The sequence below is a fragment of the Ochlerotatus camptorhynchus genome, unplaced genomic scaffold, assembly GCF_037179485.1.
Source record: "Ochlerotatus camptorhynchus isolate MF236.1 unplaced genomic scaffold, CSIRO-AGI_Acam_v1.1 ptg000077l, whole genome shotgun sequence".
Taxonomy (NCBI): Eukaryota; Metazoa; Arthropoda; class Insecta; order Diptera; family Culicidae; genus Ochlerotatus; species Ochlerotatus camptorhynchus.
The window spans coordinates 9,925,827-9,997,915 of record NW_027040567.1 but is presented as its reverse complement, the minus strand read 5'-3'; the positions used below and the strand labels follow the sequence as shown (position 1 = coordinate 9,997,915).

The 72,089-nt window shown below is 40.7% G+C and overlaps 1 protein-coding gene across 1 annotated transcript; it reads right to left on the bottom strand.

Moving 5' to 3' along the window:
* Positions 1-17,720: 17,720 nt before the first annotated feature.
* slif (slimfast) lies at positions 17,721-69,842 on the bottom strand. Its single transcript, XM_065217530.1, has 5 exons — positions 69,578-69,842; positions 27,508-28,003; positions 19,613-19,873; positions 18,789-19,547; positions 17,721-18,723 (listed from the first exon to the last, which is right to left on the bottom strand). The coding sequence occupies exons 2-5, from the start codon at positions 27,878-27,880 to the stop codon at positions 18,230-18,232; spliced, it is 1,887 nt and encodes a 628-aa protein (XP_065073602.1). The 5' UTR covers positions 27,881-28,003; positions 69,578-69,842; the 3' UTR covers positions 17,721-18,229.
* Between the last annotated feature and the right edge of the window lie 2,247 nt (positions 69,843-72,089).

Genomic DNA, 72,089 nt, shown 5'->3' with positions numbered 1-72,089 from the left:
ATCCTTAATTTATCCGTCTTTTATTTATTTATTTATTTATCACCATCTTCGACTGAGTCATACAGTTTGTACTTCTTGTAACTAAATATAAACTATATCTTCAATCCCACTGCTAAACACATTTTTAGACAAGTTAAAATCAAACTCTTCACTTACATCGCTAACATTCACTAACAATGCTCGAAGACACGAGTCGAACGGATTATTTTGGCCGTAGTTTGTCCGTGATATGGAACAGAGTGATGAGTTGCGGAAGCGTCGGGGAGGAACATTCAGTGCAGCCTGCTCGAGAAGTGCAGGACAATTGAAAAAAAAAATTGATGAGGTCAAAGACAAATAAGCGTTGCATATTATATTGACTCGCCTGGCAGCAAGAGGAACAAGTTTAATCAACTGGCATCGGTCGAAATAGGGAGGAAGATTTTCAGGATCGTTCCGAGGAAGTTGCCGGAGAGTACACACCAAATTTTTATCGCTGGAAATCAGCAATTTTTTGCTGAATTTTGCCGACTTGAAATTTCAGTAATCATTACAGCAAAATAAAATTACTGAAATTTTTAGCAAATGTCATTCTGCTTGACAGAGGTTTACTGAATTATCAGCATATTTAATAGATTTGCTGAAAATCCAGCTAATTCAACAACCGCATAATTTGACAGCACTTTGCTGATAGAATTCAGCAATATTTATTTAAAAGCAGCTTTTTAGTTTTAATGATTTATTCAAAACAAAATTAATTTCGGTTTATCATTGAAACATTTTGATTTATTTAAACAAATTCAACTTGATTTCCATACCTAATCATAAATTATTTCAACATTTTGGATGCTGTTGGTGGTGGAAATCGGATGCTTTTTGATGATATGCGGCTTCAGACTACTGAACTTCCGGTAGCTCATCCTGCAACCTTTTTTAGTGCATGTGAAGTGCACAAGCTCCTTATCAAAATGATGTTTATTCTCGTGCACTTTTAGGTGTCGTCGAAGTCCATCAATATAACCCTCAACCAACTGATGGCAGTAGAAACACTTCAAGGTGTCTACCATTGCTCTCGAGGCTGAAGAAAACACAAGATTATATTTAATTATTTTACTTACCAAACAACTCCTCCACATCACAACGGTCAGCTTTCAGATTCAGCAGAGCTGCCTGAACTTCCGGATCCATTACGCACTTAATTTGTTGCAGAATAATTACTGACAAACCACACGCACACTGCACTCAGCGTAGTTAAAAAAAAAAACATTGTCGGCTTTTTTGACGTAGGACTACGTCTTTGATTTCTATATGGGGGTACACTTTGTGAAAACCGAAAATGGAACATGTAACAAATTAAGAAAGGTTTTGAACGTTAATAACTCAGCTGCCCCTGATCCAATTTCAATAATTGTATCACCAATCGATCAGAAATATGGCTACGCATCGCAAAAATGCTTCCGAATGTTGATTTTCAACAAGAAACTATTGAAAAACTGGTAAATGTCCAGCATTGTCCAAAAGCGTCGAATTAACTAACAAATCCACCAATTACTTACATGCATATGCTGCTTCCCCAGTACAGTCGTCAGAGAGTAGTAAGTAGACGAAACAAGTCGAAGTGGAGGATGGAATTGCGTAATATTTTGCACACTCATCGCTATACTCAGAACCACACGCTCCCAACGACCACACCACTGTGTGGTGGTGTTCGGTCGTCGAAATTAGTAGCAGCAGTAGCAGAAGTAGCAGTGCTCTCGGCGTGTGGCGTTGAAAATTGTTCTCCAGTAACAACGAAAGGCTGCCTGCAAGCAGCGAGCTTCTGCAGGCTATGCGCTCACATAAGCAACCATCAAAGGAGGAAGAAAAGCACCGCTATGCTATGGATCGGAATCAGTAGCTCTTCGTGAGTCGCTGCGGGTCGGTCATTGATGCAATGCGTGTCACCCTCGCTCCAAACGACATACAGCTCGACAGCCTCATCCGTGTTGAACACCCAGCTCAGAATTACTCAACCATCACTACAAAACGGTCCTTTTCAGGGCCACCAAAAATTTGTTAAAGAGTATTATTTGGACATTGGTCAAGGTCATCAGTTCCCACAAGCAGCTAGCTATCAAGGCTCAACCTGTCTATAGAAGGTGTGGAATTGTAGACCTGAATATATTGGTGCAATTAGTTTTTCCTCGGCTTTCATTTCGCACGATTCGTTTCTTTCGTTTATTCAATCACCCTTGTAGTGACGTCAAAAAGATTGTTTCAATCGGCGCTTACATATGAAATTAAATGTGCATTATAGAATTTTTTGTATGTTACCAAAATTTGTGAATGGTTTGCCACTAAATGTTGAGATAATTTATTGATTATTGAATTATCACACTGTATACCATGAAACAGCAGCCTGTTTGTGAAAACTTGCCTGTTTTCAAGTAAGGAGTTATCATAAAAAAACAAATCGCCAGCTGGTATTTCCCGGCGACTTTACAAATAAATGAAATCAAACAAAATCATCATGCAGAACTAGCTAGGATTTGTTTTACTTCATATTTCACAAAATTGCTTTCGAGTGTTAAAACATCGTCTCCCGCAAAGTTTACATTTTTCCCTCTATCAACACATACATCAGGGCTAGATAGATCTCCACAGGATCTAAGAATCCACGCAATTTCAAAAAACCAAAATGCACAGCATTACGAAAAGAGGTCAGATTTCGACCAATAGCAGATAGATTTTAATTCTAAACAATCCAAACGATTGGAAATGTATCTACCAATCTGCTAAAATGAACACTTAGTTAATTTTCAATAGGTCACTATTGAAAAATACCAAATGTCCAACTGTTGCAATGGTGATCAAAATTATCACCGAATATCTGAAAACAGCGCATTCCCTAACACAGACTTAAAAATCGAATTCGATGCGGTCTCACTGAACGTCTCACACACTGCAGCAGCAGCAGCAGCAGGAGTGCTTTCAACAACAACAACAACAACGAAAGGCTGCCTGCAAGCAGCGAGCTGCATAGCTCATATGAGCAACCATAGAGAAGGAGGAAGAACCCAAGCTAGGGAAGTCCCACCGCTAGGCTAGGATCGAAATCAGTAGCTCGTCGTGCTCAGCTCAGCATTACTCAACCATCACTACAAAATGGTCATTTTCAGGACCACCATAAATTTGTTAAGTGTATTATTTGGACATTTGTCAAGGTCATCAGTTCCCGCAAGCAGCTAGCTATCAAGGCTCAACCTGGTCTCTATAGAAGGTGTGGAATTGTAGGCCCGAATGTATTGGTGAGATTAATCATCGTTCGACCATTTTCCAGAACATGCTGGTAGGAAATGTTATAGAATTTGAGAGAAGTGGGAATAATTCGCTTTGGCTCAGTCCCCAGAAAGCCAATAAAATCTAATTTGTGAGAAAATTAGCTCTCGAATTCCCTTCTTTTAAACATATTCTGCACAAACGATACTTTCCGCCCCGCCCCATTCATATAATTCAGAAGGAAATCCTGTGAGGGGTTAATTGAATACTCTTAATACCAAAATGCACAAAACTTAAAAATTCATAAATAACGAAAAAATTCAAAATACACCTTTTAAAGTCGGGTAGATGAATCGAAAATACTCAAGTTGACAGTCCCTTGGATTCTCTTCATCAACTTTCTCTTTGAAATAAATACTACAAATTTGATACGCTTACAAATAAAAAAACGAAAGAGTTAAGATAATTGATGATTGATCAATTAAAAGAACTAAATGTTCACATTTGTTCCGTCCACTAGCGGTCCTACGTCAAGCTTCCGTTCGTGCCCCTAGGCACAGACCCTTCTACTTTTTTTACTTATTTTGACAGAGTGAAAACGAGACTATGAAATATGCTGAATTTTCAGCAATCTTGTCAAGTGCTGGTTTTCAGTTAAAACGAACCAAATTGCTGATATTCAGTAAAACCGTAGATTGCTGATTGCTTTTCAGTAAACCATTTTGCTGAAATCTTTGATCAATTTTTGGTGTGTAGCGTTACCATATGAGCATGAGCATGAGCATGGGCATGATTGACCGCCCACGGTTGCTACTCTGTTATTGCCAGATCAGCTTTAATTACACAGAGAACCAATGGACGATGCTTGGAACTATTTAGCAATCATCCTCAATGTGTAAAAACTGGTGATCTCAAATTAGGCAATACCAGCGCCAGCCGCGCCTGAACGCAGGTCAAGAAAAGAATGGGTAGGAATGTGTTGACGTAACACTCGCTTTGATGGAAGCCGAGAAATCCTCTGCACTTCTACGAGGAGTCACTGGGATGTTGGGTAAGAGGGTAGGGTTTGCAGCAAGGTTCGTTTTGGTAAACGATAAACTAAATTGATGTTTGAACGATAGGGAGGGGTTACTGTATAAATAAATAAAAAGGAATGATCCAAGCCAAATAAACAAGTGGAGCTGCACCAACAGCAACCGGCCAAATTCATATTATATTATAATAAAATAAAAGGTAAATAACAATGATAAGCTATTCGATACACCTTCTGGTCCTTCAGGATCTGCAGGACAACTATTTTCTAGAAATGAAAATTATAGTTATAATGATATAATGAGATTTTAAATATGTGTCGATTTCAGTTAACCTCAATACATTCAACTGATTTCAACTTCTGATATTTTATTGGAATTGAAACAAACACTTTATTATGCACCATGTAATTTCTTAACGCAATATGGAATGCTTTTAAAAATATTGGTAAAGTTTCATAAAGCATCAATAGTCAGAAAAATCGAGGTTATTTGGACAGTTAACAGTTTTAATGAAAATGTAATAATGCATACCAATGTCTTTTTGTATTTTCCTGAACGAAGGCTGAAAATAGTGAATCATTATAATATTAATCTAAAAATGTCGAAGAGCTGAAAATAAGCTTAAAGATTTAAATCAATGAGTCCAGCCTAAACGGAGGGCTCGCGAACACAATAAGCTTCCTCATCACTCATATTCAGATTTTGATTATATAAGTATTTACAAATATACAAATAAATATATCAATAAGTAATATAAATTTCTATCCTGGAAAGGAAAAATAAAATGGTTAATTGCACTGTCCTATAAACGTTAAACATACATTAGAGAAAATCAAATGATGTTACGTTGCTTCTTCCAGTTGTGTTTAACCCTGTTATAAATATTTATCATTGAATATATAATAATAATATAATAGGACCTGGGATTTATTCAAACTCAAACTCCACGGTGGTGCTCTGTACACAAGAGTAAGCCTCTACTACTGACAATCTTTCAAACCCGGAGACAAAAAAGCTACGAAAAAGCGCTTATGTCTTCATTAAATTCTACTTTTACGCGACGTTCGTTGTTTCGATTTGGACCTTACGTAAGACAGGAACAGAATCCATTAAACTTTCACATCTTTGAGCTACCGTGCCCCTTGCGTCACTAAGTAAAGTACGACTGACGCGACAATTTTATCAGCGTACAAATATTGCACATCTTTCAAGTCATCTTAGAACGACTGTTTTCTCCTTCATATTTCGTCATCAAAACCACCAAACCCCACAATCAAACACGACCCACCGTGACCACAGTCAGTCTTCAACCACGGCCCTCATGATCTTGTTAAGGATACACCTCCCAAGTAACGTTACAAGTCTAATTAATGGTCTACAGAACCCTCATATAACCAAAATTGTTACTTGGGCTAACAACACATCAAAAGCTTATCGGTCGAGTGCCAAGCTTGCATGTTCGATCGCGACATTTATTTCAAGATGGAAAAAAAATCATAGTGAATTATTCGTAGACACCTAACCGTAAAACCCGAGGAACATTCATCATGCGACCGTGGTCATCACTCTGACAAATGAAACGATGAACGTTGAACGATGAATATACATAAAACTCGACTACTCCCCCGAAGGGACGCATCCGCTCCCGCAAACAATGCATCCCATCCCCAATTCGGCGCAACCAGGGCGGGATGCCCACGCATGCCAACACCACCATTAGATAGGGGAAATTTTCTCCTACCTGATGGCGGCGCCACAATGTGCGGGCGAGCCACCGACCATCAAACGCATCGGATTTATTCAGTACGTTTGAAATTTATGCTCTCGAATTCGAGAGAGGTTCGTCGAAAATACGGAATATAACGCTGAAGACTTAAAAGTTAATTATTAAATTTGTTAATCTGGTTCATTAAATTAATTACCATACAATATAAGGCGAATGAAATTATCATGCCATAAAAATTTAAATTCAAATTATCATTGGCCGTAATACCAACCTTCTCCAATAAAATTGTTTGTTGCTGCTGTCATCACCACTGACGCTGAGTCAAGAAGGAGCCAACGTACGCGGCTTTTGTGTAGGGGATCCTTTTGATGCGATGCTTTCCCCAAAAAGCTATATAAGGATTCCGGGGACATGGTGATGCTCTCTTTTAATAATAGTTCGTCCGGAGGAGTGAAGTTCGCGGCTAGTCATTTTTTACACGTGACTTAGCGTTTCCACGTCAAGTGCTAGTTCAGATCCTTAGGATCGAAATTGTGATCAACTAGCATCACCACACGCTCGCCAAGGGCTAGTTGATCCGTTGAGTGGGATAAAAGTGTGGTGTTAAGTTTCTGTGGTCCACGGTTCAGAAGGTAGAAGAAAAATAAATCGTACTAGTATGACGCGAGTGCACAGACGGTCAGTGTGTGGCAAGTAAAACGCCAGAAAGTGACTTTAGTGAACCGTTGGACCTTTTCTTAAGACCGTCCAAGAACTTTCGTTATAAATCCCACTCGACTAAAGTTAGACACTCGCGGTTAAAGTGTACCACTTCCCGGACAAAGCGAAGTGAAACGCTGGCCTCCGTTACATAAAGGCCACCTGCGGCCGCATCTGGATTCCCGCCGTCGTCTGGGGTCCCTATGCAGCTGCGTACGTTTGTTGGCAGCTCGCCGACGCCGCCATGTGGCCATTCCCGCCATCTCATCAATGTCGATTATCGATTCATCACGGCCGCAACGAGGAGCAAGTGAATGTCCAGAGTGAATTTCACGCATATTTCATCGCATATTAGCTTATTGCGTGCTCTCAACTTAGTGTTCTAGATGCTCTTCCAAAGTTATTAATTGAGAGCTTTCGATGCCTGTACCATTTTTGCATTGGTATAATTGTGTGGCAAGTCCAATCATACTTCTATGCCCAGGGAAGTCGAGAAATTTTCCAACCCGAAAAATTCCTAGACCGGACCAGGAATTGAACCCAGCCACCTCCAGCATGGTCTTGCTTTGTAGCTGCGCCTTTACCGACTGAGCTAAGGGAGGCCTCAATATTTCAATCGCGTTTCTAGTATTATATCTATGAAAGTCACTTCCTCTTTCAATTCGATTACACAAAGATTGAGGCAGCAAACCGTTAACTACTTTGAAAATGAACACCATAGTCAAATATACAATTCAACAACCATTGTAAGGCGTCTAGCATCAAATTTGAGGAAGTGAATCTATAACATCTCAAAATCAAACGCATTATTTTATTCTGCAAGCTCTGTAATCTCGATATTTGTGTTGCATTGGCCAGAAATAAAATGGAAGGGCAAAAGATATTTAATCTCCCGAACGCGATCAATAGTCTCATCATCAATTACAACAGAGACGTTCTCATTTACTCTATTCCACGAAATTACCATGAATTTAGTTTTACTTGTATTCAATTTCAACTGCCTATTCTTCAACCATCTACTTAGAGATTGATATTACTTTGATTTTTGATAATACTAAGAAGTAAAGTATGGTTTTCATTAACAACTATATCCATCTAACAACGTAAAAAATAAATTAAATCATTTTCGAAAAATCCCAATAATAAGTTGTTTGTATATGCGATCGAGTGAAACATGTATTTGCAAGAAATGAACTCAAATTGTTTAAAGGGTGTCCCACATCAAATTGCATCACGGAAAAAAACGCTGTAGAAAATTACCTAGTTGACCGATCCTTTTCAAACCTTCAGACAATATATATTTATTTCATTCAACTTCAATACCATAAACGTACGCTCGCACCTTACGCTTAACTCCACTCATTAGGTTCTGTAAAACATCTGGTTGCAGCTTCTTCTGTACGGAAACCCACTTTTTCTTCATGTCTTCCTCAGATTTGACCTCCTTGGGATGCCTCCGTAGTGCCTGCTTCATAATAGCCCAGTATTTTTCGTTGGGCCTTAGTTCCGGTGCGTGGGGGGGGGGGGGGTCCATGTCCTTGGGTACGAAAGTGACCCCGAACCACTCCAGGACAACATTTGAATAGTGGCACGAAGCTAGATCCAGCCAGAAGATCGAAGGGCCCTCGTGTTGCTTCAACAGAGGAAGCAGACGCTTCTGTAGACACTCACATGAGCAGATCGCTTGCCAAATCATGTATTTCTTGTGCTGGGCGGTGAGGAACAGTAGCCCCGGAAGCTGCCGGAAGTCCGCCTTGAGGTAAGTCTCACCATCCAATATGAGACAATGAGGCTTCGTCAGCATCTGGGTGTACAGTTTCCAGGCCCGTGACTTTCCCACCGTATTTTGCCGTTCGTCACGATTTGGAGCCACTTTGTAAGTATGCAGTCCCTCCCGGTCCTTGGCTTTCTGAACGAAAGACTTGGCCACATCCCTCACCAAAGCATTGGGATTCAGCTTAAACGCTTTCACGACACGCTTGTGATCCTGATCACTAACAGAACATCCATTCGGACTGCATTTCTCCTTTCGTTCGATGCTCAGAGTTTCGTAGTAACGTTTAATCACACGACTCACCGTTGCACAGTGGGCAAAAATTGACAAAACCACGACTAAATTGAATATATCGGCTGCCAAACGGTTTCAGTCAACATGTTATACATATTCTCAAAGGAAAAATTCTGCTGAATAGGTTGGTGGTGGTCTCATTGGCCGGAGACTTTTGCGTACCGTGATAAAGTGCTGGGATCAACCCGAGTTCCTGGTAAAGTAGGAAATGCCACTATCTATCGACATAATTTTACACTTTACTTAAGGTATATTACTGGAAATTGATAGTACTAAGTATGTATGGTGTAAAGACACCATATACGCCCTCAGGAAAACTCTACTGGCCTAAAAGGAGGATCCGGAGCGACAGATAAAGTGGCCACATTATAAAAATTGTCCTAGAACCTTGCGATTTTTACTGTGTTGTTCAGACTCAAGAAATCAAAGCGTATTTAATATGGAAGCTATATTTTGGGGTATAGTGGCCATATTCTGGTTCTCCGGATAATCTGGATTGATCGATGAAGTGGCCACATTATAAAAATTGTCCTAGAACCTTGCGATTTTTTCTATGTTTGTTTTGAATCATGAGATCAAAGTGAATGTTGACTGAAACTGTTTGGCAGCCGAGATATTCAATTTAGTCGCGGTTTTGTCAATTTTTGCCCAGTGTGCGTTGACTGCACGATTTCGAGTTGTTTTCCAATGTCCCGATGAGAGAGTTGAAGATTTTCCAGGTGCTTGCGCAAAATCAATTCGCGCCGTTGCTTTTCGCGTCACGCCATTTTTTCCAACTAGCATTAGCATTAGCATTATTGACCGCCCACGGTTGCTACTCTGTTATTACCAGATCAGCTGCAATTACACAGAGAACCAACAGATGATGTTTGGGACTAACATTCATCCTCAATGTGTAAAAACTGAAGATCTAATATTTAGCAATACCAGCGCCGGCCGTGTCCGAATGCAGGTCCAATAGGGAATGGGAAGGAATGTGTTGACGTGATACTCGCTGTGAAGGAAACCGAGAAATCCTCTGCGCTTCCACGAGAAATCACTGGGATGTTGGATGCGGGAAAAGGTTGGCAGCAGCAGGGATCGTTTTTGGTAAACTAATGCTGATTGTAGTGATTTATAATAGGTACACAAACACAAAAACGCACGCATACACACGCACGCATACACACGCACCCGTGAGTATAAACAGAATATAAAATGATATTTAATTGAACTTTAACTTTATTTTAACTTAACTTTAACATAACTTTAACTTAACTTTAACTTAACTTTAACTTAACTTTAACTTAACTTTAACTTAACTTTAACTTAACTTTAACTTAACTTTAACTTAACTTTAACTTTAACTTAACTTTAACTTAACTTTAACTTAACTTTAACTTAACTTTAACTTAACTTTAACTTAACTTTAACTTAACTTTTACTTAACTTTAACTTAACTTTAACTTAACTTTAACTTAACTTTAACTTAACTTTAACTTAACTTTTACTTAACTTTAACTTAACTTTAACTTAACTTTAACTTAACTTTAACTTAACTTTAACTTAACTTTAACTTAAATTTAACTTAACTTTAACTTAACTTTAACTTAACTTTAACTTAACTTTAACTTAACTTTAACTTAACTTTAACTTAACTTTAACTTAACTTTAACTTAACTTTAACTTAACTTTAACTTAACTTTAACTTAACTTTAGTTAACTTTAACTCAACTTTAACTTAACTTTAACTTAACTTTAACTTAACTTCAACTAAACTTTAACCTAACTTTAACTTAACTTAACTTTAACTTAACTTTAACTTAACTTTAACTTAACTTTAACCTAACTTTAACTTAACTTAACTTTAACTTAACTTTAATTTTTCTTCAACTTTACTTTAACTTTACATTAACTTTACTTTAACTTCTGTAGGCTAGTTCATCTCCTAGCTGAAAATGTGAATATTTATAATATAAATGCAAAATTCAATAATACAAATGAAATATTATAATACAATCCTAGAGGTGTTTCATCATCAAAGAGCTGAAAGCAAACTTAAATAACTAAAATCCATACATCCCGCATGCCACCACCAATTTAGAAGAGTGGTTTAACCTAACATTAGAATTATACATTAAACTGGTGCATCAATAACCGCAACTGAACCTGAAGTATTACATCAAAGATTTGCATACTTCAACAATGTTAAACATATAAATATTTTGTATATAATTTAATAATGTAAAAAATATTATCAATACCGACATCATAAGTAATACAAAACAATATATGAATATAAATATTCCAACTAATATAGATTAAGTTGAAGTATGTAGTAAGAGTCTGGATCCACATTTAGGGCAAGTCATGAATCTAAATCCTGTAATTTGATAATTCAATCGAAATAATCAACAGCATGGAATACGGAATAGACATATGTCATATGATTTAATATTATACAGTAGCATTTAAAATATGACATTGAAAGAAAAATATATAGAGCGCTAGGTACCGAGCACCAACAACAAAAATACATTGGATACGTGTTGCCACAATCTGATCCACACTGCTGAAGCCTGAAATAAAGTTAGTTAGTGAGATAATACGATTATGAGAAATACTTAGCATCATAGCATCAAAACATAAAACTAAAAACAAAGTGACCACCTCGACCATCATGATTGAAAAATATTAATTTAAATTAATTCATGATAAATTTTAACACATTTCAGCTGATCTGGCAACATCTGGAATCGTAAATTTATGCTTGTTCCTCATGGAGCATCTCATTCGTACTCTCCTGCGTTAGTTTACGCTTTTCTGTAGCTTTACACCCAATCCTACATGCAACTAGCCGAGCTATATTTTAACCATTTTCTCCATAATCAACGGAACCACAAAAACTCTCTTATGACTATAAAGTATGCACCCTCGAAGGAAAACGAAACACTCATAAAATGACTAAAATCTCACGCATCCATGAGTAGCTGCTAATACACAAATGAATAAAAGTTATTCATTTATAAGCAAGAGACACTCATAAGAGGCGTAAAAAATAAATAAAATAAAAATACCCAGATTCTAGGGGTATCCCCGTTTCCCCCGAATATGCATACCTCATAGTAAAAACTAAGTACTTTATAGTCATTTTTTGCGTATTTTGCGGATTCCGTGTAGTAGAGTGGTCCCACTACACGCTTTAAACGCTTTAAGGTTCAATCCACTTCTATGCCTCCTAGAAAAATTCAAAAGCAGAACACCCACCCCCCTACCCACCCCCGACGCATCACTTCTGACTGCAAAAAGCTTGCGTCATTCTTTTCCCTTTGCTATTTTACAGAAAATGTCGCAAGCCTCCTGCAGTCCGAAATCATGCGTCGAAAAAAAAAAACCACCGCCGAACTTCTCGAAAATGCACCAAAGTAAATTTAACCTTAACTGCCACATTGCTGAAACTGCATAAGTCGCCTATCTTTCAATAATTCTAGACCAACAACTGAAATAGGCGGAACAACCAAACGTAAGCAATGGCTCCAATCGCAAACCTCTGGAGAATCAAAACACACACACGCAAACCAACAATACCATTGGAAAATTTCTCTATCAGATGGTGGTGCTAGACTGCGTGGATGTGTCTCGACCCTCGAGAACCCACGACTAAATCCACCGCTCACACCTCAATCGTTGGTATAGAATTGATGTTTTCGTCCACCATTGCTTCTAGAGCTAGTTGCGTCTTTCTAAACACCACAAAACCCGTCCGAACGCTCCTCACACGCACACTGCAACACTGCTTAATGGTTTCGCGGGTTTCCCACGCCGTCCATCATCTAACACATCCCCGTCTAGAATATCACATGGTAAGCACCAACACCTGTACCATGTGAAACGGCACCACGAGCGCATGAAGCGAGTTGAGACTGAAATTTTATAAGGCGAATCTAAATAAACGAATGAACATTGATCACTCATCAATATAAGTCCCGCAAAGTTGAACCAAACTACAGGTCATCTCGACAACCTCAACACCCAGAATGAAAGTATAATTCCCATAGAAAACAAAATTTAAATACAAAATAAAAAATTATTAAAAATACAATTATTGCAGTTCCACCGTGCATAATTTCCGAAAATGTATGATTATACTTAGCTTTGTCTGTAAGTGTGTTCTCGCAGCTACATTTTTGTTTCGCCACATACCTCAAGGCGTTGCGTTGACTGAGGTTCTCTTTCACTCCTCGCACCTCTACCTGAACTCTTTCGTTCACCATAGCCATCTCATTCACGACAAGGCATCAATTCGGATGCCATTTTCCATTTCATTTTTTTACACAGCAAACAAGCATACACACACCGCGAACTATAACACTACGGGATTGCTACATAGCACACATACACACTGTAGCACTTCCATTCTTCGTTCGCTTCGAACTTTTTCCAGTATGCGTTAGGTAAAATTTACAAATAAAACACCTCCTGTGAACGATTTTAAACTTTGTGAACCGGACTAGATCAATAAAGCCTTTGTGACCTAGATTTAACTAGAACCACAAGCACTGAAACACCTCAATTCGCTCAAAACAAACGTGAAAATGGGAGCTAAGTCGACGCACGTCCAATCACGACGGATAGTTGATCTGAACTCCCGTCACGCCATTTTTTCCAACTTTCGAAAAACTGACAGCGATAAAAATATAGTGTAAACAATTCACTCTAAATTACTTCTACCCAAATTTTCAAGTGAAAATACCCAATGGTAAATTTTCTACCGCGTTTTTTCCCGTGATGCAATTTGATGTGGGACACCCTTTATTCCAGATAATTCAGATCATATCGATGAACCACAAAGAGCATTTTTATTTTACACTAGCTGAGCGTGTCCGGCCTTGCTTTGGATTTAATATTAGCTTGAGTTTATGCGCCAATTAAAAAAAGCATGCTATATTGTACGTAGCCCTCCTCTCATCTTATCTAAGGCGCTACCCCCTTGACCTTCACATGCCAAATTTGGTTCCATTTGCTTGATTAGTTCTCGAGCTATGCAGAAATTTCTGTTTCATTTGCATGGGAGGCCATGCAAACCGTCATAAGAACCTTTCCCTGCCCCGAAAACCCCTGCATACAAATTTTCACGCCGATCGGTTCAGTAGTTTCCAAATCCATGAGGGTCAGACAGACAGACAGAAATTAATTTATATGGGGGAAATGGATATAATGTCGGCCTAAATGTCCCTAATTGGGGCCCATACATAAATTCAGTAATCGACTAAATTTTCAATAGCGACCAAAATAGCCATTAGTATAGTCCCAATGACGCGTTCATCTAGATAAAATTGATAAATCAAGACCAACAATTGAAATGGCCTTAACTCCATTTTGTAAGCAAACCTCGCGAACCGAAGTCCGCAGAGGCAAACCAACATGATGAACAGGTAGGGGAAATTCTCCTCTACCCAGAGATGCCAGATCTACGGAAATCTCCGTAGATCTACGGATTTTACAATTTTTTGCGGAAATACGGATCCGTAGGCAAAATCTACGGAATTCGGTACAGTTTCTACGGTTTTTTTTCTTCAGCGTACGTTTCCCTTCAGAATCGAATTTTACAATCTGATTCTGAAGGCAAAGATGCATAAAATAAAATACACCTCTACAACTTGTCAACCGTTTTCTTGCTCACTTATCCACTTTTTGAGTAAACAAACGTCAGACTGTGCGTGAAACATGGCGGCCTTCGTATTATATCTTCACTCCGTCGAAAGTTCTCATAATATACCAGCCCAGTGGCAGGCGCGTTATACCGTGACAGCGGGCCCAGAACAGCAAAATAAATGATTTGAGCCCGGGACATGCTGCCTACTGTCAAACGCTGCTGTTGGTATAGGCCTTGTCACTCGCCTGTAATATACAGTCAATCTTAGCATGAAGAGAAAAATTTTCGACGGTGCCGTGTGAAGGCGAATAAAAGTCATGTCGAGACCAGTCTTGTTAGCGGTCACCGTAGTTGACACATTTTCTGTGATAATCGACTGCCTTTGCTACCGACACTTGCAAAACAAGTTTTCAAATTACAGTACCAAACTAAAATGTCATACGACACTATCGCCGACGACCATCACGGATGTAAGTATTTTAGTTTTTCTCATAATAAGAGCTGCTGATGTTTTGCTTGTGCAAGCAACGATGTCATAGTAATAACCTTTTTTGATCAGAAATGGTTTAATTTACACCAAATTGAGGAATTAGAACGAAATCGCATGTGTCATAGAATAGTCATTTGATAATTTTCTTTTTGCTCGAATGTTGTTCTACCGTTTGCGTTATGTAAGAGAGACGACGCTCTCTTCCCCGTCAGCTCGATGATGATCAGGCCTTCAACGTGTTCATCAAAAAGCATGTAGTCCATAAGTCGTCGTACTTGTCCGGCTTTATAAAGGAAACTACGATTAAAGCGTGGCTTTCTTATTAGAGTACGACAGCACTGTACCACCGCTACGTGATCACAATTGATCAGATCGCCATAGATGGTCTTGAAACCTTCCTGTAGTGGATCTCAAATTGAGCTGGAAACCATTGCCGTGGATAATGATACAGAATCGCTGCTTGGGCAACAGGAAACGCTCCTTTAAAATGAGAACAAATGCCTGGAGATAGCTCCCGCGCAAAACAGGGTTCCTCTGTCTTTAATATATGACGAGCACGGCGAAAAGATAGCTTTTCCTGTCATTTGTTTCGGCCATCTACGGAAATTCAAGCCAGTGGTTCGGGTGACATATTTCATGATGGCATCCAGTGAAACTCGTCGTCAAGACAGGCGTGTGGCCGAACCACATTTGTTGTATATGACAATGAAAGTTCTTCGGCTTAGAGTTTCCGAAGGCTTGCAATGTACTTTTAAGTGCACGGCGACCGAAAACATTACACGTGGACCTTAAGGACCGCATTATTCATGGAGCAGTGCATTGAGCGAAATCTATCCTTCCTCAAATCAGTACCGAATTCAGTACAGTATTGGCAACAAAGGAAGAGAAATTTGTTCACCATGATGCGACAATTGGGAAAGCCTACGATGTTCCTCACACTCAGTACAAATGAGATGAAGTCGCCCCATTGGTTTAATCTCCTACATCGATTGTCAGAAGGACACAATGGCAATGAGTTAACAGATCCTATCCAGGAATTGACTGCACTACAAAGCGCAACTCTGGTCAATGATCAATGGTCACGTGCTGTGTGTACTTCAACAAGCTGGTTGACACGATTGAATTTCAGCACCGTGGAAGTCCTCACGCGCACATCTTGCTATGGCTGAACAAGGATCCCCGGGAAGGAATCAGTAAAAGTATGCCAAAAACTACAAGTGCAACAGTATCATGCTATTCATGCCAGTACTACTATCGGCCATTTTCAGGGCCACCAAGATTTCCCAAAAGAGCTAAATTTCTGAACATGTCCCAACTTAAATTCATATAAAAAGTTTCTTTTCAGGGCAATCATATTCATACTAAAGAGTATAAACAGAGAGAACCCCACTCAAATTCCTATTCCTACACAAAACACAAGTTCTGCTGCAGTTAACAAATAACATTTATTATATAGAGACTACGTAGTCCGACGTCACCATTCGTACAACCCTAGAGGGCTGTCTCTAGTATTTTTTTTTAAGTTTTTTCATCGATTTATCATTTAACGTAAAGTATCACATTAGAGCTAAAAAAAATAACAGCTTCGACCAAAAAAAAATCCGTAGAAATCCGTAGATTTGAATAAATCTACGGAATTGCATAGAAAAAAATCTGGCATCTCTGCTCTACCCGATTGTGGTTTAGGTTTGCGAACGAAGGTTTCGGTTCGCGAGAAAATGGCCTTACAAGGTTTGTTTACAAAATGGAGTTAAGGCCATTTCAATTGTTGGTCTTGAAATAGCAAATTTTTAGTGATGGGCCCAATCTTAGATCCTTAGGCCTACATTAGAGCTATTTCCCCTATGTAGATTAAAAAAGAATAGTGAATTTTTTTAAGGACGCATTTTTTTTATTTCAAATAGTTCCAGCTGTTCCCTACAACATTGCCCAAGGTACCAAACCAATGGGATAAATATTTTTTCGAGCAACAGATTTCTGAAGATAAGTTTAACATTTTTCTATTGTCCGTTTTCAAAATTAAGGCTCGATTTAAAATGGTGATCTGAAGATGCAAAATGAAATTTGTGGTTATGGTGATTGTTTTAGAAAATTTTCAGTCAAATAAAAAATACGAAAATTAATAAATTTGCGAATTCGTCTTGAATTGCTCTATAGCAACTTATGGAGACTGTAGCCACTATAGCAACACATTGCACTAACGTACCTTCAGGTACCATTGCCAGGTGCATTTACGGCACCATCAATTCACCATAAATTCGTCCCCTTAGTGCTATAACTAGGTATCTTTGTATGGCTTTCATATAAAAAATACCTAGTTGTAGCATTGATGGGACGAATAATCACACGAAGTATCAAACGTTGGTCCGAGCGTAAAGTACTGCGCACATTACTAGCGGCAAAACTCGACACTCAGCTTATTTCGATTGTTTTGTAAAACCTTTTCATCCACAATTTCCTGTTTATCGACATTGCTGATAAAGTGCATAAACCCCTATCTTAGTAAGTTGCCCAATACAGACTAACGGAGATTACGATGCTGGAATTCTTTCAGACGAGCTACCGATAAGCCCACTCCATGACCACTAGAGACTTACCTATCTAATCCGTTGATGGAATTTCTCCCTGATTCAGGTCGGCAATTGCTGCCGAAAATAGCGATGAACTGATACGGCGGCTGAGTGTAGATATTGGAGTAAGGGAATTACGTCAATCGTCGGGTCATGCTTGTCTTGTTAATGTGTATGTATTAATATTTACAACGTCAATGGGGACGCGTGTCTACCATTCTGCAGACTTGTACGATAAGCGATAAGCGAAAATAATCACAATCGCTTTAATCTTGATTTATTAGTATTTACTCAATTACAACTGTTGACACAATCTGGTTTCAGGTTCTAATGTACATCATTAAAAATTAGGCTTCAGTATTTACCGGGCTTAACATATTGTCGCGATTCATCGGTTATACTGATAAAATAAACAATCGTACCCCTAAATTCTTTTATCACATGCATTGTTTCGCTTCACACTGCATCGGGTGAGGGAATGGAACTTCCATGCATCCCATGCTTACCATATCGGGGGAAGGACAAATACTTTAGACATTTCAATATCACTTAGCGTCTGGTTCTTATCATTTAGCACGAGTTCTAAAATCTATAATACACTTGAACACCCTGACGCGGCTAATGAGCGCTCGTGATCGCTCCTGATAAGGCAACAAAATCGATTCGAGAGAGCTGATGTAAAATCTATCTATCTCTCTTGGTTTGTACTTAACCACTAAATTTCGTCAAGTGTACGAAAATGCCTCCCCGTCTGTCGACGGTCTTCTGCGCTATTCGTTGTTGAGTGTGTAGGAATTCTTCGAACTCCTTCGGGGGTGCTCGGCGAGGATTCTCGTAACGACCTTGTCATTGCTTCCATCGAAGGCATTGTTGTCGAATCCATTCTTGGTAGTCGCAGTGCCATTTCCGTTGACCAGTGTCGCCTCTTGTTTGGATAGCGCCCCTTCCACCGAATGGCGGATACCGTAGGTGAAGTAGATTAAGTAACCGATCACGATCCACACGGCGAACCGAATCCACGTTCCCGCGTCCAGTTGGAACATCAAATACAGGTTGAAGAGTACACTTAACATTGGCAGTAGTGGAACTAGAGGAACTTTAAATGTCAGTTTGGTATTTTCCGTTGGCTGCAGTGCAGTGATAACTATCAAGAGCACCATGAAGGCGCTCAGCACGGAAAGGGCTGCAATAGTTCCTGGATAGTCGGAGGAGAGTTGATCCGAAACAATGACCAGAATGGAGCAGACTGCGCACACGAGGACGGCTGAAATCGACAAGGTAAAATAATTAGTACGGATTGGGTCATTTCAAGAAAAAAATTCTACCTACCAAATAGACAAATGCCAAACTTGACGATACTCGACGATAGCAAACTTGGGCTGCTCAATTTGTCCGTGTTGAACAACTGCCGGAAAACATTCGGAATCGTAATCGTTTTGTTCTGCAAAAGCTCCTTATCCTCGTACCGCAGCACTAGGACACTGACGGCCACGATCGTGTAGGCCAGCAACGTACCTATGGACATCATATCGATCAGTTGCTGCAGATTGAATAACATTGCCATCGTAGCGGCCAGCAGACCAGCCAGTATAGTAGCCAAAACTGGAGTTTGTGTCTTCGGGTGAACCGTCCGTAGCTTCTTGTAGATGATTCCATCCGTTGACATGGCATACAGAACACGTGGCAGGGGGAACATGGCGCCCAGCAAACTGGTACACAGAGCGAAGATGGCACCGATTGAAACGATCCATTTGATCTCGTGCCATCCGAGCTGTTCGAACAGATGCGGGAACGGGGCTTCCGGATTCTGCAGATAATATGGCAGTGCCATCGTCAGTACCGTAGAGATACCGAAATAGGCCAGGAAAATGACGATCAATGAAATCACAATAGCCAACGGGATGTTACGGCTAGGGTTGATGGCTTCCTCCCCGGTGGTGGCAATACAGTCGAATCCTACGAACCCATAGAAACACTTGGCAGCTCCGGCCATGATCCCCGCGAAACCATACGGTGCAAATCCTCCCACACCGGCTTCGATGCCCTCCGGGATGTCTTCCGGCTTAATTTGCCAGTTGGCAGGATCACCTACGTAAGCAAATAACGTTCATTAGCACATTGTCAACCAATTCCCCAGGTCTACAAACGCTTACTGTTCATGCCACCGGCAACCAACACTAGTGCAATAACGCACAGGTTCACTCCGGTAAAAATGTTGTTCAGCAGGGTGGATTCCTTGACACCGTATGCCAGCAGGGCTGCCAGAATTAGGACCACTACGAAGGAGAAAAAGTCCGGATAATCCGCTAGGAAGTCTACGTTCATCCCCATAGCGTCCTTGAGGGCACCGCTCATCTTGTTGCCCGTCAGGGCATCTATGTAGCCGCTCATGCCGCGGGCCACGCTGGATGTGCCTGGAATCGAAACATGCAAGGATTCAATTGTAGTTATTTGTAGACAGCTCTGTTGTCATGGTAAACTTTGATTTTTTGTACAGAACAACTGAGAAAAACTCAAAGAGAGAGAGAGAGTCACTTCTACTCAGTTGTATGTGAAATTACATACTCCATGCATCTCCATACCTCTGAGTAGAAGTGACTCTCTTTCTGAGTTATTTTCAGTGGCCGTGTATGTGCGCCCCCTTTAAGGAGCGCCCATGATTGTAATTTCGGAATGTACACACAATTTAGATCCCTCTTATCAAATTTAGAATATGGGTAAACTTGTCTGCAGTCAGCTATCATAATGGCGATTAAATTTAAAAATACTAAATTGTTCGGACATTGGAGTTTAACGGTGGATCAAAACGCTACGATGTTTTAGGAAAGACGTTTTGGTCTTTGGTGTTGGCCTTCTTCAGTTAGTTAACGATCCTGTGCACCTCCAGGGGCCTTTGTGAAAGATTTACATCCTGGGCGATTACTAGCTTTGGCCTTGACCTGTGCCCAAGTCAAATTTCGGTCAACGTTCTTAATTTCACTGTTTAGGCTCCGCCGCCACGAGCCTCTAGGTCTGCCTCTGCTGCGATGTCCTGCTGTCCAGTTCAGTGCTTGCTTGCAGATTTCGTTTCCGCTCCGTCGTAGTGTGTGGCCGACCCACCTGCACTTTCGTTCACGAATTTCTGTCTCTATCGGCTTCTGATGGCACAAACGATGAAGCTCGGAATTTGAGATCCAATTGTGGGGCCACCAGGCACGAATTATGTACCGCAGGCATCGGTTGATAAACACCTGCAGCTTCTGAGTGTTCGCCGCTGAAACACACCATGTTTCACTGGCGTATAACAGCACAGACTTCACGTTCGAGTTAAAAATTCGGATTTTGGTGCGTCGACTGATCTGATTCGCTCTCCATACATTTCGCAAACTGGCAAACGCAGCCCTTGCCTTCTTAATCCGTGCACCGTGCCAAGATATTGGAAGCTTTCGACTTTCTCCACTGCCTGCCCAACTACCGTGAAATTGGCACGGTTTTCCGTGTTGACATCCAACGATTTGGTCTTGTTGACGTTGATGATTAGACCTGCTTCAGAGGAGCGTTCCACAAGGTCGTCGAGCTTACTCTTCATGTCAGAGCGCCGTTGTGCTAATAACGCAACATCATCAGCCAAATCGAAGTCGTTGAGATGCTCCATGGTAACCCACGGTTCGGTACACGGTCAACGGCGATTACGATGAGGAACAGTAGCGGTGATAATATGCATCCTTGCCTCACACCCGCGATTACCCGAATCGGGTCAGACAAAGCTCCGTTGTGCAACACTCTGCATGAGAAAGCCTCGTACTGCGCTTCGATGAGGTTGACGATCTTATCAGGGACTCCCTTGCGTCTCAGAGCACCCCACAATTTTTCGTGGTTTAGTCGGTCGAAGGCTTTTTCGTCGTCAATGAATACCAAGTACAGGGGCTCTTGGACTGCTCCAAGATGATGCGGAGTGTGACAATATGTTCCACACAGGATCTTCCAGCACGGAATCCTGCCTGCTGTCGTTGGAGAGTCGCGTCGATCTTCTCCTGTATCCGATTGAGGATAACTTTACACAGAACTTTGAGAACAATATACAGTAACATGATGCATCGTCAGTTGTCGCATACAGTTGGATCCCCCTTCTTGGGGACTTTTACCAAGACACCCTGCATCCAGTCAGTCAGAAAAGTCGCGGTGTCCTAGATATTGACAAATAGTTGATGCAACATTTGTGAGGATAGCATGGGGTCAGCTTTGAGCATCTCTGCTGATATGCGATCGACCCCCGGGGCTTTGTTGGACTTCATACTTTGGATGGCTGCTTCTATCTCCTGAAATGATGGAGCTTCAGTGTTGACGCGAGTAACGCGCCTCACCCTTGGCGGATCATGCCGACATGTTGATGGTTGGTTGACCGTTGAAACTTCGAGAAGTTGTTCAAAGTGTTCAAACCAACGTTTCAATTGGTCAGTGTTGTCGGTGAGCAACTGTCCAGTCGTGTCTTTCACAGGCATCCTTGGGTTCATTCTTGCCCCACTCAGGCGTTGTGAAACATCATAGAAGAGGTGGATATCGCCAGTTGCTGCGGCTTTCTCCCCTTCATAAACCAGGGAGTCCTCCCACGCTCGCTTGTCCCGTATACAGGAACGCTTACCCAACAAACATTGAATGTTGAATAAGAGCTTATTCAGGCAAAAACATGCTTCTTCAGCTAAAAAATAGCTTATTCAGCGGTTGATCCACTCAAATTGTTTGTTGGGTAACTTGCCTATCTGGAGCCGAATACCGCTGACGGGCCTCGTTCTTGGCTCCTCGGGTCCTTGCTCGCTCTATCGCGGCTTTTACTTCTCTCCGCTCCTCGATCTTCCTCCAGGTTTCATCGGTGACCTTCTTCTGAGTGCGCAGCTAACCCAGGTTGCTCTCGCTAATTCAATAAAGGCATTCTTGATGCTCGTCCACTGTTCTTCTACGCTGCCACCATCTGGAATATTAGCTGGGCGAGCCTCGAGTTCTTCGACGAACGATCTCTTCCCTGCTGGGTCTTCCAGTTGGCGTGTGTTGAATAGCCGCCCGAGTCCCTCCTCCCGCCGTTGAACCCGCGCAATGCGTAGGCGGATTTCACCGGCCAGGAGATGATGGTCAGACGCGATGTCAGCGCTGCGTTTATTCCGAACATCTTGAAGGCTTCCTCTTCATTTTCGGCTGATACAGATGTGGTCGATTTGGTTCTATGTATATCCATCACGGGAGACCCATGTGACTTCATGCACTGGGCGATGGTGGAAGAGCGAACCCCCGATCACCATGTCGTTGTTGCCACAAAACTCTGCAAGCAGCTTGCCGTTCTCGCTCATATCTCCGAGACCATGGCGTCCCATAATGCGCTCATAGTCCGAGTTGTTGGAGCCGATCTTCGCATTGAAGTCGCCTGTGTAAATCTTGATATCACCTCTTGGAGTCTCGACAGCATTCAGTTGACTGTAAAAGTTCTCTTTGTCCTGCAATTCGGCAGCATCGGTTGGCGCATAACATTGGATTATGGTAAGGTTTCGGACCCGTGTTCTGAATCTAGCAACGATTATTCTCTCATTGATAGGTTCCCACTTGATGAGCGCAGGCTATGCTTGGGCGCTAAGCAGAAAGCCAACTTCACGATGTCGCGGAGCGTTTTCACCTCGCATACCAGAATATAAAAGTACCTGTCCCCAAGACAGCTGGTGTTCTCCAAAGTTTGGCCAGCGGACTTCACTACGGTCCAGAATTTTCATAGCCTCACTGGTGAGTTGTGCCAGTTTACCCTTTTGGGCTAGCGTCAGTATATTCCATGTTCCAATTCTTGTCCGTTGTTTAGCGCTAAAAGTCGTTGCCATAAAATCAGTTCGTAATCTTTCACCTATAACAATTTGAAGGTTTCGGAGACAGTAGGTGGTTGGTCTAAGGTCTCCTATCCGCCGTGATGGAACTGCCATCTTGGGTATAGCTTTCGGGGAGAAGCATTTCGTATTCAGCCGCTGGATGCCTGGCCTTCTCCAGGGAATTTAAAATTGAACAGTCTTTCGATCAACGCAATTATCTTTGCGATCTTAAACTAAAACTAACCCTGGTAAAGATTGCAACCCCTGGATCGAAACGTTGACGATGATAACACCACTGAAGTAATTGGAACTGCCCTGAAGATCTTTGAACTCCCATAATATCCTCTAAACATCGCTGAATTTCTCAGAACTTTTTAAACGCTCCCATTTTCCTTGCCTCGCCTTGAAATTTATGATAATATGATCTATCCTGAAGCTCTCACAATTTTTCTAATGAATTCGATACTTGACTGAAGCTCATAAAACTTTCTGTAAAATATTTAATCTTTCTAAAAGTTCCCTAAATGTTCAAGAAGTTTATGGAACTCTCTTATATTCACACATTTTTCAGCTATTCATGGAACATCCCTGAAGACCCGCAAATTTCCCGAAATTTTTGGAACATTCATGAAATTTTCGGAATAATTCATGATAACGCAGAACTTCCTGAAAGTTCTTGCAATTAAAAACGAAATTGCTCTGAAGTTTTCTGATCTTCCTCGAAGTACTAGGAGCATCCTTGAAAATAAATAAACAGCTTAAAACTCATTAAACTTCTTTTTATTTTTCTGGACTTCTCTGAAGATCTCAGAACACTGCTAAATTTTTCGTAAATGCCCAGAGTATCTTGAAGTATCCTTCAATTTTCTTGAAGTTTATTGAACTTCTCTGTCACTGATCTTCCTTGATTTTCTTGAAGTTACCCTAAAGTTCTCACAAGTCTCCTGAAGTTCTTTGTACTGCCCTGAAGTTAATTGAACTGTCTTAAAAATCTTTAACCTTCCATGAAATTCTCTGGAAATCTGTAATGTTCCTGACTAAAATTTTCGGGAATTTTTCAGCATCTTTTCAAAGTTTCTCGAAATTCTGCTGTTCATGGTGCTGTCCTGAATTCATCTAAATTAATCTTCATAGATCTTTTAACGTGTCCGAAACTCAGAATGTTTCTGAAGTTATTGTGACTGCCCTTAAGACTTCTGAGTCTCCCTGAAGGTCTCTAGACCTAGTTTCCCTGAGGTTCTTGAACCTTCTCTAAAGTTTTCACATTTTTTTTTCAATCCTTTGGATTTATCTGAAGTTGACTATCTTGGAGTTCTCTGGATATCCCTGAAGTTCCTAGAACTTCTTAAAAGTTCCTGCAGTTTCTCTGAAGCAGATGTAACCACCTTGGAGTTCTCTGTGTTTCTCTGAAGTGCCCACAATTCAGGCTGTTCAAGAAACTTCTCCTTTCATTCCTTGAAACTTCTTTCAAGTTCCTACGATTTTTTTGGACTGCTCCTTATGTTTCTGGAACTTCCCTGAAGTTCGCGCAACTTTTTTGTTGATGTTCGTGGAGTTGCCCTGAAAATGATAAAATTACTTGATAGATCTCTAAACTTCTCGACGTTTTTTGTACCTCCGTTAATTTTTTGGCACTTATGTAAAAAATTTATAATTTTTCTTGACGTGACTATTTTAAATTTTTTGAACTTGTTGAATGATCTCGCAATTTTTCTGATTTCAGTAAAGTTCTTACAATTTTCCTGAATGAAACTGCCATGAAGGTCTTTGACCGCCAGTGAAGTTCTTGAGATTTCCTGACATCTTTGGAATTACCCCGATATTAAAATTCCAATGGATTCACTTTGGGAATTGATAAGATCTTTTAAATCATGGTTAGCAAACGTCGCGACCCTATCAACTCAGTAATGTCAAGGTGGTTGGGTTCTAACCCACGATCTACTGCTCTGTAAGCTAAAACGGTCGCTCTATGGCCACCGTTCCCCTTACTACATCACAACAAACTACGACCGACGATAGTCCGGGTACATGAAGCCATTCAACTGAAAGCAGTTAAAAATGTTTTCCAAATCAAGCGTGCGTCATATTTTTCTTAACATAACGATTTTCTACAATAGTGGCCTGGGATAGATCCTAATATAATTTCCCAGCAGAACTCAACTATGTTTTTGCATCCGGGTATTTTACCTAAAATATCGCTACTTTTATTTCCCACCTCTCCGACTGAGTTTACGCACGTTCAAAAGCGATTTTGTACTTTATATGATGTAATTTAACATCAAACATAGCATACCCAAGTAACAATTCTAGTTTTATGAGGGTTCTGTAGACCATGATTTAGACTTGTAGCATGCTTTAAAATCACTATAAAACTTGCGATGTTTTTGGGTAGTGTAACATATGCGAAACCGTAGAAATTGCGAGTAACTTTCCCAAACAGAACGGGATTAGCCACGAGTTAATCGCGATCGTGGTATCTGTTTCTCGAAGAGCATCAAGTTTCATAATTATAGTATAATAAAGTCTAATAGTGTGGATTTGAACTCAACGAATTAAAATGGCACCATGATCTGGAGATAACTAAAATAATGCTCTTTTATATCTTTTCAGGTTAAAGCAGAATGATGTGCAACCAAGTGGTACTCGATTATGAGGACTGGGTTTGGGAAGAACGTATCACGAAAACAGTGATACTATTATCACTTTTTATTTGTACATTGGACAATGCTTGACATTACCACTTTTTCAATAGCTTCACGTTAAAAATCATCAGTCGGAAGCAATGCTATAGATGCATAGATTTCTGATCGATTGGTGATAAAAATTATTGAAATTGATCCAGGAGCAGCTGAGTTATTAATGTTCAAAATCTTTCATAATTTTGTTCATGTTCCATTTTCGGTTTTCATAAAGTGTACCCCCAATATAGAAATGAAAGACATAGTCCTACTCTAAAAGCGTAGGCTACTCGTGAGCTGAGTGACCTACGCTTTTCGATTTTTTTCCATACGAATGAGTAAAAGTGACTCACTCTCTGAGTTAGTTTCGTTATCAGTGTACAACGCAACGAACAGCCTTTTACAGCACTCGGCACTGATGAAAGCAGTCAAATTTTCTACGCTTTCCTTACTTAAGCATTTAGATTAGCATGCGAAGCTCCACCTTTTTTTCTGTATTTTGCTGATGTAGGTCAATGATAGAAAAAATCATATTAAAAAAAAAATACATTAAGTTTGAGTGGCCCGTATCTCTGTTCTCTCGATGGTCATAGCGAGCGAGCACGTGGTGAATTTCGCTTAAAAACTGAACATTTTGCAATAGTTAACCATCGATTAACAACTACCATCTTTATACAAAACAAATCTTATATTCAATCTGAATAAAATGGTGGAATTAAAATTGAATTTCATACATAAATGACTTTGTTATAAGCGTTCAAAACCTGACACTATTTCGTCACACCGTTTTTTTTTATTTGCTCCTCAGTATAGTCCACAAAGACGTGGTCCTACGACAAAACCGGTTATTCGAAACCATTCCACGTTTTCCGGAATTTCGAACTATGTTTCAAAATGAACAAAATCTAAACTCATCACACGAACCTAACCGCAAAAGCCGAACAGTAGATCACACGCGATCCATGTTATCCCGCTGGGTAACAAACTGAAATCAACAATCCTCTATTGTAGGCGAAATACGCGTTTGTCAAGGCTGGACGATTAAAGTAGTGGAATTAAATGAAAATTACTAATCCTTCTTCTTTCCTCTATATCCAATCGTTAATTCAACATTGCTTCTGCTATTTGAAAGTCAATCACGAAGAATGATCTAGCGGAAATGACCCTATTTGAATCCTGATAGTCAACAATGAGCACTAGCATTTACTTCCACTCAGCTTGATTGAATTAATGTCCGAGCTAGTAAACAAATGTATCCTTCAACTCGAGGTATTCAACCGCCCTCCGCGTGTCATCTATAAATATACCGACGAATGCCAATCAACATAAAAAAAAGCTCGGGACGACACGATATAAACGAAAGACTTCAACGGCAATATGCGAGGGGAAACTTGTTTTCATTGTCAATGTCCACGGTGAACAACCGTTGCACAGCAGTGCAGTGTGTCGTACCTTTTGAACCATCTTCGCGAGTCATCGTCGTATCAGACACGCGCCCGCCAAATCTAACTACAAACAACGTGACCTAGAGATACCCCCGAAACTCACCGATGACATATTCCAAAATAAGATTCCATCCGATGGTGAATGCCGCAAACTCTCCGATGCTGACGTAACTGTAGATGTAGGCTGATCCTGCCTTCGGTACCCGGGCAGCGAATTCCGCATAGCAGAGGGCAGCGATGGCCGAGGCAATGGCTGCCACCAGGAATGAAATGACTACGGCAGGGCCAGCCTGCTCGTATGCTACCGATCCGGCGAGGACGTACACCCCCAGCCCCAGGGTGCTGCCCACTCCCAGCCCGGTCAGATCCAACAGCGTAAGAACTCGCGCCAGCTGGGAGTCACTTCCGTCATCGTCGTTCCGTTTTTTACGCGTAAGGGCAATCCAAAACCGCTCGAAACTGCCACCGCGGCGCATTTTTTTTTTCTTTCTCGGTTGTTGATTGCAATCTCACTTTTAAGATGCGTTCCGGTTGGGTGCACTTTGTTGTCTCACACTCGGGCACACTCAGGCACAGGCAGATCGGGGTTCCTCTCGGTGCTGTGAAGTGAAAAAAAAAAACAAAACAAGAACGTATAAGGAAGATAATTTAATGTAATGCCATAAAGAGCGAATGTGGAACTCGATAATGATGATTGCCGGCAGATTGTGGACTTCAGCGAGAAGGCGTAGTTGATGGCTATTTCGAGAATGCATGATTTTTATACTTTTGTTCATTATTTGCAAATTGTCGCGGGGATTTACCCAGGTGTAAAACGACGATCATCACTGCCGAGCAAGCGAATTATCGTGTTGGGGTGTCTCAACTTATCCATGATATTTTTTTTAAGTAGAAAATCGGTCATTGTCAAACATTTAATTGAGTAAATCGCAATGCATCATACGTTTATTTCGTCAAACCGTCTCAGGTCAAACCAGTAAATCATAATTACCAGACAGAAACAACCGCATTACACGTCGCGTCGTTATCGCAGTAGAATTGATTTCCGATAAATCCTGAAATTTCATTTCAAGCTGTCATATTTTACCTAGGTCTGGCGAAAACAAATCGCACTCACTTTTAGAAAATGATAAACAAAACAAATTAATGTGTGACTCTCTCGTAGCCATGTAGTAGTTGATGTGTTTGATTTTTTTAAATTTCGATAACATTTGGAACGTGGAGCTACGAGACGATTGTGAGTATGCACTGCAAGTAACCGGTGGAAACTAACGATTTTAAATTGGCTCACTACTTGGCTAGCCTATTGGTCCCAAGGAAATCGATTAACGTACCCCATTCTAGTCAAAATTATAGTACTACACAATGCTTGTTTTGATTAGCTATGAAAGTTTGACAGATAAAATGAGGGGTTCGTGGATTTTCGAGGGGTGCATCGATTAGCTTGGGACCGAAGATAGTACTAGAGCCTAGATTCTTTTTTGAAAATTTTGAGTTGGATAATCAAGAACTGGTTAATATCAACAAACGCGTATTCGTTGATGTATGATGAACTCATTTGTTCATTTCGCGCCTATGTAACAGAGATGATTTTCAAAACAAACGCATTTCATCTGCATTGGGTTGAAGCACTACTCCTTGCGTGTGATAGTAAATTATAAAAACAGACACTGGTTGTGACATAAGTTTCACGAAAATTGGATGCAATTTAGGAAATTGGCGTGATTGAATAAATGTGAAAAAGGCGTGATGCACCAGAATCATCGTTAACTGGAACGAGTTGAAGAAATGCATAATATTGGCCATTGACGGGTTACCTCAAACGAAACTGCGGATAAGAACAAAACTGACAATAATGTAGATACAGTAAAATATTTTTCTCTTTTTTTTCAGCTTCAGCGGACGCTTGTTGCATTAGTTTTTCTCATTTTCTCTATCCCCAACGCATAGGAATGTTTTGAACATTGGAAAAAGCCGGTTCGGTGTCATTACCCGTCCTTGATAAATGAAAATCAAAACAACGCACTCTTTGGTGTACCAATACTGCTAAACGACTGCACGAGTCTCATGCTAAGATGACGTTGATCCATGGCCTGCATAGATCGCGGGTTGCCTTTCATTCTCTACTATTAATACTCATACATATTTTGGGTCCGTTGGTATAGAGCCTACTGTCAGCATTCAGGCTTAAAGGGGTTAACAAAAATCTAATCTTCGATATTTGATTTTGACCTGAGACGACAACTGAGAGACAACTCGTAGCTGATTTCCAGACCAATTTAGGTCAGCCGCTGATTGGTAAAATTTGAAAACTACGTATGCATGCAAAAAATCGAAAAGGGTGCTCAAGCGGAACCCGGCAGTGTTGTAACATATGTCATCAGCATGTTTTGCTGCGTTTGCTTTTAAATTTTCGTTGTATCTCGTTTTTTTTTTAAATTATGTTGAGCGCTGTGAATTTGCACTTCGTTTAACATTTCGGCAAGTCAAAATGACATGATTTATTCGAACATTTATTTTGAAAAATATTTAATCTAGAGTCGGTGTATAATGAGTCACGCCAAGAGAAAAACGGTTGAACTCGCATCACGGTTTTCGAAAGATTCCCTTTCTTTTAACTTGGCAACAGAGGACTTCTACATCAACTTCAAATGACTTCTAGCGAGAAAAAATAATAGCGGCTGTAGTAAATCATTATATCAGTGATTTTGTCAAATTATCTTAACAAAAAATAGTAGAAATTCTCATTACGGATCATTACCAAACGTATCCCATGACAATTGAATGCTCACTGCGTGTTTATTATCATTTCTTCGATTATATTTTATATTTTATTGCAATACCTTTCGTGGACCTTTCAAAGCATCGTAAAGTTTGTTTACTTTGCACGATAGGTAGCTGGTTTGACAGTTCGATTGGTAGACTTGGCTTCACTCTTGGCGTGACTCATTATACATAAAATCTCTCAGATTCGGTCAAAACTGAACCTACCCAAAAATGGGTCAACTATGTTGGGAGTGACAAGTTGATAAACGAACAAAGTCGATCGTATTCACGTCAATGTTGTCCATTTGTTATCTTGTCACACGCAACACAGTTTACCTATTTTTGGGTAGGTTCAGTTTTGACCGATCTGGGTGGATTCTACCCAAATTTGGGTAGTTTTGAAAAAGCGTGCACTGCAAAATATCACATAGATGCTCTTGTTCGTACTATCTATTCAGGGATAGAAGGAGAAGAACAGCCTACGCAGTCAACTGAAGCTTGAACCGGGTACCTGGGAAACCCACAATACCCGCGGCAACAACGAGCAATCAATACGCTGCCGTTTTAGTTTTTGAATTTTGTTTGAATGCATTTAAAAATGCATTATATGTTATGCACTGGATTTAATTAAATTTTGTAGTGAAGTGAAGTGCGGGTGGTGCTTAGTAGACCGGACATTAGATCGAGCTCCTAATAAAGGTTGGCCGATTGAATTTATTGAAACCTTTTACCATATAATATGTTTCTCCACACCGTATTTTCTCGGGCACACAACTGACGATCTACTTAATGTACGAAGCGGAAAATGCTTCTCAGGTTGTGTTCCATTAGATGAATTTTCACTTTAATTTGACAGATGGAAAATGTCCATATAACCCTGCTATTCCACCAGACTTGGACATGGAATCAATTTTGACAAACCCCTCCTCAAAAATCGATCGATCAACAACAGAGGGATTTTTGAACATTTTAATCTATGTTCGAAGTGTCAAATTTAACTTAAAATTCACCAAATGGCACACAGCTTCGGTGTTTGCTGCAGAGAAGCAAGCAGCAAGGCAATTTTTCGGATCTGCACGGCTTCTTGATATGACAAAAGCAGATATAGCAAGGGGTATGTCACTCAGCACAGTCTGTAGAATTTAGATTTGGCACAGCTTGGGCACATTCATCGGCACACCTTCGGCACGCTCTCGTAGGCATTGGATTGTTCATTCAATAAAATGGGAGCACTGCTGAACAGCTGTCATTGAAGTTGTTCACAACAATACGAGCTGTATACTTCAGGAACATCCTCTAATTGAATATACCAGACGAACCCGCAATTCACTAAACGGTTCACTGTTTCACACATTTAAATCCGAAACGTAGGATATAGCGAGGGCTCTAGAGCAGCGTTTCTAAAACTTTCTTTTCTTCTTTTTATTATTTTGGAATTGGATAGGCTCCCAACCTTTCAATATTGAATACAGATGTTGTATATGTATATAATATGACGCTGTATGTGTATACATATGATTACCTGAAACTTAAAAACAGATTGACATTGAATCGGCTTGAAAAACATAAAATTCCGACTGTAATAGGGTTAATAGGGCAAAATAGGGTTGCGATCCATAGATTGAGAAAAGCTGCTCTAGAGTAAGAGGTAGTTAATCAGACCCTAATAATACCCATAATTCAAATAATGCTTATTATAAACTAACACAAAACAAACTACAGAAGTCATACTCATCGTCCTCTATTGTAACCAGTGGTGTGTCTGTCTATCTAAGATTAGTGAGATTGTCGCGATTAGTGTTTCGTATTTTATGTATAACAATATGCCAAGGAAAGGTTTGAATACAAACTACCAACACCACCCATCGCCCACAAAATCACCCACTGGATGGGTACACAGTAGACTGATGCAAATTTTGACTTTTTCGCTCCACAGTGCTTAAATGGTTTCAAATCGGGTCCTGATTAGCCTCCCAAAATAACAACTCATTTGGTTGGAAACAGACTTCGCACAAGCCATTTGAAGTTTACATGTAAATAACTATGGGAAATCTCAACTTTTTGTTCATTGCCTTCTAGTCTTTTTCCATATTGAGCTGCGAAACAGTTCGATAGCCATTCTTATAGAAAATTTTCTTAGCTACAACTTTGCTGAAGATCGTTTCTATGTAAAACGAGACACGAAAAAGCTATTAATTATTTAAGTGATTGGTAAACTTATGACATGATCAAGCAGCTACTCTGTAGGCAACACTGTATTTTGCAGTGTGACATAGTAGCCATGATTTTTGTGTCCTATTCAACGCCCCAAAAACACCAATGTTGCCTGCTGAGCAGTTGATTGAGCATGATCATAATACATCAGCGCATTGAACCATTGATAACTTTCGATTCTTGTATTTAATCAAAAAGTGGTCTTCAGCAAAGTTGTAGCTGGGGAAATTTCCTACAAGTACAATTGAAAACTTTTGAAGCAGACCCATATGGTGAATTATTAGATAGACATGAACAAAAATCTTGGTTTTACCATAGTAATTCCCATACAAACTTCAAATGGTTTGTGCCATCTCAGTTTCTCACCAAATGGGTTCACATTTTGAGAGGCTAGTCAGGATCCGATTTGGAATCGTTTAAGTATTGTGGAGTGAAAATTTCAAATTTTGCATCACTCTAGTACACAGCCACACCACTAAACGACAGGAAGATCCTCTACCTACCACCAGATGCCACTGTTTACTGGATTTGGAGGCCATTAGGAGGTGGTATAGTGGAGCCATGATGAGGCAAAATAGGGCGGAAGGACGATGGCTCATCGAGGAGGAGAGAGGATAGGTCAGCCGCCATCGTTGAGAATCATTTGATTGGCGATACTCAACAGCGATACTCCGTAAAGCAAGTTCAAACAAGTTCGAAAATCAGTAAAAAAAACCGTGAGGACGTAAAAAAAGTGAAGAAGGAGAGTGAGGTGCAGAACCATCCAGGTAAAAATCCCTTCTAGAGAAACACCTTCTCGATCACCAATAACTGCCATCGTGATTTCCCATTATGTCCACAGGACCCCGTAGTTTACCGCTGGAAATTCATCCACGGCGTGGTCAGACCCCGTAGTGTCCGTCATTCGGCATACGGCGCTGTTAGACACGGAGCATCTTCCGATACGAAGGTATCCGGGAATACAAACCAACGGCCCATCGACCTTTAGACGCCACGAGTATAGTGAGGAAAGAGAGAGAGAGAGATCGAAGAGCCGTCGCGGAAAGTACCGGAGTACGCGACCGGCTTGCGAACCAAGTCGAGGGTTCAAAGTCGAAGGAAAGGAACCGACTGGACTGTGAAAAGTGTCCAGAAGGAAGCTGAGGAAGGTGAAGGAGTGGCTGTGGAAGGACCAACAGCGGGCCCGCGCTGAAGGACAAGAAGAAACGTTAGGCGAAACAAGGTAGGAGATAGCCAATAAGGAAGTGGGACGAAAGTGGGAACAATAAAGGTACGTATAGCTAAACAAGTGTTGTGTGTGTTGGATATTTGAGTGTTTCCTTGGCCGTGATATTCGAGCGCGCATGCCGACTCTGAGGTAGTGTAGAGGGGGGTCTCATTAGTGCTGGGTAGGGAGTTACACTATATTCACATCTGTTACACTATATTCAGTCACCGGTTCCAGCCGCTGATAGACTGTTGCGTTTGACATCTCGAAAGGTTGGGTATCTGGTCTGCCTTTGAGGACATTACAAACCGCTAATGCATACGACTTTTATTATCTTATGGACGGCGGCCAAATATACCATCATATTCGTATTTTTCAAAAAATCGCAGCTTGATCTATAACCGGCACTGCTGGCACACTCGACACACTTGCGGCACTCTGAGAAAAAAGTTGACCCAAGATTGGTGTGCGGAGTGACCTACCCCTTGAGATATAGTCATCTTTCGAATTCGTTGGGACTCAAACTCATCCCTTTTACCGAATGCCATTCGAAAGTAGGAACGGTTTTCAAGCTGTCAAATTGTAACTTTTCGTTGAAACCCACTCTTCAGATCATTTCCAAATAATAACAATGAATTGTCAAGGCTAGTTAGATGGAATTTTCTGACGAGTTAACTGCTTTTTAGTTGGGACTAGAGAGGGTCGGATTCATGGTTTCTAGCAACACCGCCAATGCAATCAAGATAGGAGCTGCTCGATTGGTTCTGGTTTTGACAGTTCGTTTGGCTCAAAACGCCTGTCCGCTCCTCTTTTATACTAGACCCTATCTAGTTGGGACGATACTGAATTAAAAATCAGAAAACCCTTAACGACCGAATGATGACCGTATGAGATTTCGCTGAGCCTTGTCCTTAACCATTGACGTTTAGTTCCAGCGCGAGCTAAGCCATTTTTATAAGCGGACATATTTCCAACGCTAATTGATACCGATCTGATTAAATTAACTTTTTCTCCGTGACCAACAACGAAACGCAACAACAATGTCTTTCACCTCAGAGTCAGAAGCATGCCAGTGCGACTCGGTGGTTGGCATTTTCGAGTCAGATAGCAGAAATGTAGCCTTCTAGTGGAACGAAATTTTAATATGTGATTTCATCAGGCCTACTGAGTCCATGAGTGGTACTAAGGAATACTGTTGTTTTCCTATCCAATACAAACAAGAGTAATAGTGAACCTTTTAGTAGCGGTATTGAATTAGGCTTTAAGGGTCCGGTACAAATGGCCTCCATTTTTCGAGCAGAAACGGAATTTTCCGCCTACTTGTCATACTGCCCATTGCTTACATCAGCCAACTCGGTTGGTTAGCTGAATGCTTGCAGCATAAAGGGTGTCTTTGACCATGGTGGTATCAAAGCAGTTGGCCGGGATTGCAACACAGCTAGTACTAGACCCTCTTGCTCGCAGGGTGTAGGTAAATGCGGCAAATGTTCAATTAGCTGTGACCGATTGCACATTTAATGTCTCCATACTGTGTCTCGTTGTTTCCTTCAACGGGTCATTTTACATTGGCCAGGCCTCATTTACGTTCGATACGTTCAGAAGCTACTGAGTGTAGAGGTTATGATTATGTATTTATTTGTCCTTAAAAATCATATGTGCAGATAACATTTCACTCATTGATAAGTACTTTCATGAACCTATCATTAATCAACCAATTGAAAGGGCCTCATGGTTTAACCCGCTAACCTTGAATTCGTTTCTACAGCAAGATGAATACACTGACCACAGTTAACTGCTTCGCGAACCGGTTCGATCGATACTTTGTCCAGTATCGTGTGGACATAAATATTTGCAGAACGTGCCTCATTCAAGCGTAGTCAGTTCATTGTCCAGACGACGAAGCGGAAGATGCGGAAATGAGATAAATCTATTCAGTCATATACAGAGAAGTCCGTTCGAACCGAGGCTGCTATGGTTATTTATTATTATCAGAGGTTGCTTGCTGAAACGGCCTTGCACCTTGACTTCCACTTCCCCCAAGAGTAAAGCGCAGTTCTCATCAGCTGGTCGGTTCATTGTTGCTTCTGCTCTTTTGCGGATTATTGATTGAACTCACTCGTCCGACTGTGTATACAAGCTTGGGTACTTTCGTTTTCATATGCATTCAGCTCAATTACGCATTCGCACACATATATGGTGCTGTTTTATCACACGAGGTGATTGAGTCATGTCGTGGGAGTCAAGTTCAATGCGCATCGTGTGAAGGCGAAGGTGAAGGCGAGAAAAGTTTGTGGTTTTCATCTGATGCAAATGCCAAGGTCGATTAAACGTGAAACGAATGTACAAGTAGCCGTTAGTCTACTGCGATTTCAATCACACTACGCGGTAGCCGCAAAATGCTCAATAATGACTATACAATTTGCATTTTTGAAGGAAAATGGGACTACATATTAAATGAGTAAAATTTGTATCAGTAATTGTTACTACAAAAATGAGAAACAGATACTCAATAATAGGTCATATTTTTACTCGAAAATGCTTAATTTATATAGTGATTATTGAGTCCTTTATAGTAGTATTTTGTGGTTACCGTGCGGTTAAGATTAGTGAGGACCTACGGTAAGAGAGAAGCGGGTTCAATACAAACTGCCTTGCCGGTTTCTAGCAACACTGACAATGAAAACAAGATAGGCACTGCTCGCATTGGCTCTGGCTTTCAAGCAATATCAGCTAATCCGCAGCCTTATTATTCTAGACACTAATTAGTTAAGATAAGGAAATGTGCCGTAACAGACAAATGTAATGGGGTTCCGTTGACAGTGAATTGTTTCTGAATCATTTTTGTCGATTATTTTCCATTCTTTTAGAGAATTATCAGAACTTTGAGCTTTATCAGTGGAAAGCAACCATACATTATCAGGCGCTAGGAGTGGGTGGGACAGGTGGGACATGTCCCACGCATAAAAATGCTTGGTTGGACGGTCAATGCTTTGTCCCACCCACGATTTAATAGAGAAGATAGTTGAAAACCTGAATTAATCCTCCAATGATAAAATCTTACCCTTTTACTAATAGAAATTCCGACTAAAGTGCTCATACGATGAGAAAAGATAAATGAATTCTCATGGTAACGCATGATGGATTTTGGTTCTTTGCTAGAAAATGGGGCCGGGGGTTCCCGGAACATGACCGGATGTGGCCAGTATAGTCCTGTGCTATGATTGGTACTGCATTTTAACTGGTTTTTGAATTCACATGTCATTTATTGTTTCACATTTCTGGAACCAAAAATATTCAAAAAGTTGTATGAGACCATAGTATTTTGTCCCACCCACATCTTTGAAGGTGGACGCGCCTATGTACATGATTGAATAGTTCAGATTGCCATAGTAAATATCAAATTTTAGTAGAAGTCATCAGTTATGTTTTCACAGTCACAGACGTCGTGCATTGAATATTTTCTAAACCAGTATTTTTTTTAGGTAAGGGACTTGCAAAGTTCCACAGCTTATGGATTTTAATGAATGAATTTGATGATAATTTCCAAGGAACTTCAAGGGATAAGTGAAGAATTGTTAGGTTAGTTTTGTTGAACTCTTGATTATGAGGAGAATTCCAAGGTAGTTCTGAAGTTCTAAGTAGAATCCCAAGAGAATCATGAGTAGGATTCAAAGTAAATTTGCAACAGAATTCTGAGGAGGATTCCAAGGTAATGCCAAAGAGAATTCCAAGAGAGTTCTGACTGAAATTGCAAAGAAACTTTGCGGAGAGTGGAAGGGAGAACTCTAAAGGTTCTTGTACTAGATTTTCAAGAGAAGAAGGAGAATCCAATTGGAATTAGGAAAACAAATCTTTGAAAATTTGGAGCATTATTAAAAAGGACTTTTAAGAAAGTTTTAAAAAAAATTACAACGAAATTTTGAGGTGAAGTTTAAAGTAATACTTAGAGGAGATTCAAGGCTATTGCTGTAATATTTTTTTCAAATCTCAAAGACGAGTTATTTTAGAATTTGAGGTTCAATTCATGTAAATTTTTGAGACTACTTCTAAAGAATTCTGTGTGAAATTTAGAGGAAATTTCTTTGGGACTTTTAGGAGAATAATTAGTGAATACTGAGGAGCGTACCAAATTAGGAATTTTAAGAGAATTTCAGAGTGAATTAAAGTGCTTTCTATAGTGACTTTCTAGAGTATTATGGAGCAAATTGCAAGGGATGTGGTTATCTTAGAATTAGTAATATAGCTATAAATCGATCTTAGTAAAACAAATGAGTGACTTCTGGAAATAGATTTCTCTTCGTTTGAAAAATAACAAGTTCATTTAAGATTTTGCATTCATATTTGTTATTAACATAAAATGTTGCCATAAACAAATGAGATACACGTGGAAAAAAATGTTTAAACCCGAAAAATCGATTTAAGGGGGTGTCCATAAATAATGCTTCATATCTCAATGAAAATGACATGTTAGTAATTTTGTTTTTTTCTTAGTATTTTCAAGTGGCGTTCCAATGAGTATCATTTATGGACCCCTCCATCTGATGTGCCTTTTTTCAAATAAAAACTTCTCTGAAGACCCCTAATAAAAAACCATATACTCGAAAGATTACCCAAATGATGGAACTATTCCACAAATGGTTTGGATGATATCCTGAAAACGTCGTTAAGCAAAATAACCATATAAATTTTATTAGGGACACCAAATGTATTAAACTTCATCTTCATACGGTTTTTTTTTCCCCTGAAATTCTCCCTTCTGTACCATTGTGTAATGGGGTTTTCCTGATTTTCCTCCAGCGTGGGGGTTAACATTTTTCAGATTATATATTTTATGGATTTCTGAGATAATTATTGAGATTTTACTGCAAAACGTCATAAAAACCCTTCCCCCATTTTTCCGATACTAAAAAAAATCCACCAACTGACAATTGACATGCCATCCGTTGAAGATCATTTTAAGTTCAAGTGAGTGACGAAAGCTGTTTTGTCAATATCGCCGTGCACGGTTGAGATTTTGCAGCACTGGCGAAAATCCACCTTGATTGTTTGTCTGCAAATTGATGTGAAAGTTTTCTGCAGAGCAAAAAAAAACAACACCACCAATCGATTGCGACAAAACAACCCAATCTGCACCGCGCTAGTCCCAGCCGTCTCCCTTTCGGGTCGATACCAGCAAGCCAGATCAACCAGTTTCATAAGAGCACCGGTGCCAAATGAGTGTTTACCACTGAATTTTAACTGATCGTTCGTTCGTTTCATCGGCGAATTAAATTTCTATTTTGTTTTTCACTCAACTCGTAATAAGGCACATTTTATTTTTTTCGTATATATTTTATATTAGACAGCAGCAACGGTTTGGATGAAAAACCGTCGACATCATATGGCAATCGATGAGTATATGTACCCATAGGAGCCTTTTGGCAGTCAGTTAGTCCATGAGGAAGCGGTGCATTTCATTAGCCACGTTATTATGGGCGCTCCAAAGAGTAATTTAAAATTTAGCACCACTCATTACCGTACGGATGGAGGGTTTCTGCGTTTTGAAATTATTATGGTCGGTGATTGATGACGCTTGAATGCAGCTTACATTATAATGATTTTACGGCCAGTCGGTCGAAAGACGGCACACATTCTATGCAAATTCATTTGATGGAACGACGAGCAACATAATTTCAATCAACTTTCTTTGGACATTCTCATTCTTCACTCAGTTGAATTTCAAACGTGCAAAACAAAGTCGCGAAATGTGATCAAAGCAATTAACCCAAAACCTCGAAACAATAAGTGCGGTTGTAAACCAATTCGCTACAACGATAAAGTGCCGGGTGGTACGCCGAGATTTCATCGTGCTTGCCCGTCTCTACAGCTTTAACAGTAATGATTCGTAAAACCATAAACGTCTCGCCATACAACTTTACTTTGAAGATACCTGGATCATTGTCAAATGAATAAATCTCATCAGTCACGTGTGTTGATGATCTACTTTTAACTTTTGATTTACAACCCTGGAAGTGGTTCGAATTGGATTGGCTTAACTCCGATGACAATTGTAATGGTGAATTTGTTGGTTACACCCAACCGGAGGATGTAAGATTTGCCTACAATTATGTGGGATTCACCATCGCAGGATGTTAGTGGAGACCGCATGAACGGATGATGAGATATACCGAGCTGCGGTCCAAATTGGAGACCAAAAAATGTGGAGTGTATAAGTGACAGAAATTAATTATGACGAAAAAATGGCGGGAGTCGGCACGGAACTCGAACCACGAACGTTGCCATTATCAGACCTGTGCTTTATCCACTGCTCTCTCCTTGCATGGATAGGTTAAAAGTGAATAAGAAGCGCTTATAGTACGATAATTTTATTTTGCATGATTTTTCTGCTGAACGGGAATTGGAGCGAATCGACACAAGGTTGGGCGAAGTTCTACAATTTTATAGATTAATACAAAGCTTGGTGGTATAGTAAAAAACGTGACAGAACTCGATTTAAACAGATGAAAAATCATTGCATCGTCCACAGTTTCGAGCTAGGGGTGAGACAGTTTTTGATAATGAGTAATATTGGAGTAAATTTTGAGTAACTCTGAGTAACTCGAGTTGCTCAATATTCAATGCACGGTGACATAGCAACCTGTTTGTTTTGAGTGCATTCCACGATTGTCAAGCAAAGACGTTTGACGAGGAAAATCTACGCTCATCATTTAACAACATTATGCTTATCATTGGTGGACGATGATAATAATTGGATTTTCAAGTGAATATGGAGTTGACATAATTTAACGTATTGATGATGCACATTTTGCCAAAATGTGTCAGTGCCCCATAAAAGCTACACTTCACGAGGCGTCAAAGATTACCACTTATTTAAATAAGATGCTGAAATTAAATCATACATTTGCAGTAGTTTAAACTCTTAAACTTCATCGATTTGGCTTGATTGGTCAAATCTTGAACAGTTTTAAAACTAGAAATAGGTCTAATCAGCACATTTCCAATGTATGATCATTATAAGAGCCAATGCCAAAACTGCTAATAGAATGCTAAATTAACCATCGAAATAACATATTATTTGCAACCCATTTCTCCGGATCATATCGAAAATATCTTTTCTTGATTTGTCAAGTTTATTGTCCACGATAGTAGAGACCACGCATATAAGAGTAATTCATACTAAAAAGAAGTACACACGGATGCAAGAATACAAAAATAAAATACGGATAGGATCACCCTGACACTGTGACCGATAATGTATGTTTATACTGATTTAATTTTTAATTTCTTAACGAATGCGAGACTACTTTGATTACTTTTGGGTAAATTTTCTCGCTGTGAAAATATTAACTCTGAGTACAGCCGTCTTGCCCCTGGATCAGAATCGATCCTCAAATGCAAAACAATCAACTTAATTTTGGGCAAAATTATTGTTTTAAATATTATCGACCGCAAGCCTAAAACCTCAATATTATCATCAATTTAGTAACGAGGCAATTATTTTCCATTGACCAGTGTGTAAAAACCAATACGACACGTTCTTCAGCGCTATATTTGAGTAAAATGAAAATAATCATTTTGCATTTGATCCTCAAAATCATCCCCTCTAAGATGAAGACGAATATTAATATTGACAACAACAGAGGCGATAATGTACATCCAGCCTAGCGTTGATAATAGAAGAGTTACGCAGAGTGAAGCTTGTAACACTGATGTCGATCAATGGGTTTTGTTTTGATTAAACCTCGGATAACTTCTAGGGTTACCACACGTACTCTTTTTAGAGTATATGTACTCTCTTCCGGCGGAAAATTGCGCGTACTATTCTTTTTTGCAAATGATGCCGTTTGTACTCTTTTTATAGTCTCCATACCTCCTAGCAAAAAAAAAATTCTCTCAGTCTACATATATGCCATTATTTTTCCCAAATAGTACATTTTCTCTCGAATTTATGAGATAAATGTTCATTTATTAAGACATGATACGAAAACGTCGCGAACACTTTCACTTGCCCCTCAGAATATTGTAAATTGTAATTTTTATTGCAGTAGCACCCCTCGTTTGACAGCTTGTCGCAAATCAGTCCGCTCGCGGGTTTTTAATTGTTTGTTTTGTTTACCACGTTCACCCCGATCGTATTGAATGTTAAAAATTGTTGTTGTCTTCGAGGAAATATCAATGTGAATTTGCTTTTATTTGTCCGAATCTAATATTTACATTTAACTTGTAAGATCGGTAAGTGAAAGAGTTTGTAAAACAATAAGTATTTACCCTAATAAACGGGTACCATATACTAACGATATCATAGATGGTACGACCCTACCACATAAAGTTGGGATTATATCCCGAATTGGTAGTAAGGCACTTCTTATGGTTATTGTTTATGCGGGTACTCATTCCAAATTGCTCTTTAATGAACAGGTTATTCGTGCTGACATGTCTCGCCGGAAGAATAAGTTTTCGGACATCCCCCAGAAGGAATTTCCACAGTTCAAACCAACAAGTGAAGATTTCAATTGCCAACAAAGGACGGACGGATTTAACACAGCATTTGGCGTCACAGAAGCATTGTTCCAATTTGAGATCAGCCACAAAAGTTGACGGAAATATTTGTAGTGCGAAAATCACCTTTAGAACTGAAGGTATTAGCTGCTGAGGCTACGTTGGCTTACCATGCTGTGCAACACAAATACAGTTTCCTAAGCTGGGATGTGGAAATAAGTTGTACAAGAAGGTATTTCCAGACTCAGAGGTTGCTGCTAAATTTGAATGTGCTAGGACGAAAACTGAGGCGATCGTTAATGAAGTATTGGGACCACATTCCGTCAAAATGTGCGTGGATGAGATGCGTGAATTGAATATTCCATACACCGGAGCATGCACCGATGGAAGCAACCATGGATCGATAAAAACGTTTCCGGTGCTCGTTCAGTACTTCCATCCAGCAAAGGGGATTCAACATGTAATGATGTCATTTAAGTATCTGGAGAATGAAACAGCGGTACGTATATCTGAATTCATGACCAAAAATTTGAAGAAGCATGATTTGCTTAACAAATGCATTGCATTTAGCGGTGATAATTGCTCCACAAATTTTGGTGGCATCAATCGTGCAGGGCAAAATAACGTGTATTATCACATGAAACAAGCAACTCAGTGTGATTTGGTGGGGATCGGTTGCCCTGCCCATCTGTTGCATCATACTGCTCGCCATGGATTTGATCGCTTGGATGTAGATATTGAGGCTCTGGTTTTGAAGGTTTACGGATATTTCTCGATATACACAGTTCGAACAGAAGAATTGAAAAAAATCTGTTCTTTTGTCGAAACCGAGTACAAGAACGTCCAGAAACACTCGAAAACTAGGTGGCTTTCTCTAACACCTACCGTCGAGAGAATTCTTCATCTTTATCCGGCTCTCAAAAGTTATTTCAACTCGATCGATAGCCCACCAAAACTTTTGGAGGATTTCTTCAAGGATGAAATCAATGAAGCATACCTGTGGTTTGTGCACTCCTTAATGTCAATGTTTCACATTAACATCCAAAGCATTGAGGCGGCAGACAACAGTTTGATCGAAGCTGTTTGTGTTATCGAGAACGTACGAAAGCAACTTGGGGAAAGATTTTCGCAGAAGCTTCTACCTCTGCAAGTCAAGAAGGTTCTGCGGGACTGTCTCAAATCTGACGATGCAGCAAAAATTAATAATTCCTTTGTGCAAGTGTACAAAACCTGCATCGACTATCTGGATAAATGGGCGAAACACTTCAATGAGCTTAAAGTTTTCGAATGGATGGTTCTGGATAAACTACCGCAGTGGGATGACGTCACAGGATCACTGGAGTACCTCCCTGAGAAAAATGTCCAAATCAACGAAAGTTTGCTATTCGATCAAGTGTCGAATTTGTCTTCATTCTTGGAATCAAGCGGCGATGAGGATTTCAGGAAGTTACATGCAGTTAACAAATGGACCAAATATATCAAAAGCGTTGTTCCTAGTGCTAGCACGGAACTTCTCAAGATTGCGCAATTCTTTTTCGCAATACCAAACCAGAATGCGAACGTCGAGCGCCTGTTCAGCTTCATGAACAACTACTGGTCGGATGAGCGTTACCGTTTGCTGCCAAAATCTGTTGAATCGTTGATCATGGTTAAATTCAATTACAAGATGGATTGCATGCAATTTTATGAGATGATCGAAAACAACAAAACATTGTTGGATAGTGTCAGCAGCAGTGACAAGTACAGAAGGTAGTTTTTTGTACGGTTTTATGAGTGTGTATTTTTAAAATCATATACTTGATCACAATAAAAATGTTATTAATGTTAAACTATGTGTTTTCATTAATTCTAAGAAATTATGTACTCTTTTGGACTCTTTTTCACAAAAATCATATGTGTACTCTTTTCAGTTGTGTACTATGTGGTAACCCTAATGACTTCACCTGGGTTGTGAAAGTTTCTCTAGTTTTGATAACAACACTTCCCTCGTAACAGAGTCAGTTTGTCTACTATGCTCGATAGGTAGACGGTTTGACAGTTCGATAGGTAGATTTTGGTTTCAGACTGCGTATTTCTTATCAACGCTGATCCAGCCACGAATGAAGAAAAACAAATGTTGACTTCGATACTCAGAGGTTGCCTTGATCAAGAGAATAGAGATTGCTAAAGTATGATTGTGTCAGTGATTTGCGTATACGTATCCAGCTTTCCATCCTCGGTAATGGCGACCTGTTTGTATGAATAAATGTATCCTTCACTGTGCTTTTTTACAGTAACTGGAGGGCGTATGTTGTTCCATTTTCTTTTGTTCTTGGGAGAGGGAAAGGTGTTACAGAACGAGTTTGTCATAGTAGTCGTAGCAACCGTTTTGTCTGTATCGTTGGTTGCTTTATGTGTTTGGATTCGCTGCAAGTAAGTGAACTCAAATCCATCCGTGCACTCGTCCATTAGCAAGCAGGTAGTTGGTCTATCTGTTAAAGTTGTCTTGATTTTCAGCTAAGTTGAGTGTAGAAGAAATGATTTTATCAGCACTGGTCGGAAGCCTCTTTTTCTTGGGCAACCTTTCCATTTGAACTGTGTGTTAACCAGCTGCTCTATTATCGGCAGCTCGATATCAGCCATATGTTATGGTGCGTATATGTATATAATTTGAAGAATAACTTGGCATAGCAGGCTTTCTTAGTCGTAAAACATGTAATCAGATTGAAACTGAAAGACTAAGCAATCGTTCAAATGCATTTAGCGAAGTGTTTTGGTGAGAAAATACAGCGAAATTATTTAGTTACCGAAAACAGTCTTACCTTGCGTGAAAATTTTGAGCTCCAGTTGATTTGACATCATATTCAATTTAACTTAAACATAATGCGGTTTATGTCATTCTTATATGTGAAGTTGACTGCAGTTTAACAGCAATTTATAATACTGTATGTACATTGATATACGACTTATGATTCTCTGAGCAGTGATTAACTGGATTTTTACAGCTGATTTAACCCACCAACTTTGGCCTATATGTTTTGCCTACAAAGTTATAATTCACTCTGAAATTAAGTATTCGTTTATTGTTCCACTTTTCAAGTCGTGAGAGATAAGCAAACCATATCATTTTGTGGAAAAAACAGTCAATTTGCCCACAGATAACTTTTTATGGACCTCTCTGTAACGTACGCGGTATTGACGCAATGATAAATTTTCGCAATCGCTTGTAAAAGTTGTACGTTTTATTATCCTATAACCTACATAAATGCCTATACAGATAATTACTTGGAAGAATATGTCCGTTGAATCTATACCGAAGATGAACCTTTCCTGCATATCAATGTAGTCTCTGGTATTTTTGCCTTTCTCGTACACCATTCCGAAAGGCTATAATATCACATGAAAAATACATTTTAGAGCCGAGAGCTGGTGGTGAAGTGTCATAAATTAGTTGGCTCACCTCGACGAGATCGGAAAATAGAATGGATAGAAAACTAATGTTTCCATTTCCTCGTCGTTTTTGGCTACCCAGGAACTGATAAAACAGCAAACGGCTAATCCCAAGGGGTGAGACAGTTTACTCTGAGTTGTTTTTTTTTGCAGCGAGTAACACGTGAGTAACTCACTGTACCTCAAAATTTACTCGACGTTCATCGATGTTTTTGTCTGGTTACTCCTTGGCTTACTCTGTTTATCCCTTTCACATATTAGACGTAAATCTTGTTTGTAAACAAAATAGAATTTTTCGGTTATTGAAACGATGTGAATTCCAGATTTTGTTCAGAAAATGGCTTGAACGATGCTGGAAAAGCTTCGTGGATTTTCATCTGCTTCTCTATACCGATTGGCTGCTGTAGCTGCTGTTATTGTTTTGGAAGTGCTTTTTGTTCGAATTCCTCCGTTTCAAAACGATGAATGTGAATTAACTTTAGGTAGGTGGACATAAGTGATTTGTTCTCGTAAAATAACCACAGGAATCGTTTTCAGATGTCCACCTAGGAGAACGTGAAATCGTTATAGGAAATCACTGGCATACATAGAAAATATCTTCCCTGTTGGATAAAAACCGATTAACATCCGATTCCCAATTTCAGCTCCAAAGGAAACGCTGCCAACCACTACCCCAGAATGTTCAGCCAGAGCATTAACACAGTCGACACTGCTGAAGTCGAAGAGGAGGAGGACGATGAAGATACAGCTCCCAATATTTCCGGTGAGTACGATCCTCATCCGGAGAATCTCAGTAGTGTATCGCAGAAAACGGCCCATTTCACGATCAGATGGAACTACGATCTGGAACTACGATGGAGCCGGATCTGGAGTATTTGGTCAGGCGAATCGAGTTCTTCTACCACACCATCCGCTTGTTTGTTGTTGTTGTTTATATTGCTGTGATGTGAAAAGTGAGAATGCAAATGAGTGATCTTGCTCACTGAGCAACGTGAGTTACTCGAGGTGCCTCAAAAGCAACTCTAAAATTGCTCATGATTAGGAGCTGTCTTGCCCTTTGGCTAATCTTGGTTATTCCTGGAATTCAGAATGTTATTTATTTAACTTTCCGACGTTTATTAATCTTCCCTTATTCCAATTTTTCCTCTGGAATTTTCTTCTACCTTATCCAGTAAGTTATTTTTCGATTCCTCCCGGAAAGTTATTTCGACGCCAGTCGTCACAAGAAAGGTACTTCCGTCGACTCCCGTCAGTTTCTCTTCGAACTTCTCCGAGGATATTGTGCTAACACCGGAAATTTCTTTTGACATCCCCCAGAAATCTCTTTCTTCTGGATTTTTATTCCCAACTTCTCCTAGAAGTTTCTATCGACTTTCCCGTAAACCCTCTGGCTTCCGACTTTCCGACTTCTTCCAAATAACTTTAGTAAATTTCTCCAAAAAGTTCTTTCCAGGAAATATCTCCAGTAATTCTCCCATAAACTTCTTTCGTCCTCTATAAGTTTCTCTATAAGCTTCCTCCGGAGGTTTTTTACGTCTTCTATTGGAAGATTTTTCTGAGCTTCTACTGGCTTCCACTAGGAATGGCAACTCCTGAAATTTTCTTCCGAACTCCGAACCCTTTCTGGCTTTCTCTAGATGTGTCACAAATTTTCCCGAAAGTTTGTTTAAATTTTCTCCAGGCGTTTCTTTAGTTTTCACCAAACCACAACATCAAACTACTCGATGAAAGTTCTACCAGAATATGGAATACAGCTTAGTAATATCACACGAGAAAAGTACTTGACACCGGTAGGTGGATTAGTCAGGGTTTATTTTATGGCATTACAACCTATGCTAACGGAAACTCGCTTTCAACTTCACCTCATGCGTGATTCATTACCCAGCAGCGTCTTACATATTTTACATGAACAAAAAAAAATTAATTACCCACTGAAATAATTGACACGATGAGTGTTGAATGATCATCGCATCGGTCGGCGAAGGTTAGAGGTACACACTTTTGGAACAAACAACCTTGTCCCTTTTCAGCGGTGTCGTGCCATTAGTCGTATAACAGCTCGTAAAACGGTGCACGTACCTAACATGTAATTTTGATAGTTGCTGTAGTTGTAGTTGTAGTTGTAATCAATAAACCAGTACACCAGTATTATCATCAAATTAATAACATCAGTAACATGATGTTTAACAATCTGTTCTACCGATAAGTAGGTAACATTCGATCTATTCATAAATTTATTGATTATCTGTCTATCAGTCGATTGGCTCCGTGACAAACAAATCGTCTACAACAAGAGATAAGTAAATCTAATTCCAGTTCAACGCAAGGTTCCAAAAGGTATTCAAAATCTACTCGGGAGTTTTCGGCGCAACGCTAATCAAACTGACCTTTAGAATAGGCTCAACATTGGGGTGCTTAAAAAAATCTTATAGCCCACAGCCCACCCTCCAGTTTGATTCATAACCCCAACATATGAGTATGTGCAAAAAATGGTAGAAAAAATAATGTGTGGTTGCTATGACAATGGCCTACGCGCCTGTTGTTGTTACAGTCAGTTTGGCAGCAATTCGAGAAAGATATAAATGGGTAAACAAAAATGACAAAATTGGGTAAATTTATAGTAGAATCATTGCCAGAAAACAGCTCCAATTTCATCACAACAACAACAACAGGACTGTTGTTCATTACCATGACAACCACATATTAACTTTGTTCAACAATTGGAACCGAAGTTCGTGTGAAAACCATTTTCACGACCTCTAAACCTTCATCAATTTGTTGCCATTTTTTGCTCATGAAATCTAGCTCTTTTTATTCAATATGAGCCACCCTACTCAATATCCAATCGACCGGTTTCGACTAGTTTCATATTTTGGACTCAAGCTGACTGAACGATGTGCGTGTTGTTATTACAGCGTATTATTGAGTTTCAAAATAAATCATAGATCTATCTGTCGAACAGAAACCTATGATATTGGCAACCCAAAGCAAGTGGCCATCGGCAACGATAGAAAAAAGCATCCATTGGGTATAAAAAAGTAAAACCTGTTTTTGATTGTGTAGCAAAAAAAAAATACTGGTATTGTGTGTCGCTCCTCACGAACACTGTAAATTAATAGCTAGCAAAAACGGTGTGTGCTAAGCTAAGGATTCTACATTTGCGAAGGAGTTTTTCGTTTCAGCTTCGTTGAACGATCGATGCAGTAGGTCATTACTGAATTTATAAAGAGACGACATCTTATCCATTTTACAGGTCTTCTGCTCGATTGGAATGACTTTTCTCATGACTTTGACAGATAATCGATTTTCTAATTTTGACATGTCATCTCTTTATATATTCAGGCTCCTTAGTCATTAATAGATTAATTTCTTCATTGCCTTTTCCCCTCGTCAATAACTCAGCTGCAAAACCTGTCCCTGTTGTATTTGAAGATTTGGATGCTAGATAGTAACCTCCTTTATCAAAGTAGGGGAAATGGCTCTAATGTTGGCCTATGGATCTAAGATTGAGCCCATCGCTAATATTTATCAATTTTAACTATAGATGATCGCGTCATTGGGACGGTACTAATGGATATTTTTGGTCGCTATTGAAAATTTAGTCGATTGCTGAATTTATGTATGGGCCCAAATTAGGAGCATTTAGGCCGGCATTACATCCATTTCCCCTGTGATTAAATTAACTCGAAATCTGTTTGCATAGCAGTGCACAGCGAATGAGAACGACCCATAGTGACCCTGTAAAAACCTGGGAAAACATGAGGCAAAATTACTCATCGCTGAGTTCCTGCACTTTTGGCGATTATGAGTGAACTAAACTCAAATTTGGGTTGTTCTCATTCGCCGTGTGGTTATCAAAAGAGGAAATATATGGAGAGATTCGATCAAAGCAAATAAGACCTTTTGAAATGTTCATCGAGATTTATTCACAACATCGGTTGGAAGTTGTGAACGACGAGCATTGGCGTTGACGGCGACTCTGTAGCTCTTTACTCCTATGAGAAAATCCATAAGTAAACTTCAGACTGTGCGTGAAACATGGCGGACTTTGTACTATCCTTTCACTCCACCGAAAATTCCCATAAGAAACTATCTAAATTTGCTGGAAGAGCAAATTTTTCGACGGTGCCGTCAACGCCAATTGTGCAGTCAGTTTAGAAATTCTAGCGTTTGCTCATTGGGTAAATAGACTTCTCTGACGTTTGTGTAATACACAAGTATTAGTGCAGAACTCGGGGTAAATTTCAAATATTAGTGCAAGAAAACATTTGAATCCAAAGTTCTTCATTAATACTTGTGCAATTCACAAACGACAGAGAAGTCTATTATAAGTAAATGTTTTCTTGCACTTATACTTATAATTTACCCAAAATTATGCACTAATACACGAGCATTCAGAGAAGTCTATAGCCGTGCCGCATGACGGTTTTGTTCAAAGTATCACTTCCGTACTAGATATGGCACATAGAACAACCATACATATTCAATCAGAGCTTTGGATAAACTTTTGTACCAATATGAATGTTAACTAAGTACACTTTTGAATATCTATGATTCTCTGTTTATTGATGTAGACATCACCCGAAAATTTGAAACCCACAGTGTGGATTATTTATTAGGAGAAACATCACAATTTCAAAGTCTAATATTTATCATCTGCTTTTGAGCCATTTATCACTGAGCGTTACACCACAAACAAAAAGACGTAGTTCTTTAAATAAATTTTCATTAAATATATCGTCATGGAACTCACTATGGTGGGGGATTCGCGTAACAAATAATATTTTAATTGAACGTTAAATGCGTGTACGACGGTTGAGGCGAATGAGTTACGTCTGTTTATCTGTGGTTACACCTCAAACGCCAATGTGTTATGATATGTTTGTTTCAATCAGTCAACAAATCAAAACTCCTAAACAATAATAACCGGGCCGCGCGTCGTGATCGTAAACATATGACCTATTAGCAAGCAAACAGAAGCAGTTTTGGGTATTTCGGCCAATGCTGGAAAATTTTTATTTGAAATCAATTTGAAACCTGACATAGTGCGAATTGTTATTAGTCATTATCCTAGTGTTTTAAAAAATTCAGAATGTTACTACATGACAAACAAAGGTACAAATTTAAATTGAAGATGCACTGATTAGAGCCTCATGAAATCAAACCTTTTCGTCGCTATAGAGCAAAACATAAAAAAAAAACGTGATTAATCCCCCTTATCGATAACAAGTTCCTTTCTCGTGTAATATTAAATAGCTTAATTTCTTATTGTGTTTACCGGAAGTAAGTGGTGTACACCCTAATATCATAGAGGTAACTCTAAGACTCGTAGGTCCCGAAGAAACGTGCGCAACTTTTTGGCTCAGCTCTGGTACTCACTTCGGTCCCAAGCTTCGGTCCCCTTGAAACATAGGAAAATCCACTAACCCCTCATTTTATCTGTCAAATTTTCATAGCGAATCACAACAAACATAGTGTAGTACTAGAATTTTGACTAGTATGGGGTACGTTAATCGTTTGCTTGGGACCAATAGGCTAGTCAAGTAGTGAACCAATTTAAAATCGTTAGATTCGTATTGATTGTTGCTAATATGGAGTGTAGAATTTTCATTTAGCGTGTAAATCAATGCGCTCGCCCAAACGAAATGTTGGGTTCACCTTCGGGCGATGTTTTTGGTAAACACAGCTTTCAACCGATCTAGAAAATAAACGATCGACAGTTTTTGGTTGAAACTTCAAACGAACCAGTTTACTTTTATCGCGTTCCAACTTCCAATACCTTATCAAATCTATTCCGATAACACAGTATTGCCATAGAGGTAACTCTAAGACCACTGGGTCCCGAAGAAAATCATTATTATTTTTGGCTCACTCAGTACCAGAACAACGGTCCCAAGCAGTCCCAAGCTATTTCACTCACCCCTGCATGTTCTGCATGAATCCACACACCCCTGATGTTATCTGTCAAACTTTCATAGCGAATCAAAACAAACATAGTGTAGTAATAGAATTTCAACTAGAATAGGGTACGTTAATCGTTTGCTTGGGACCAATAGGCTACTAAAGTGGTGAGCCAATTTAAAATCGTTAGTTTCGTATTGATTGTTGGTATTGCAGTCCTCCTCTTCAGTAGCATTTTTCGGTTGTCGTTCGCAAGCGAGCAGAAATATAAATGGAGTAACTTGGGACCGAAGATAGTACCAGAGCTGAGTCAAAAAGATGTGCAATTTTCTTCGGAACCTTCTATCTTTCAAACTTTCATAGCGAATCAAAACAAACCTAGTGTAGTACTAGATTTTCGACTAGAATGGGGTACGTTATTCGATTTGCTTGGCACCAATAGGCTAGTCAAGTAGTGAGCCAATTTAAAATCGATAGTTTCTACCGTTTGCTAATATTGCTGAAATCGTAGTAGGCCGCGCTGTGAAAATGACGTGTTTTTGTTTTGCTGCGTCGTTTTCGTTCTAGTGAAAATGTTATAAATTTACAATTTCATGTTTAAAAAGTGTTATTTTGAAAGTACAATAGCTAGTACAATAGTGATGTTGAAAAGTGCATTAAGTGAAAATTTTCAAACTCTTTTCCGTTGCATGTGGTGCCGACTGTTGATTTACATTTTCGTTCCTCTGTCCTCGATAAAAATATCCATCTAATTAAAAACGATCATTTCAAAACTTACTAAATACGCGTCAATCAAGTATTGCACTACTGCTTGATTGAAAGTTTCAGTACATTATCAATGGTGTATATTTGCATCGATAATGTATTGGAGCGGGGCTTATCATGTGTGAAAATAGCTTCGGAATGCTTGCGTTCTTGAAATGGGCTAACTGCGGTAGAGCCATAGAGGTAACTCTAAGATTAGTAGGTCCCGAAGAAACGTGCTCACCTTTTTGGATCAGCTCTGGTACTATCTTCGGTCCCAAGCTAATCAATGCACCCCTCGAAACATAGGAAAATTCACGAACCCCACATTTTATCTGTCAAACTTTCATAGCGAATCAAAACAAACATTGTGTAGTACTAGCATTTTTACTAGAATGGGGTACGTTAATCGATTTACTTGGGACCAATAGGCTAGTCAAGTAGTGAGCCAATTTAAAATCGTTCGTTTCCACCGGTTGGTAGAGCTGTCACCTTCTAACTCCTGGGTTCAGGCTTCTGGCATTCATAAGAAATGATTGCAGGCAGATTTTATCCATAATGCCACTGCCAGACGGGAGTTAGGCCAAGGACGAATCTTTATTCTAATCTACGATTCCACATACTAACATACTAACCTTTTACACATGAGAACCTCCTATCGTTTAGAATGAATTTTGCATATGTTTAGGATCAACAAACATTTTCAGGCGCAAAAAAACAACAGGATCGAGCTGATAACGTTTCTTAATTCCAATGGTAATGGTAATGGGCAGCAACAACGGAAAGATAAACTACTTACAGCTTCTATTTATTAAATGCTTGATATAACGATTGCCAGCAACGCCGGCTGGGTGTATCTTATGGCTTACCCTCCCTTCTAACAAAAATCAGCCCTTCCCATGACACTTATGAGGGGTCGTAGGGTTCTCTGCATCTCTCTTAAGTAAGTGTCGATCTAACATTCCTCTACTTTCCCCACCAGATGCAAGGACGTCGCCAGGACAGCTCTGGTCTGTTGGAGGGAGACACATCATTTATCTGGACTACAAATGGTGAGTTGACAACCTAGCTCTGGTTCTCACAAGTTCCTACATCACACATTCCCGTGGTGTAACCTGGGCAATGTTGTCCTTCTGACAATAGCAAAGTGAGGGGGTGCGACGCGAACACGGGTGCGGTAACCATAACACGGCGATAAAGGAAATGCGTCGCCAACCCGCAGGAGTGCCAACCGGCACATTAGCATCGACGCCAGTAAGATCCTTATTACGGCATACTGGACCCGGCATGGAACTATGGACACTACACGGCACAATGCATTGGAAAATTTAAAAAACAAAAAAAATATATAGGACGCCGGCAAGACGCCAGACAGTGAAAACGGCGGGATAGAAGCGGGATATTGTAGAGATCACCAGAGTCGAACCTGGGGGCCACTGCGAGTTCCAGCAGCAGCAGTAAGTCCCAAGGAGAGTAACCAGGCGTTGGGCTAAGCCAGATATTCACACCGATATCCAGCAGTAGCAAATCTCATGAACAAGGAAGACAGGAAGGACAAGGAGCAGCCTAGGCCTCGCAGGGAGAGAAGCAAGGGTGACGCTCTGGTTGTTGTTGGCGAGAACGTGGTGAAAACCAGGCGAACCCAGAAAGGCAAGATGCTTTTTGAGCTGAAAAGGGATCCTACGGTTAAGAGTGCAGCTTTTACGGAGCTCGTCGAAAAATCTCTATGCGGGACGGCGAACGTAAGAGCCTTATCCCAGGAGTCAGCGGTCGATTGCAGGGATCTGGACGAAATCACAACGGAAGGCGAGTTGAAAAGTGCACTGAAGGTGCAATGCAACCTGGGAGACGTACCGATGGCAATTAGGTTGAGGAAGGCGTATGGTGGCACGCAGACGGCGTCGATACGACTTTCTTCGGACGCAGCTAACGATCGCAGCAGACAGGCCGAATCAAGGGTGGGTGGTCAGTGTGCCCGTTGAAAGCTATTCCTCGGGTGTCTAAGAAAATGGAGAGATGCTACAAATGCATGGGCTTCGGTCATCAGGCGAGACACTGCAAAGGCCCTGACAGATCTGATCTGTGCAGGAAATGCGGAGAGAAGGGGCACGTTGCAAAAGACTGCACAAAGCAACCGAGGTGCATGCTCTGCAAAAAGGAGGACGGAAAATGCCATGTGACGGGAAGTTTGAGGTGCCCAGAGTTCAAGAAGGCGATGGTGGGCCAGTAATAATGGAGGTAACCCAAATAAATCTCAATCATTGCAGCACAGCACAGCAACTGTTGTGGCAGTCGACAACGAAAACAAAGTGCGACGTTGTTATCATTGCAGAGCCATATCGAGTCCCTCTCGGTAATGGTAACTGGGTGGCGGATAGAGCGGGAATGGCGGCCATACAAGTCATGGGCAGGTATCCCATTCAACAAGTGGTGGCGGGCTCATACGAACGTTTGTGAATGTAATCTGTGTATGTAGTTGCTACGTACTCCCGAGAAGGACAAATTCCACCAGATGCTAGATGAGCTCACCGGAGAGCTCATTGGACGGAAACTAGTCGTCATCGCAGGAGATTTCAATGCTTGAGCATTGGATTGGGGGAGCAGGTGTACCAACGCAAGGAAGCTCAGGCAAAGTTGAACGTCAGTCTGGCCAACTTAGGAACCAGCAGCACCTTCCGCAAAGATGGTAGGGAATCCATTATAGACGTCACTTTCTGCAGTAAGTCGCTAGTGGCAAATATGAACAGAAGAGTGTGCGAAGAGTACATCCATAGTGACCATCAGGCGATCCGGTACAGTATCGGCGAACGGACACCGATGGAAATGTGGAAGACGAAAGTAAGCGAGCGGAAGTGAAAGACAAAGGCATTCAATAAGGATCTCTTCATCGAAGCTCTAAGGGTAGACAGCAGCATCCCGGGTCTAAGCGCGAACGAGTTGACCGAATCAATAGAAAGGGCATGTGACACAACTATGCCGAGTAAACTGGAACCAACGAACAAGCGGCGTCCAGCTCACTGGTGGAATGAGGAAATTAGCACCCTCCGTGCTAGTTGTCTTCTAGCCAGGCGGCGCGTTCAGAGAGCAAGAACGGAAGCAGACAGAGAGGAGCGCAGGGTGGTGTTCCGAAAGTCCAGGGCTGCACTAAAACGAAAGATAAAGCTGAGCAAGTCAAACAGCTCCAAGGAACTGTGCCACGATGCCGATGCCAACCCGTGGGCCAATGCATACCGAGTCGCGATGGCGAAGATCAGAGGTCCAACGATGCCGGTTGAAATGTGTCCCAACAAGCTGAAAGTCATCGTGGAGGAACTTTTCCCACAGCATGACCCAACGACCTGGCCACCTACACCATATGGCGGGGAAGATGGAGACAACGTTGAACAAGTCTCCAACGAGGAACTCGAGGAATTCCCAACGTAGCGTTGAAGGCAGCGATCCAGACGTTCCCGGACATGTTCAGGATAGTGCTGCAGAAATGTCTGGACGAGGGTCAGTTCCCTGATAGGTGGAAGCTCGGGTGGAAGGTACAAAAGCTTGTGCTGTTGCCAAAGCCCGGAAAACCGCTGGGGGATCTTGCATCGTATAGGCCAATATGCTTGCTGGATACTGTTGGAAAGCTCTTCGAGAGGATCATCCTGAACAGGCTGACGAAATGCACGGAGAGTGAACACGGGTTGTCGGAGAGGCAGTTCGGATTCCGGAAAGGAAGATCGACGGTGGATGCAATTCGGACAGTAATTGACAGAGCCAAGCTTACAAACAGAAGCGGAGAGGAAATCGCTACTGCGCAGTGATTACGATTGATGTGAAGAATGCATTCAATAGCGCCAGTCGAGTCGTGAGTGCGTAGAGTACGAAAAATGGTGAGAACGGGGTCGATGGCTAAGTGGCAGCAGGAGTAGGATGCAGCAGAGAACGGTAGATAGACACACAGGCTAATACCGATTATTTCGACCTGGGTGAATAGGAAGCATGGAGAAGTCAACTTCCACTTGACGCAGTTCCTGTCTGGTCATGGCTGCTTCAGGAAGTACCTGAATCGGTTCGGACACACAACGTCACCCTTCTGTCCGGAGTGTGGGAATGTGGAAGAATCACCAGAGCACGTGGTCTCGAATGTCCTAGATTTGATACTGTGCAAGAGGATATGCTCGCCCTTAGCACAGAGAATGTCGTCGAAGAAATGTGCCGAGAGGAGGGCACCTTTAACGCCGTCAGCAGAGCAGTAACGCAGATCATGTCAGCGCTGCAGCGAAAATGGCGAGAGGACCAGCTAGAAAGTAGTAATGTACTCACACTAGTGCGAAGTGAAAGCCGAAGCCGAGAGAACTCTCCGTCAGAGTAGACTGAATCCACCACTAGGGTTAACCGAGTAGAACGCGACGCTGGGAGCTAAATGGCTAAATGGCTAAATGGCTAAATGGCTAAATGGCTAAATGGCTAAATGGCTCACAAATTACTATCTAACAGCAACGGATGAAGGTGGGTCTCCTTCTTAACAACAGTTTGGAGCTCGTACCACCTAAGACATTGTGCAACCTGGTTTATGCTATGCTATGCTATACTATGCTAAGTTGCACACTAATATTGCAATTATTCATTCCCTCACACCCGGACATGATTTGGTTTGGATACCTCTGGAGACTTATATAGAGTGTCTAACATTGGCAACACTCAGGCATGTTCCAGGTGCCGATGCCATAGCCCTCAGAATATGAATTGAAGCTATTTAATATTATACGAGAAAGGCATTTTTGACTGATAGATAGATTAATAGAGGTTTTTGGCTAACAACAACTGGGTATAGATAAACCAGTCATAATCATACATTCCTATTATGGTGCGATCCGATTATATGGAATATGCAATCCAACGTATCCAGTATTTTGCGTTAAATAAAAGTTGTCAAGGAAGTTCTATCCAGTGTCCTCTGGACATTATTGACGTAGAAAATGTTTACATTTTTGTATCTACACACTACGAAAAAGTCATGTAAATTTCCGTGCCCTGAGACCGACACATGCAAGCCGCCCAAATGACATACCTACGAATCAGTTGAAAGAAACGAGAAAATCAATTCAATCAAGCGTACTTTTCGTCGAGTTCCGTATGCTTCGGCTTAGGAGCACATAATTTTACATGACATGTTTGTTTACGTTCCATAATTTACGTCAAAGATTGTAAAAATAGCTATTTCTAAGTAGGCTTTGCAATCAATATAAAGGGGTAATTCCGGAGTGATTTGAGATTTAGGCGTAATTGCATTTGTAAACAAACACGTCAATCACCATTTTCTCGCGAGTAAAAGCTCAATCTAGAAAACTAATAACACTATCAGGTAGAGGAATTATTCCTCTATCATATGGTATAGTTTATTTACGAGATTAAGTTTTTATTCATGGGTAATCGGCAACTGATGTGTTTGATTACAAATGCAATTACGCCAAAATCTCAAATCACTCCGGAATTGTCAATGAAAACCAAAATAGACTCAAGAGAATATTATCTCGATGAACATTTCAAATAGTTCTATCTGCTTTGATCGATTCTCTTCATCGACTTTCTCTTTTGATAACCACGCCTACGCAAATGCATTAGGTGCTATTTTTGCCACACAGTTTGATAGCAGAAGTTCCTATCTTGTGCTTAGAACGTTCAACACAGCAGGGAATGCTTTTGAAGTTGAGTTATTAATGAAAGAGAAAGTCGATGAAGAGAATCGTTAAAGCAGATAGGACCTTTTTAAAATGTTTATATAGATATATAAAGGGTGCTACTATCAAAATTTTGTCGACTTACACACTAAGATTATTTTACCGAAATCCTGGGGGCAAGACAACTGCACTCAGAGTAAATATATTTGCAGCGAGTAAATTTGAGTTACTCATATTTACTCAAAAATGAACAAAGTAGTCTCGATTTTCTGATCAAAGAAATATCATCTGACAGCATATTTCGTTTTAAGCATTTGTTCGCACATTTGACAGATCGAATCGCTCGTTTAAAAAATCGAATTGTGGACAAACAAAATGCTACTGTGGTGGTTTGACTGCACGACGGTTTTACGGGGCTTGGATGCCTTTCAGGTGCCTTCCCTCGTTGGTGAGGATTCACACGGCCTAGGACGATACAGGAGTGACTGGAATGACCCGTTCCAAAAGGGGAATGCTCCTTTTCGGTTACCTGTGGTACAACCTGAGCTTGAAACTTCGTTCGTGGTCAATAGAATTGTTCCTTGACTGCTGATTGTGGTATACTATGTAGCTGCTGATTCTAGGCCAGATTAGGTAAGCTCTGGCCAGCTTCGCCAGCGGAAGAAAACCACTTCAACTTTAGCACTTTGCCAGCAATCGTAAATTTATCATTGAAAAAGCGTTGCCAGATGTATTGCCTCTAGCAATGAATAAAATTTTATTAAAACAAGCAATTGTGAAATTCGACTGGTTGTATTTAATGGTGAATAAATATCAGAAACTGAATAAATAAAAAAAAAGATCGTTTTAGGCATTTTAGCGGTCCAGTTAAAAAAATTACAGAAGATTGAATTCAACGCTAACAGGAGGGATGGTAACAGTGCCACAAACTATATTTCTCTAAGAATTGAATTTATTGAATTAATTTTGCCTAATCCGAACCTATCGAACCACCCCAAAAGTCCCTACACAGAAATTCCAAGAAAGCACGTCAACTAACTTTGCTTGACAGCATCGGTTTCAACGTAATTTTCAATATAACAATCAGGTTGCTATGAGTATATCCGGAGTGATTTGAGATTTGGACGTAATTGCTTTTGTAAACAAACACGTCAATCGCCGATTTCTCGTCAATAAAAGCTTAATCTCGTAAACTAACTATACCAAATGATAGAGGAATCATTCCTCTACCTCATAGTGTTGTTAGTTTTCATAGCGAGAAATCGACGATTGACGTGTTTGTTTACAAATGCAATTACGCCCAAATCTCAAATCACTCCGGATATAAGACATTGAGCACCGTGAGTTACTTAGAGTTACTCAAAATTAGCTTCGGTTTTACTCATGATCGATAGCTGTCTTGCCCCCAGGAAATCTATGAAATTTTACCGAAATCTCAACAGCAGTTTTCCTGTAATTTTCTGTATCTGTGTGAGTATCTGTGAAAAATCACCGAACTGTTTACCGAACGTTCAGCTTTTGAGATTTCGGTAAAATTTCATAGATTTCGGTAAAATAATCTTACTTTTTAAACTTGACGCATTTCTTTTGATCGAGCATTTAAAAAAGCTGAACACCCGAAAATCCGAACTACTCGCTAACCGAGTTAGCGAAATCGACAAATCATCATAAAATCAGACAATGCATGCAACTGATGTTGAAATAGACTCTTCCGAAGATGACAAGACTAGCTGACCTCCCCCACCTCACTTGTCACTGCATTATATTCATAATCACCGTTAAGTCACCAGTACACGAGTTTTACCACATTGTTTACAATAAACAATACCGACCGGTAAGGTAGCGGCCCTGAATGAATTGACTTTCTCTCTCTTCGATAGGTACACATACCTAGGTGCCGTTGCGCGCCAGGCGAGCTTCCGTACCACGTGAGCTGAACCGGCTCAAACTACAATCAAGTTCAAGAGAATAGTAAACGGGCGGCGGTGATGTAGTTACAAGACGAGAAATGTTTGTAGTACGAATTTAGTGTTGGCAATTAAAAGAGAAAGATACGCGAACAATTAAGCTCAAATACAATTAAAATGCTTTTATGCAGCGGTGCTTTTATGCAGCGAGGAGAAGGAGACAATGGCAAAAAGTTCGCAACTCATTTATGGCTTGGATTGGACGGCTTTTTTTGCGTAAGCGAGTCAAATCGTTTTCAATTATTTAATTGAGGATGCCATATTGATTAAATGAAACAAAAATCAATTTATGGAGCAAATGTTTTCGGTTATGCAATCGAAGTTTATGTTCCGTTGCCAATTTTTACTTGGCATTTCCTGGTATTTACAAAAAATACTAACACAATCTGCTCAAGCGCATCAGCATGCCTATTTAGCCAATTTAATAGTTTGATATGCCGTCAAATATGTACATGTCCATTGAAAGCCGTCAGCACCAGGAGTAGCATATGTAGTGATACTCTTAACGATTCTGACGTGTGGTACTGAAACACTGAAACGGGTTTACAGGGAACGCATTAACCCTCTAAATGCCTATTTTTTAAATTCTGCATGCTCTCTTTCGAAAGGCGTCCAGGCAATAGGAAAAAAATATGGATTTTTTTTAAACTAGATCTGTTCAGTTCAAAGGTCATTAGAAAATATTTTTTCAACACAACTTCACAGAATGATTTTTCAACCAATTGTTTCCAAAAGTTCAAGTCAATGATAAATAAACAGTGTTTCTAAACAACCATTGGCACAACATTTGTTAAACGATTCGATTTGTGTGGTCTCAGCTCTTTAAATTTACCCCGTAAAAAGGCGGGCTTGGGCAGCAGAGGGTTAAGCTGTTACTGATTGAACTTATCGGTACCGTCACCGTAGTCTGTCGCACGGTAAATCTAATTCATAGATAGTCAGGTGTACTTGGACTCTAGCACGAGGGCACTACTAAGGTAGCACTCAACAGTAAGTAGCAGCATATCTGAATTGGCTAGTAACCAGTCGGGTTTGTCCAGTCCACTTAAAAGTAGGAGATCAAGTTTAGCACGGGGCAGGTGAACTGCTTCATGAAAAATGCATATATCGAGTGGAATGTAGCTGAAATGGAATTCATGGATTACACACGAAACACTTCAATGTGTTCAACTTATCAGCTCTCAGTGGTGCAACGAGAAATTTGGTTGCATTCATTCTCAAGTTGCAACTGCTCCGTGGGTCTAATTCATTCGCCACATCCACGATTGTCCGCCAGAGCGAATTCAGCCGCAGTCACGCGCTTCTTCAAACGAGATAATTATCTGGCATATGTATACAGATGGAATTGTTTGAGAAAATTTAAATTGAGCCACGGGCGGCGATAAAAAACCATACGCAGCGAGACTTCCGAGGACGTAGGAGGACTTTGGCTTCGCTGCGATGATTGCATGATGAATAGACGCGTTTGTCCCCACAGGAAATTCCTCGGCAGATGACTATATAGGACGTTCTGTTTGTACATAGATTGTAAATTGTTCATTGTCTTTGGTGATAACTGCAGCTCATGAGCAAGACAGGTTGATTGTCAAATCTGCGTAAAAAACGCTGATAACCGAAGGCACCCTTCAATGGGTTGCATTATTAACTAAAGAGTAGCTATTAGTATAGACCACCGGGCAAGGTGGTAACGTTCCGGTGACATTGTCTCATCAACGAAGGAAATAGATAGTATGACAACAGCGATAAGCTAGCATCATTGTTCGGTGAATTGAACCCGAAAAGATAGTCTAGTTGTGGCAGTTGTGAAACAATTCAAACCAGCGATATGTGAAGAAACTAAGTGAACTCGTTTTAAATTTGTTAATCCAATAGCTTCATTATCACATTTTGGGCCTATCGAGCAGAAAACTTCAAATAAATCCATGATTTCAGAGTTAACAAGTCAATTATGCGTTTGGTATGATACTTTAGTTAATAAGCTACGGAACGAAGTCAATGATAACGCGTGATATGAAGGTTTGCACCCATTATTCCCAAAAAGAAAAGAAGCGCTCCGACCGAATCAATTTTTATCTCCATCCGATAGGCCGAAGTGAATTCATTGGCGTTTCAATGCATTAGGCCGAGTTTAGAATCCGTAGGCCGAGTTTGGCGTCAAGAAGCAGTGTTAGACTTTTGACAATATCTCAACGTTTGATTTTTCTTTATCAAATCTTACCGTACATACGGAAAGGTAAATAAATTTGAAAGCCATCAGTAATAATAACAGCACCATCAACGTGCACTGCCCACACGAAGGGAGACCCGACGACGAGAAAGAAGCGTTCTATGCGCAGCTGGAGCAGGTGTACGACGGCTGTTCGCAACGGGACGTCAAAATCGTCATCGGTGACATGAACGCTCAGGTAGGACGGGAGGCAATGTATAGACCGGCAATCGGGCCAAACAGCCTGCATGCCGTATCGAACGACAACGGCCAACGATGCGTGAACTTTGCAGCCTCCCGGGGTATGGTAGTTCGAAGTACCTTTTTCCCCCGCAAGGATATCCACAAAGCCACCTGGAGATCACCTGACCAACACACAGAAAACCAAATCGATCACGTTCTAACCGACGGGAATTTCTTCTGCGACATTATCAACGTCCGCACGTACCGCAGTGCGAACATAGATTCGGACCACTACCTAGTTGCAGTATGCATGCGCTCAAAATTCTCGACGGTGCATAACACACGTCGAAGTCGAACGCCACGACCCAACATTGAGCAACTACGGGACACCGGAGTTGCCCAGGACTACGCGCAGCAGCTGGAAGTTGCACTACCCACGGAAGAGCAGCTTGGCGCAGCTTCTCTTGAAGATGGCTGGAGGGACATCCGTTCAGCCATAGGTAGTACTGCTGCAGCGGCACTAGGTACTGCAATCCCGGACCGAAGAAATGACTGGTTTGACGGCGAATGCAAACTGTTAGTAGAGGAGAAGAATGCAGCACGGGCGAGAATGCTGCAACACCGCACGAGATTGAATGTGGAGCGATACAAACAAGCGCGGAACAGACAAAACTCGGTTTTCCGAAGGAAGAAGCGTCAGCAGGAAGACCGAGATCGCGAGGCGATGGAAAATCTGTACCGCGTAAACGACACACGGAAGTTCTACGAGAAGCTAAATAGTTCGCACAAAGGCTACGTGCCGCAAGCCGATATGTGCAAGGACTTGGACGGTAACCTTCTCACGAACGAGTGTGAGGTGATTGAGAGGTGGAAGCAGTACTATGACGAGCACCTCAATGGTGAAGCAGCAGAAAACGACCTTGGAGCACGCGCAGAAAACGACAGGCTACCGGCCCCTGATCTTCAAGAAGTTGAGGAGGAGATCGGTCGGCTGAAGAACAACAAAGCAACTAGTGTAGATCAACTACCAAGTGAGCTATTGAAATACGGTGGTGAAGCACTGGCTAGAGCGCTGCACTGGGTAATTGCCAAGATTTGGGAGGAGGAGATATTACCGGAGGAGTGGATGGAAGTTGTCGTATGCCCAATCTACAAAAAGGGCGACAAGTTGGATTGCTGCAACTACCGCGCGATCACACTGCTGAGCGCCGCCTACAAGGTACTCTCCCAAATTCTATGCCGCCGTCTGTCACCATAAGCAAGACAGTTCGTGAGGCAATACCAGGCGGGATTCATGGGTGCCCGCGCTACCACGGACCAAATTTTCGCGATTCGACAGGTTCTGCAGAAATGCCGCGAATACAACGTGCCCACACATCATTTGTTCATCGATTTCAAATCCGCATACGACACAATCGATCGCGATCAGCTATGGCAGATTATGCACGAGTACGGATTTCCGGATAAACTGACGCGATTGGTCAAGGCGACGATGGATCGAGTGATGTGCGTTGTTCGAGTATCGGGGACACTCTCGAGTCCCTTTGAATCTCGAAGGGGGTTACGGCAGGGTGATGGACTTTCGTGTCTGCTGTTCAACATCGCGTTAGAAGGTGTGATCAGAAGAGCTGGGATAGACACGAGTGGCACGATATTCAGGAAGTCCATCCAGCTCCTTGGTTTCGCCGATGACATTGACATTATGGCACGGAACTTTGAGATGATGGCGGAAACGTACATCAGACTGAAGGCTGAAGCTAGACGGATTGGACTTGCCATCAACGCATCAAAGACAAAATACATGAAAGCAAGAGGTTCTAGGGAAGACAATGTTAGCCTCCCACCCCGAGTTCAGATTGACGGTGACGAAATCGAGGTGGTCGATGAGTTCGTGTATTTGGGCTCACTGGTGACCGCCGAGAATGATACCAGCAGAGAAATTCAAAGACGCATTATGGCAGGGAATCGTGCCTACTTTGGACTCCGGAGGACGCTCCGGTCGAATAAAATTCGCCGCCGCACGAAGTTGACTGTCTACAAGACGCTGATTAGACCGGTGGTCCTTTACGGCCACGAGACCTGGACTATGCTCGTGGAGGACCAACGTGCCCTTGGTGTTTTCGAACGGAAGGTGTTGCGTACCATCTACGGTGGAGTGCAGATGGATGACGGAACGTGGAGGAGGCGAATGAACCACGAATTGCACCAGCTGCTGGGAGAACCATCCATCGTCCACATTGCAAAAAATGGGCGACTACGGTGGGCTGGGCACGTCGTAAGAATGCCGCACGACGACCCAGTGAAAATGGTTCTAGAAAGCGACCCAACAGGAACAAGAAGAAGATACGCGCAGCGGGCAAGGTGGATCGACCAAGTAGAAGGTGACCTGCGGACCCTTCGCAGACTACGAGGGTGGCGAACTGTGGCCATGGATCGAGTAGAGTGGAGACGACTTCTTCGGACAGCAGAGGACAACAAGGCCTTAGCCTGATTGCAGCAGCAGCAGCAGCAATAATAACATTCCGTTTGATGCTAAACTGCGCTAGATTAAGAAAGACTAAGTGCGGGTTGTGCTTAATAGGCCGGAAATGGGGTAGTTAACCCTATTTTTGTGATTTTGAAATCCTTTCTTTTTCAGAAGCTGATTGTTCTTATCCATTTTCCCTATATTTTAATAATACGCTCCACCATAATGCTACAGGATATCTACAAAATATTCTACCTGTCTGGGCTGATAGTGGGTATGTTATGTATATTGTATTACAAATGGTCGAAAGACAAAACGTCGAATGACAAAACGTCGAGTGACAAATCGTCGAATGACAAAACTTCAAACGGAGGACCTTTTGTCCTTTCGATCTTTTGTCATTCGACGTTTTGGTTCGAAGGTACAAATGGTTGAATGGACAAAAGGTCGAATGATTAAAATGGGGAAAAAAGGTCGAATGGACAAATTAAATGATGATTAAAGGGGTCGAATGGACAAAAGGTCGAATAATGAGAGTGAGGATAAAAAGTCGAATGGACAAATGGTCGAATGGATAAATGGACGTATGGACAAAAGGTCAAATGATGAGAAAGGGGACTAAATAGAAGTCAAATGGACAAATGGTTGACTTGATAAAAATGGTTGAATGGACAAAAAGTCGAATGCCTGAATGGGACGAAGAATGCACAAAATTGTATGTAGAAAATTCTGATGCTTTCAAAGCTTTTAGTAGACACAAAACCTTCACATACCTTGAGGAATATTCAAATCTTAAGACAAAGCTGAAACAATTAGTCAAAGCAAAAAAACACGGTTATTGGCGCAGTTTCGTCGAGGGACTCTCACGACAAACAGAAATGAACACCTTGTGGAGGGTGGCTCGCAACATGCGTAACCATTCATCTTCTAATGAGAGTGAAGAATACTCCAACCGATGGATATTCGATTTCGCTAAAAAGGTCTGTCCGGACTCAGTTCTAGCACAACACATTCTTCGAGAAGCGTATCCGAGCGACGGCTCTCTGGATAGAGCATTCACAATGCTGGAATTGTCTATGGCTCTTCTTTCAACGAACAACTCATCACCGGGAAGCGATATGATTAAATTCAATCTTCTGAAAAATCTCCCAGATATCGCTAAAAGACGCTTGCTAGACTTATTCAATTCCTTGCTAGAAAACAACATTATACCACCTGAATGGAGACAGGTCAAAGTAATACGTAATAGCAATTCGAAAACCTGGCAAACCAGCGTCTGGCCATAACTCATACCGTCCGATTGCGATGCTTTCGTGCATTAGGAAATTGTTGGAGGAAATGATCCTTCGGAGACTCGATCAGTGGGTCGAAACAAATAACTTGCTATCAAATACACAGTTTGGGTTCCGCAAGAGCAAAGGAACAAACGATTGTCTAGCGCTGCTTTTTACAGATATTCAAATGGCATTTGCGCACAAGGAGCAATTGGCTTCAGTATTCTTGGATATTAAGGGGGCTTTTGATTCAGTTTCCATTGAAATTCTGCCCGACAATCTGCACAGATGTGGACTTTCCGGAATTTTAAATAATTTCTTGTACAATTTTTTGGTCAGAAAAGCAAATGAACTTTTCCCTTGGACAACTGACAACTTCCAGAATTAGCTACATGGGTCTGCCCCAAGGCTCATGTCTCAGTCCTCTTCTAACTTTTATGTCAAAGATATCGACAACTGTTTGGCAGAACAATGCACGCTAAGACAACTTGCAGATGACGGTGTGGTTTCCTTAAGAGGTGCCACATGGACTTGCAAGGACCATTGCAAAGTTCCTTAGTTAACTTGTCTTCTTGGGCTAGGTATCTAGGGATCGAATTTTCGCCGCAGAAAACTGAACTGGTAGTGTTTACACGAAAGCAGTACCCAGTCCAGATGCAGCTTAATCTTTTGGGCAGAAACATTACTCAATCATTGCTTTTCAAATACCTTGGGGTCTGGTTTGATTCAAAGTGCACCTGGAATACCCATATTACGTATTTGAAGCAAAAATGTCAACAGTGGATCAACTTTCTCCGTTCAATTTGTGGCACATGGTGGCACGCTCATCCGGAAGACCTCATAACGCTTTTCAAAAATTCTCTCTGTTCTAGAGTACGGCTCTCTCTGCTTTCTCTCGGCAAGAAAATGTCGAACTCCAGACGAATCTAGAACCACACCACCGTTCATACTGGCTTCATCGCTCTGATGAGACAACGAAAACCTAACCCCAAGCTCCTCCCCTTTTCCTATCCTTCGTCAATGTACCCCTCTAACCTCGGATAAGCCGCGAGTATTCGGCCCAACTTCTACTAGAATTTTGTTACTTACTAGAATTTTGTTACAAACAGAGCACAATGAATTATCGGCTCCGTAAAGCTAACGCGATTGAGTTGTAAGGCTAAACGAACTAAAAAAAAGTCGAATGGATAAAAGGTCGAATGATGAAAATATCGAATGGACTAAAGGTCGAATGATGAGAAGGGGACAAAAGGTTGCATGGGCAAAAGATCAAAAGGGCAAAAGGTCGAATGGAAAAGGTTGAATTATTAAAATAGGAACAAACAGATGAACTATTCAAAGAGGGACAAAACAAAAAGATTCAATGGACAAACCGTCGAATGACTCCTAATAAGTTCCACCATAATTTTACAGGATATCTACAAAATCTACTTCCTATCTCAGGGCTGATAGTGGGTATGTGATATAGATTGTATGACAAATGGTATAATAACAAAACGTCGAATAACAAAACATCGAATGACAAAACGGCGAACACTCTGAGAAATCGTCACGTCCGATTTACGTGAAGACATAGGAGGTTTTCGTCCACCCTATTTTTCACGTAACTTTTACCGGAATTGCACGTAGCCGATCAAAACTCAGCTTTTATTATCTACGTAGTTATTCAGGTAAATAAGACCTGATTTTCACGAACTGCTTACGTGAAATCGGGGTGAATACTACTGGAAAACTGGTAGCTTTTGCGTGATATTCCATTTCGTTTGAAATGTTTTTGACGTAATTTTTACGTGAATTTTGAAAGAAAATAATTGATCTTATATGTAGAAGCAGTCAATATTATGCAATTTCATCGGGCATATATAAATTCCACGTGTTTAAATTGATACTTATATCTACTGAATTTACTGTACCTGAATCTCACGTAAATCTCGGTTCGCGGAAACATAAAAGTCCCAAACACACAAACACAAATGCACTAAATCTGTTAACGTGAATAACCGGTCGATTTCACCAACATTTTTAGTGGCCATGACGTGTAATACAGGTCAAAGTTACTAACGTCACGTAACATTTGAGATTTTCTAAATACAGATCAGTTACGTGATATCTCACGTAAATCGGACATGGGGATTTGTGGGGAGTGAATGACAAAACGTCGAATAACAAAAGGTCAAAAGGACAAAAGTTCGAAAGTGCAAATGGCTAGGATATTTGCTCGTTTTCCAATCCATAGAGTTGCTCAAAATTATTAAAAAGAAAAAAAAAATTCTGAAAATCAATTCACTAAAATGCATATATCTTGAAACAATAAATTATACAATAATTAGTTTATTTGAAATAACGCAAAAATCTGCAAGTCCCCTTTAATTAAGCGTTTATAAATTTTGTTGTTGAAAGTTAAAGTTTGTTTCGGCCAAATTAGTAATCCAAACAGAATAAATCAACTTTATCGACATATATCAATACACAGCCAAAAAAATAATTTTAATATTACATCCAAGAGGATGAACTTCAATCTAGTCGAAAATCTCATTTAATTTTAATGGCCACATAAATAAACAAATGCAGTAAAAACAGCGTAGTGTTAGTCCATGCACTGTATTAATGATAATTTTGTCCTTTTTGGTAAATAATATTACACCATATTTTCCACTTTGATGTGATTTTAAAATTTATTTTTTGCTGTGTACCAAACTGGGACACCTGTATAAAGAGAGAAGGATTAGTAATTTCCATTCAATTCCACTACCTTAATTGCTTACTCATGACAGATACGCGTATTTCGTCTACAATGTGCAGACACTGAAGAAGTCTGCACACTGTAGATGAAATAAGCTTATCTGTCAAGGGTAAGCAATTAAGGTAGTGGAATTTAATCTTACTTTCGAGCCATCTAATCCTTATCTCTTTCTTTATAACGCACACACTTTAAATTGTTTGTTCATTGTAAGCTAGCCTTGAAATATTTCACAATGTGTCCAAAACATCTCCGAGAACGTTTTCCATTTTCCCAAGTCTATACTGCGGCTATTCGCAAAACAGTCGCATGTTAATAGGTAACTCATAGAACACAGAACTGTTATGAGAATAGCGGCAGTATATTAGCCACTTGATGATCTAATGATGTAGATATTAGAATATTTAAGAGAAATATTAATAAAATCGATGACCATTAAAGTCACTTTTTTCCAATCTTCAACGTTGTTCGCATAGGATAGACCCAACGCTAATCAACACACATTGTAGAAATGATTGACAGGGAAAGAATGATGTTATGATATTCAGCCAATTTTACGCACTTAACATAATCACTATTTACAATTGTATTCTATTCAATTATCTGTTTCACTGAATCTTTCAAACGACCATGACAGTCAACAAAATGTTACATACGTCGTTGCAGTTGCTGGTTTACAAACTTTGTTACCGGGCTCTCACTAGCTCCAGTAAACTGAATTTGCATGGACATCTACAGTCAATTGCACCACTTCACATTCCGCAATCAACTAAACCTTGCTCCTAGTTCACTAAAGTTCGGATGCAAAATCATCTAATCATCACATTGAACACCTCCCAATGAGAAGTCCAAATTCACCACTCAACTACACCTCACTATAACATGGGGAAATTATTCTAATTAATTGTAATCAACTCACTTTTTTTTATCAGCAACCCTTATTATATTTGCCCTTCACCAAACACGGTACACACGTATCAAAACAGATTGAGTAGCAATATCTTTCGCTACTTGACTTAACTCCCACCTCCCGCAGTAGCGCACTTTCAATGAACAACACACACGAAACAGAGCTCCCTTTGCAGCGCACCAAGTCCTCCCTCGATTATTCAAACAATCAAACCGATTCCAAACCGGGCACCGCAGCCGCAGGTAAGCTAGAAGAGCGAAATTTGCGAACGAAAAAAACACCAAACCGCACTAGACCGAGTCTAGATCTAAACTGAACACGTTCGTTTGGAACACTTTGGGCTACACACCGACGACAACCGGCCCGACGACGATGAACCCCTCTGTCCGCTAAAACTCAGACTCGCAACCGCAGCCCCATATCACACAACCGAACGCGCCACAGGTAGGTACCTACCTATATCACCTCTGATGAGCGTTCAACTCTACCAGACATCATCATTTCATCAGCCGGAGCTGGGCCTGCAGGCGAAACGGTAGCCACCTGTGTCTAGTAAAGTAAGTCTAAGTAATCTCACTCCGTGCTAGTAGTTAGATATGGGCATCTCGACGGACGGAGAGTAGACTACCACTTGCATATGGATGTGGTGCGTGGGCATCAATGAATATACGGATAGTCTTCCACTAATAAGACCGGCAAGGTAGGACACAAATACCGGCAATCATTGAGCGTTGCGCGCGACGTGACGATATACTGACGTATGATGATGATGATGACCATCATCATGAACAGAATTGCGATCATCATCTTTGGAGTCGCGAATTGGATATGTAGGTAGGTACGAGAGTGCGTGTTGTCATCGGCTGTTGGTTTTCCCACAGATGGAGTAGAGCAATGAAAGGCCTGCTTTGATGGTTGGGTGGAGTTCAACGAGTCGAGTGTTTTTATTTGTGGATCAAAATGGAATAGAGTTGCGGAATTTATGCTCGACTTTCAATTCCATTTTATGTTAACTAACTCAAAAAGTTTTTTTTTTCTGTAAAGATCCTGCAATTTCGTTGAAGTTTAAACTACCCTGAGGATATCTGACCTTTCCTGATATTCTCGAAGCTACCCTGAAGTTCTCGCAATTCTCCTGAAGTTCTTGGTACTGCCCTGAAATTAATTGAAATAAAGGGTGTCCACGATGAAATTGCCACACACAAAATTGATTCGCAAAATTCGAGTTTTCATCCGATTGCCATCAAATTTTCAGGGATTGAGAAATAACTATTAAACTTCATTTTACCATTTTACTCGTATTTTATTTACAGTCCATACGCAAATGCCCGCACCTTGGCCTTAACCCCGGCCATAAGATTCTGCACAACCTGTGAATCAACCGTTTTTTGCATGTAAACCCATACTTTCTTCAGTTCCTCGACTGTCTTCACTACCTTAGGTCGTTTAAGAAGGTGCTGCTTCATAATCGCCCAGTACTTCTCGATGGGGCGGAGCTCCGGAGTGTTGGGAGGGTTGAACATTTTCGGCACGAAATTGACCTTATTGTCCGCATACCACTTCAGCACGTCCTTGGAGTAGTGGCATGAGGCCAAATCCGGCCAGAAGATTGTTGGGACGTTGTGGGCCTTCAGGAGAGGAAGCAGCCGCTTCTGGAGGCACTCTTTTATGTACACCTGTCCGTTCATCGTGTCCTGGGTCACGAAAGGTGCACTCCGCTTCCCGCACGTGCAGATGGCTTGCCAAACCAGGAATTTCTTCGCAAATTTGGACATCTTCTGAGTGCGGACATGCTCCGGAACGCTGAACTTATCCTTGGCCGTGAAAAACAGGTTGCCGGGGATCTGTTTGAAGTCGGTCTTCACATATGTTTCGTCTTCCATGATGCAGCATTCAACTTTCGTCAGCATGTTGAGGTACAACTTCCTGGCACGGGTTTTGGCGGACTTGTTCTGCTTCTCGTCGCGATTAGGGGCCTTTTGTACCTTGAACGTTCGAAGCCCAGCCTTAGTTTTGGCCTTCTGGACAAAACTTCGGCTTAGGTTCAGCTTCTTAGCCACATCCCTAACGGAAGCGTTCGGATTTCGGTTGAAGGTCCCAACTACGCGGTTGTGATTTTTGGTGTTGTACGGAATACTTTTTCCTTCACTTCTGGGCTTCCGATCGGTGGTCAACCGTTCCTCGAACCGCTTAATCACTCGCGACACCGTGGAATTCGCGATTCCCAACGTTTTAGCAATGGAACGATGCGAGAGATCCTTGTTCTCGTGATGAATGCGCAAGATTTTATCACGCATGAGCTGTTCTTTCGACTCCATTTCCGCGAGTTTTGATCACAGGACTTTAAAACTTGCAGGATGTAAATAATGCACTATGAACTAAATCCACCCAAATTTTCATTAAATTCTACCCAACGGTTAAAAAGTTAGAGCAATTTCATAGTGTGGCAATTTCATCGTGGACACCCTTTATCCTTTAATATATTGACTTCCCTGAAAATCGCTGGAATTCTGTTAAGTTC

Coding starts and splice junctions, on each gene's coding strand:
- slif (XM_065217530.1), bottom strand. CDS start 27,880: ATGCGCCGCGGTGGCAGTTTCGAGCGGTTTTGGATTGCCCTTACGCGT. Junction 19,874..27,507: donor TATTTTGGAATATGTCATCG/GTGAGTTTCGGG, acceptor TTTCGATTCCAG/GCACATCCAGCGTGGCCCGC. Junction 19,548..19,612: donor GGTTGCCGGTGGCATGAACA/GTAAGCGTTTGT, acceptor TTGCTTACGTAG/GTGATCCTGCCAACTGGCAA.